This window comes from Gossypium hirsutum, chromosome D05 (genome assembly GCF_007990345.1).
Source record: "Gossypium hirsutum isolate 1008001.06 chromosome D05, Gossypium_hirsutum_v2.1, whole genome shotgun sequence".
Classification (NCBI taxonomy): Eukaryota; Viridiplantae; Streptophyta; class Magnoliopsida; order Malvales; family Malvaceae; genus Gossypium; species Gossypium hirsutum.
In genome coordinates, this window is record NC_053441.1 from 1,914,044 (window position 1) to 1,985,572 (window position 71,529).

Sequence of the window (71,529 nt, forward strand, 5' to 3'; positions counted from 1 at the left end):
AATTAGCCAGCCTTGGTGCTGACCATTTTGGTGTTTATTTTATGCACACCCATATCTTGGGTGACAACTAAACACGTGGGGGCTTTCGTCTTCATATTCCCCGTTTGGCGTCTTCATGTTTTCCCCACCTTACCAAACTTCTTAATGTTATAAATCTAAAGATCAATTCTGAATATTGTGGTATGATGTATTAGAGACTGCTATGATATTCTTACTTGATTCTATCAAATCAGTGAGACTTATATATAGCAAACCAGTGTTATTAAATGACCTACCCTTCTTCATTCTATAATTAAGAAGAAAAGGTAATTGTGTTGCTCTTTTGGGCCCAAACTTTGAAAAGCTGGTCTATTGGGTTTAACGCTTGAGTACCTTAAAACCAAATTCAGCCGAAAATGGCCTAGACAAGAGTTTTTGAATTTTTTTTTTACTTTTTGGAAAAGTCTAAAATAGTACTTCAATAAATAATTTATTCGGAAAATTCGATCTGATTATTTATTTGTTGCTTTGACTTGTCACACAGTTCACGACTCGAGGTTTTACACCTTGTGATTTTATGTCTTCTTGCAAATAATTAATCTTTCAATTCTCAATTATTTGATAAAATTTCAAATAATTTAATATTCATTTTTATTCACTTCACTAATAAAGCATATAGATTTATCTGGTATCAATACATCCAGTAATAGTATAAATCCAAGACTATAGCTATTATTATTATCGTTCAAAACAATAAAAAAATATATAAATTATATATTTTCAGTATCTACAGATTTTATTGCATTCTCCATTTGCGTAGTTAGGAGTTAGGACAAGTTCATTGTTGGGCACACAGATTGTTATCTCCTCTGGAAGTTGAAGGCTTTTATTGCAAAAGCGAAAATCACTCCGAAGAAGATGACGAAAAAGGCTACCATTAAAGCAGCTATTACCAAGAAATCATGGCGATACCCGAACACTTGTTCCAGTAACTGTCTTGTAGGCATTGAGTGCACTCCATCTGATAATTTCACCGCCCTTTCATCATCAGCGTATTGTGAAACCACGAGGCCGTACAAACTCCACGCTATGGGATTTGCCCAGTAATACCATCTCCACCAAATGGGAATTCTCTGGCAAATTTATTATTACAAATAAAAACATGAATGTGATTTAAAAGGTCCTCCAAATTGAATAATATGTTTATATCAGTACATTCTAAAATCTGCAACTGGAAAACGATGGGATGAGTTTGATGGAAGCCTATAGTTATTTAGGGATGGAAATGGAGCGAGCCTCATCTACCTCCATCCCCTTCTTATAAATGTTACTGATGCTCTTTCTCTCTCAATAAACGTAAGTGTGCAATTATGATAAACACACTAACACAATTTTTTACCTGGAAAACCTCCCTTTAAAGCAAAGTTTAAAATTCACAAGAATTGAATTGAGACTCCACTAAAAGGTCATGCTAAAATATCACAATTATTATAATGAGCATATAACTCTAAAAAAGCCAACAAGTAATCCCAAGTAAGAAGGAAAAGAAGCTAAGAGTGGATCATGGATGAACCCCCGATTGAACAGTTGATCGAAACTGCTTTCCTTTTGAGTGTGCCGCCTCTCACTTGCCCAACATTCTAACGTGTAAAATGTTCCCCCCACCTTTTTATTAAAGGGCAAAGTGAGTTTTCCACACATAGTGAGACTCACGGCCCAACAATATGTCTCCATGAATATTGGTGATGTCCATAACCAATTTGCGTTGTTTATACAATATCTTTCAGATCCACTTGAATGCTAATGATTTTTTTAGGGATGCATGCTATGTCAATCTAAATACATACCTATATGTTGGATCTTTCATACCCATATCTGAATATTGTCTAAGAGGATGCTGGATGTAAGTACAACAAAAATAACACAATCGGAGCAAGACAGAAAACAAGAACACATAGCAGATTAGGCGAGATGAAGAGTGAAGAAAGCAGCTGCTTTATTACCTTGTGGGGAATCATAAAGCCGCTAAAAAGGTTCCAAAGCATATAAAACGGAGCCGCGATGATAGCAGCCACATTGTGATTTGGTGTGACAGCAGTAGTCATCATTCCATAGAAGGTGAAGTATAACAGAGTTGAGTACATAAAGAATATGTACCAAATGAATTTCAAAGCAGTCCACTCAAATGAGGCCATAGAGTAGAATATCGAACAATAAATTACCGACTGTGCAAATACATAAGGGAACTCGATAGCAACCTGCGAAGCAAACGGAATGAATCAGCTCATTTCTGTAGAAAAAGTAAAGGGAATATGCAGCTTCTATTTGTGTGGAATGCTGAAAATAGAAGGTAGACCTGAGCAAAAGCAAAGGCTAGGCCTGAATACATTCCTGCGGCTCTTTCTCTGTATGAAACGAATCTCTCAATGGACACAACAGGTTGAACAGCAGTTGCATTTGTAATACCAATGAAGAGGACTGCCGCATACATCGACCCCATTGCATTGAACAAATCTTGCTGGCTCTCCCTGTAAGTGAAACACAGAGGAACAAAATAAGCACATAAAACAACTCAGATTCTTTACTATATTGATTTGAAATAATATTTAGAAGATAACTAGAAAACCTTTGTGAACCGAATTTCCAGCATATTGTTCCAAGCATCAACGAAATGACAATGGTGTAGAAGAATTTAACTGCTGTGTATTGGGGGTTTCGCCAATAAGATAGATTTTGCTTCCAAAGACAAGTTAAAAACTGTTCAAAAAATGACTGGGAATACTTGGATGGAAAGTTCAATTCTTTTGAATTACTACTTGGCTTGCTCAGATTTTCAACCAACTCCCTGTTGCGTCTGAAAGAAAGCAAGAAGATGAAGTTACAAAAAAAAAAAAAAGATTTTGAAAGGTATTGTTTAGAACTAAATAAAACCTAATTGTAAGCGAATCAAAAGTATTCCTACTGAAATAGATTAGATCTTCGATAAATGTCTGCAAAGTCCAAACCCAAACGGTTTTCTTCAGCTGTAGAAGTAACCTCAAGCATCCAAGCAGCAGGATTGTAGCCAGGTCTGATCTTAGGCACTCCTTCAACTGCCTAGAAAACCAAAATATAGATCAGCAGGAATAAGGACAAATTCTACTCTCTTTTCTGGGCCAGTGGCCAAGTTCATAGTTCACTAGACCATATGAAATACTTATTCTAGTAGCTAAACATACAGAATCTGACCTCAAAATACTTTATGAGTTCGCTAGAGTTGGGGCCTAGTGGACCAGCATATATGAGCTCTCCTCCACGTTTCATAAATAAAAGCTGCCATCATAGATTAAATGAGAAGCTGAATGAAGATGGGATCAAAATGGCATTTCTATATTTGTGCATATATTTGTGTGTAAGATCATCTGTAAAACAAATTCTCAAAGAGAGAAAAAGACCTCGTCAAAGGATTCAAAAATGTCTATGCTGGGCTGATGGATAGTGCACACGATTGTTCGTCCGGTATTCACAATATTTCTCACAGTCCTCATCACGATGGCAGCAGATCTAGCATCCAATCCCGTTGTAGGCTCATCCATGAAGACTATAGATGGGTTGGCGACAAGTTCAACAGCAATAGTTAACCTTTTCCGCTGTTCAGTGGACAAGCCATCAACACCTGGCAGACCAACCAATGCCCCACTTAATGGAGTGAGCTCCACAAGTTCCATCACCTCCTCAACAAATGCCTGAGAATCCATCCCTAAATAAGTCAATACGGTACACCATGCTGTCAAATAGTACTATACAAGCATAAATAAAGATATGTTCCAATTACCCTTTGTATCTCCAAGTCAACATCCGATGGTAATCGAAGCCAAGCAGAGAACAGAAGTGATTCCAGAACGGTCAAACAAGGAGAATGAATATCATTCTGCTCGCAATAACCTGAAATTCTTGCAAAAGTCTCTTGCCTTTTCGGATAACCAGATATATTTATGCTCCCTTCTATGACCCCTCCAGTTTTCCGACCAGCTAAAACGTCCATGAGTGTAGTTTTACCAGCACCACTGACACCAACCAAAGCTGTAAGTACACTAGGTCTAAATGCTCCAGTAACATCAACCAACAACTGCAATCTGTCTTCAGTTATACCTTGTTGTTTCAACTCCTGGAAAAACACATAGTCAAAAAGTTAACTCATCAACATATTTCTATAAAATAATTAGCATAGGGAAATAGGACAATATACTATACCACAGGGATCTCCACAAAGTAATTTATATTGCTGAAAGACATAGAAAGTGGTTGAAATGGGAGAACCATGCCTCTGTGCTTAAAATAGTTTCCTGCCCAGCAGTTGAATAAAAAGATTGAAACATTTGGCAGCATAAAAGAAAAAAAGGCTAAAGATCGGAAATGTCTTTTGCTCACCATTTACTGAGCTTGAATATTGCAAATAATGTCTCAGCTCAGTTACATTTTCACCCTTCCTTCTATTGTCTCTCTCTTGCAGCTCTTCCTTGGAGAAAACTGCCTGTTGCTTCCCCAGAGCTATAATAAATGACAAAGGCATAAATTTGATTAGATTTACACCAGATATCATATATGTTTTCCTTGGAAAGGAAATTCATGATGGACAAATTTCAATAGGAATGAGATGGCTTACGGTTAAGGTTAGCTAGAAAGAATGTAAATAGAATATTGAGCAAAACTGTATATCCAAGCAAAGCACCAACACCAATCCAATACCAGTAGCTCTCTGGAAAATAGCTGCGTGCTCTCAACAGTGCCTCACCCAGTGAGAAGTTAGTGTAGTTTCCAGCTCTCTGTAAAAATGGAAATTAAGTACGGTGAGTTTCAAGCTTCAACATAAGATTGAAGCCAAATTCCAACTTAAATCATCACACATTCAGAGAACATGATTCACATTTCACAAATGGAAGAACCAGGAGCCCAATAAGGGCGAGACACAAATATCAAGCTACTAAGCATAAGTCTAACTAAATAGATAGATAGATTGCTCAGAGGCATTGTCACAAGCTTAGGCATGCTTGCTCATGAAGTTAAAAAGCATAAAAAAGAAAAACTATAATGTTGCTAAAAGGAAATGGAAAGTACTTCTCTAACTCGCCCATTAATCACAAAATAAAAGTGCAAGCTTAGCATGTTTATGCTAACTATCAACAATCATTCAGCAGTTATTGCTGCTGATTTTATTCTTCTCCAGACATCATTAGTATTGCTGCATGATGACAGATTAACAGAATATTCCACAGCGCCAAAATAATTAATGCAATAATAAATATTTATAGATGTTACCTTATTCCAAGAATGTCCAAGGAATTCATTGACAGAGGCTGCATTTTGAGCATACATCAAAGGAGAAACCCAATAACCCCAGATCCACCAGCTAGGGATATGATCTGTCAGATTGAAGAAGAATAAGTAATCATATCGCAATTATAGAAAATGGAGAGCATGTTTGTCTAACCTCTTGAAATGATATATCCTCCAAGAGCCATGACCACCAACATAGCAAAAGATCCAAAGGTGTTGGCAACTATCATATTTCTGCCCAAGGAGCCTATCACACGAAAAAGAGCTATAGACATCTGGTGCAGACAGAAATATAACAAGAACTGCCGAAGAAATCTGCAAGGTTCAGAATTAAAGTGAAGATTGAATCTCAAAACTGCCGCGATACATGCAAAAATCATCGAAAACAACTTTACCTGGTGAGGTTAGGATCATAACCAATTACGTAGTATGAAATTGCCACCCAGAAACCAGACTCGTAGAGGGAAGTTGGAATACTTAGCAGCCAAGAAGGCAGCGTATAAGCCCAAGTTGGATAGAAATGCAAATCCCTGTGCTTATAAAGAACAGGAAGTTTGGCCACCAACATTGAAACCTCCGTAAATCCATTGAAAAGAATAATGACCATGGAAAAGTAAAGTGCCCCTAGATACAATCCTCCATCATCGATTGTATTGTGATGCAGCACAGTCCGCATAAAAACGCTCATTGTGATTAGTGCAACAATAAAAAGCTGGACAAGGAAAGAAAAAACTAAAAATCATATTAAATCTCAGTGGAACTGTGAAATGAGTTGTTATGACAGGAGGATAGAAAGAGAATAAGGTTAACCAAATCATTAGAAGTGTGCTAGTGTTTTGAATCGTGAAGTTTTAACACTTACCTGAATAAATTTGAAAACATAGATAAATGAATTCCGTTTCATCAGTAGCATCTGCCAGTTAAAGTTGGTTTTAAGAAGTTCATTCTTCTTCACTCCATAGCGAGAAGTTGACAGTGCTGCTGGATGGCTATAACGCTTATCAAATGGAATGCTTAGTTCCTCGTACAAATTCTTCCCAGTTTGATAGGATCGGAAAGCTTCAGAAAATTTTCCTGGAGTAATGTAGCGATAAGGCTGGAAAGGAAGAGACCAATACTGTTGTTGATCCTTTTTCGACAAAACCTGTGCACAGAAAACTTGAGCAAATAGAATACCATATAGATTGTATGTCTAAAAATCAAGCTCTAGCCCCATACCTCTTGCAAGAAGTCTGCCACATTCTTTCTTTCAGGACACTTAAATCCCATAAAAGCAAAGAAATCAAGGGCCTCCTCACGAGGCCCCTGGTATACAATCTGGCCCTCACATAAAAGTATAACATCATCAAACAACTGGTAAGTTTCAGGAGCTGGTTGAAGCAGAGAAATCACAGTAGTCCCATCGAGTGCACAGGTTGAATGTCTCAAGTATTTAATAATTTGATAAGTAGTAGAACTGTCGAGCCCATTCGAAATTTCATCCATGAACAACACCCTGGCTGGCCCAACTAGTAATTCACCTGAAATAACAGTTCTGGCAAATCAGCATGAATGAAACCAAATAGCTCCTTCTTTGAATAAAACACACATACACGTAGCTCCTAGTACACGACCAGAGGAGAAGGTACACAACAAATCATAAACCTGTTGTAAGCCGCTTTTTCTGGCCACCGGATATCCCTTTAAGCATTTCATCTCCCACCAATGTATCGGCACATAGATCCAACCCTAAAATCTTTGTCAAATGAATTTTAGTGCCTCAGAAGAATCAGTGAAACTTAGGTCTTGTTGAAGTGCAGTTGGTAAGAAAAATGTGTCACTTAAGGCCTTGAAAAGTATATTAAGTGCAGTGGCACATGCATCAAGGAGAAACCAACATCTTGAAAATACCTTCATGATGTATTCAACCACGAGGCTTGTCTCGTTTCCCCCCAAAGCTAGTGACTAGAAACAGGAAGTTGTGTCATTAATAACTCTTAGCCATAAAGATCTACTAAAATGAAAACATAACTACCCAAGAAATAGGGGAAACACATCCATCTCACCTACCTTCATAAAGATATCAAGATCTTCATCAGGTTTTATCCCAGCATTCTTTTCTCTTCTTGCAAGTTCCACAAGCATGTCTTTTGCAAGCAGACATAAGTAAGCAACATGGAATTGCGACTTATGGATGTAAAGTTGATTTCTCAATGCTTACCATATTTAGATCCAACACCTTGACACCGTCCTGCAAATTCAAGTGTTTCCCTCACAGTCATTTCTGCCACATGCCAGTCCTGTTGGCTCACATAAGCAGATGTCCTTGGAGGAACGAATTCCTTTAGCCCATGTCCATTATATGTAACTTCCCCTGACATCTTCAAAGCGATAAAATATAATGAATAACAAGAAAGAGTATTGACATAAACGCAATCTTCCTAGCATCTAAATACCTGCAAATGAGTTCCAAGGCGTCCAGCCAGAGCCAACAGCAACGTTGTCTTTCCAGAACTTGGAGGACCTAATAGTAGCGTTAATCTGCCAAAATATGTAGTAATTAACAGTTCCGCACCTCAACATTATGAATCCATATGCAACAATAAGTAGCAACGCATTCAAACGCACCTTGAAGGCCTTACAATCCCACTACAATCGTCTAATATAGTTAACTTACTTCTCCTTCCTTGATACATACGCAATTGTCTCAAAAATGCCTGAAAACCACATTTTTTTAATAACTAGAAATTAAAATGAGCATGGCCGTAAATAGCTTTATATCCCAAAGTCGGTCAATGGTTTAAGATTTTACCTCTGCCATATTAAAGATAAAATTGGGGATTGTTGGCAATGCTCTGCTCCCAACATGAACAAAAGATTCAACAGTCAGATTCTGAAACCGAACCTCAATCTTCGGGAATTTCAAATCTACTCTGTGACACCACAAATAACCACAGCAATATTTAAGCAACTGTTAGCACCGAGGCGAGAAAACAATAGAAAACAGTCTCAACTTAGAAAAGAAATGCAATAGCTAGCTTCTTATTTTCCCAGAAAATGAAAAATATAATAATAAAGGTTTAAATTATTTAAGTTTTACTTTTAAAAACGATCACAAATGTTAGTATTTGATGAATTAATAAATTTTTTAAAAATATAATCATAAAGTTCACTTGACTGAAGCCAACAAAAAGGGCGACCGATGTCACTTTAGAACAAAATTTCGTCGCTAAAGTTCAAAAACAAGCTTTTGCTTGTAATTAGTGGAAGGTATTAGTATGATACATTAATTGTTTTTAAGTCAAAAAGATTGATTCATAGATGCTATTAACATTGTTTCATAGATTCTAATAACTTAGCTTAGCTAATTAAACCGTACGGTCAAACTAACGTCAGATTTTAAAAAAAGGATCAAAAGATCCCAAAATCTTGATTTGCCATGCTTGTCAATATAAAAAACAGCAGAGAGTTATTCTGTATGTTCTTTCTTTTAAACTTAACAGAACACTAAACCAAACACACACAGAAAAAAAAGTAAGTAAATCCAGCATTACGCCTCGATTCGTTTCCTCATACGATCAAAGAACTGTTCAGGATCATCCTCGGCAGATTTAACGAGCCGTTCGAGTAAAAGCCTTTGATCGGTTAACTCGAGCTCGCTCACATCCACTTCTTTGGAGTCGCCAACCATGTTCCTAAAGATTCCCCTTCGAACTCGAGCGTAAGTTGGCAACCTCTCCAGCGCCGCCCACCTCAGTGCCTCCTCCTCCTCATCTTCCTCCCTGAACGAAGCCGACCTGGAGAACACATTCTCCGCCGAGTTCCACATTGCCTCCTTTCAAAGATCTAAACAACAAAAGAAAAAAAAAAAGAAAACCAAACCCTAGAGAGATTAAAGAAACAAGAAAAAAGAGAGTACAATTGTGAGATTTAGAAATGTGGCTGAGAGTGCTTTTGTAAGTAGAGATTGTAGTCTTCAAAATAGGTAGTTGAGCTTTGCAATTGCATTTATGGCGGGTTTTTTTTTATTTTTGTAAAATTGGGGGCTCTGTTTTCGGCTAACGTAATTGTAGAAATGCTTACGTCGTTTAACTTTCTGTTGCATCCGTTCGGTACGTTATCATTAATAGCCGCGGGAAAAGAATATAAAAGTGGCGGGGGCAACCTCTCGAGTCGCGTACACTGTAATCGCTCTTAGATTGTGAAATATGTAAGGTTAAATATGTTATAAGCCCCTGTAACTTTTAAAAATTTAAAATTGTCTTTATACTTTTTAATTTTCAAGATTCAGGTCCAATGGTTAATATTGTTGTTTTTTGTTAAATTCATTGGTGTGATATTTTAAAACTAAAAACTAAAAATATTTTAATAAACCTGAATTTATCAAAAAAAGTAATAATATTAACAGATTTGAATTTTAAAATCTAAAAAAGAGATAAATTAAATTCTCAAAATAAAAGTATAAGAATTAAATTTCAATTTTTTGAAAAATACAGGGACTTATGATACATTTTAACCTATGTAACTTGGGCTACACACGTGATGAGGATGCGGGGAGTGGGTTTTTGATTAATAGATCTGAGAGTGGGCTGAGAATCAATGTCCGATGTTTCTAAAAGTGAAGAACACGAATCACCGGCAGCGGCAGAACAAGACAAGGGCATGTTTTGTAAATTGTAACGAACCCCTTATTTTCTTTCTTTTCTAAAATAAAATTATCATGTACTTTTATGCAATTTGCATGGTGTATGGCAAGAGAGATTTATTGATTTAATAAATTAAAGTAATAGTCTATTGCAGAGCCGACAAAATAAAAAGAAATTATTTAACGATAGGAAAATTTAAATTAATAAAATATAGCATAAGTTCTTTACAAATTTATAATTTAGTCTATATATTTTTTATTTTGATAAATTTAATCCATTTACTTTTCAGATCTTAAATTTCAATCTAAACTATTAATATGGTTATTTTGTTAATAGTTTGATTAGAATTTTGAAATTTAAAAAATAAAATAATTATTTTAAAAAAAATATATAGGATTAAATTTCAAATTTTCAATCTAACATTGAAAAAAAAATATCAGCTATTTTACGATGGACAGTCTTTTTAAAAATTTAAGACATAAACACTCATATTTTATTCTTTAATGTTTTTTTATTTTGAATTTTAATAAATTTATTGACTATATTAATATCAGTTGACTTGTTGTTAACTAACTTCACAACCATAAATATTAAAGAAATTATAAATGATAGTAACTATTTTTTATTAATAATAAAATGACAAATTAAATTAAAGAAGAGACCATCATATTCAACCACAAATTGGGACTTTGAATTAGGTGTCGGGAAAACATGCATTTAATTTCTGTAACAATTTTAGTTCCACCTAATTAAACAACTATATAATATAACTGTTGTTCCAATAGGGTCGAAAGCATGTAAATTATTGTACTAAAAAATCACACAAAGTTCAATTCTCAGGAAAGAGAGGTGGATCACATGGATCTCTTAAATACCAAGTCTTTCCTTAGACAGAATATCCCTTCTATAGTAATTTAATAGCACAATTAAATACTACTATTATACCCTCAAATATTGAAAGAAAAATAGGACAAGAAAGAACACAAGAGTTTTAACGAGGTTCGATAAATTATACCTACGTCCTCGGGCACTAACACCAGATGATAACATTACTATCTCCAAAGTATTATAAACAAATAGAATTCCTTAAGAATTCTCAAATGGGAGAAGAGAGAAAACTAAGAGAGAAAGATTGGTTGGGATGAATTGAAATGAGAAATGAGAAGGCCTATTTATAGTTGAGGTTCAAGGACCAAACAATAAATAGCCCATTATCTCAAGGACCAAAAAAAAAAATTATCCCTTGCCACTTTTCCAAAGTTGGTGGTTGTCATTATTGATTGTCTCCCATTAATGTTAATGGCAACCATTATTAATTGTCTTCCATTAATGTTAACAATCTCCACCTTGAAGATTTGATTAGGATAATCACATCTTCACACACTTCCTTCAACTCCCCAAATTCGATAAAGCTATCTTTTGTAGTGCCTACAAATGCGCTCTCGAGTGCCATACACCTGAAGGTGCTCAAATTATCAGGATGTTAATCAAGTTCAAACAATGATTAAACTTGATTGTTGTTACCACCTTGGTCATCATATCTGCGGGATTATCTGCTGTCGGAATCTTCTGAAGTAGAATTTTTCCTTTTTCAAAGACTTCCCGCACAAAGTGATATCTTACGTCGATATGCTTGGTTCTTGAATGATAGACTTGATTTTTCGCTAAATGAATAGCGCTCTGACTATCACAATATAAACTTATGTGACTTTGAACAACTCCTAAGTCTTTCAACAATCCATTAAGCCAAATAGCCTCCTTAACAGCTTCTGTAACTGCCATATATTCTGCCTCTGTAGTAGACACAGCTACTGTAGACTGTAAGGTAGACTTCCAACTCACTGGGGCTTTCGCAAGAGTAAACAGATACCTCGTAGTTGAACGACGTTTATCTAAATCACCAGCAAAGTCGGAATCAACATATCCAACTACAAACTGACCAAGTGCTTCATCCTGTTCAAAAATTAAACCAACATCTACGGTTTTTTGAAGATACTGTAGAATCCATTTCACAGCTTGCCAATGTCCTTTTCCAGGATCATGTATATACCTGCTCACAACTCCAACAGCTTGTGAAATGTCAGGCCTCGTACACACCATCGCATACATCAAACTCCCAACTGCATTAGCATATGGGACTTTCGCCATATATTCTCTTTCATCTTCAGTCTTCGGAGATAATTGAGCACTAAGTTTCAAATGAGAAGCAAGTGGGGTACTTACATGTTTTGTGTTTTCATTTACACCAAAACATTGTAATACCTTTTTCAGATATTGCTTCTGATTTAAACAGAGCTTGCCTCTCGGTCTATCTCTACTTATCTCCATGCCGAGAATCTTCTTGGCCTCACCTAGATCTTTCATCTCGAACTCTTGATTCAACTGAGCCTTCAGCTTATCTATCTCATTTTGGCTCTTCGAAGCGATTAACATATCATCAACATACAAGAGTAGATAAATGAAAGATCCGTCATGCAGCTTCTGCAAATATACACAATTGTCATATTTGCTTCTTGTGTACTTCTGCCTTCTCATAAAGCTATCAAATCGCTTGTACCACTGCCTCGGGGTTTGTTTCAATCCATATAGCGATTTGTTCAGCTTACAAACCCAATTTCTACCACCAGCATCTGTGTATCCTTCGGGCTGAGTCATATAGATCTCCTCTTCTAACTCACCATGCAAGAAAGCCGTCTTAACATCAAGTTGAGCTAGCTCCAAATTCAACTGTGCTACTAAGGCCAACAAAATTCTAATGGAGGAATGCTTCACAACAGGGGAAAATACATCATTGTAGTCAACTCCCTCCTTCTGAGCGTAGCCTTTAGCTACCAATCTTGCCTTGTAGCGAATATCCTTCTTGCTAGGAGATCCATCTTTCTTTGCGAATACCCACTTGCATCCGATTGCCCTTTTACCTTTCGGTAATTGCGCCAACTCCCAAGTATTGTTCTTCCGGAGAGACTGCATTTCTTCATCCATGGCGCTTTTCCATTTATCACTTTCTAAGCTTTGCATTGCTTCTTGATAAGTGATAGGAATATCATCAACAACGGGAAGGGCGTAGGCCATCATATCAGTAAATCGAGCAGGTTTACGAATTTCTCTCCGTGGCCTTGCAACTGCAACTGGTTTTGGTGTACTTAGTGGTTCTTGGGTCAGAACCTCTTTAACCTCTAATTCCTCTATTGTGGCTGGAGAATTAGACTTATTAACTGGGCAAATCCCCATCTGCTCAAACTCCACCTGTTTTGGAGTACACTCCACCTGCTGTGGAGTATTGCTCGTCTGAATATCTTTATCTGCTACCTTTTTCAATGTGTCAGATTCATCAAAGGTAACATCTCTCCTTCAGATCATTTTCTTTGTGCTTAAGCACCAAAGACGAAATCCCTTCACTCCAGAAGTGATTCCCATAAAGAGAGCTTTTTTTGCCTTCGGATCTAACTTTGACTCCTTCACATGGTAATATGCAGTGGTTCCAAACACATGTAAGGAATCATAATCTGTAGCCGGTTTTCCAGACCATACCTCCATAGGAGTTTTTCTTTCTAATGCAGATGATGGCAAACGATTAACAAGATGGCCAGCGTATGTCACAGCCTCAGCCCAAAATTGCTTGCCCAACCCAGCATTGGACAACATACATCAAACTTTCTCCAGGAATGTTCGATTCATACGCTCTGCCAATCCATTCTGCTGTGGTGTATCCCTAACTGTGAAGTGTCGAACAATACCATACTCTTGGCACACATCGAAGAACAGATCACTTTTATATTCCCCTCCATTGTCCGTCCTAAGCCGCTTGACTTTCTTGCCAGTCTGGTTTTCGATCATAGTTTTCCATTTAAGAAAAACTCTAAGCACTTCATCCTTAGTTCTCATGGTATACACCCAAACTCTTCTGGAAAAGTCATCAACAAAAGTAACAAAGTAGTGTTTTCCTCCCAATGAAGGTGTCTTGGAAGGCCCCCACACATCTGAGTGAACATATTCTAAAATACCTTTTGTATTATGGATAGCAGTGCCGAATTTCACTCTCTTTTGCTTTCCCAGAACACAATGCTCGCAAAATTTTAATTTGCAAGCCTTTGCACCTTTCAACAATCCTTGCTTTGCCAGAATTTGCAAGGATTTTTCGCTGGCATGTCCCAACTTCATATGCCACAACTGTATTGAGTCTAATTCTTTGTTGCCGGAAGCTGCAGCGACTGCTCCAATAACTGTACTACCTTGGTAGTAATGCAAGTTATTTTTCCTGATGCCCTTCAATATCACAAGTGTGCCAGATGTCACTTTCAAAATCCCATCTCTCATAGTAACAACTGAACCATTGGATTCCAAGGCTCCCAATGAGATGAGATTTTTCTTCAAACTGGGCACGTACCGAACATCAGTCAGAACTTTGGTTGATCCATCTTGATTCTTTAATTGGATTGAACCTATCCCAACAGTTTTACAGGCATTGTCATTGCCCATATAAACAACTCCTCCATTTAGTTCTACTAAATCAGAGAACCACTCCCGGTTAGGGGACATATGATAGGTACAACCCGAATCCAATATCCACTCATCTGAATGGAACGATGATGATGATGCAACCAGTGATAGTTCAGAGTCACTAGTATCATGCTTTGCAACACAAGCATCTACAGCAGCTTTTCCCTTATTCTTCAGCTTTGGACAATTTTTCTTCCAGTGGCCTTTCTCATGACAAAAAGCACATTCATCTTTCCCGAGTCTGGACTTTGACTTTGATCTCCCCTTTTAAGTTTTCTTCCGAGTGTATGAACGACCTCGGACTACTAAAGCTTCTGTATCTCTGATTGAGTTTTTATGTTTGTCCTTCTTTCTCTGTTCATAACTGTATAAGGCCGCACAGACTTCGCTCAGAGATATATCACTCCTGCCATGAAGTAGAGTAGTTTCTAGGAACTCAAACTCCTCAGGAAGTGACCCCAACAGCATCAAAGCCAAATCTTCATATTTGAATGTCTCATCCATATTCAGCAAATCAGTGACTAACTGATTAAATTTGGTGATGTGATCATTCATTGTGGTACTTGGGACGTATGTGAAGCGAAACAGTCTTTTCTTCAAGTGGAGCTTATTTTGACTGTTTTTCTTCAAAAATTTTTCTTCAAGTGCCACCTACAACTTATTTGCAGAAGTCTCATTTGAAAAAGCATACCTCTGCTCTCGAGAAAGGCATGATCGAATTGTGCCACATGCCAACCGATTGATCGCCTTCCAATCTTTCTCCTGTACATCATCTGGTTTCTCTTCATCAATGGCAATGTCTAGACCCTGCTGAAAAAGGGCATCTAGAACTTCACTTTGCCACATACAAAAATGGCCCGTGCCATCAAAAATCTCCACGGCCAATCTTGCATTTGCAATTGTCGGTCTTGTCCATATGGACCATGTTGAAGCTCCTACACCGACCGTTTTCTCCATAATCTTTTAATATACCTAAGGAAATCTTTTCTGATGTGGAAGATTAGTTTAAACTGCAACCACAGAGCATACTACGATTAACCTTCGGCTCTTGATACCACTTGTTGTTCCAATAGGGTCGGAAGCGTGTAAATTATTGTACTAAAAATCACACAAAGTTCAATTCTCAGGAAAGAGAGGTGGATCACATGGATCTCTTAAATACCAAGTCTTTCCTTAGACAGAATATCCCTTCTATAGTAATTTAATAGCATAATTAAATACTACTATTATACCCTCAAATATTGAAAGAAAAATAGGACAAGAAAGAACACAAGAGTTTTAACGAGGTTCGATAAATTATACCTACGTCCTCGGGCACTAACACCAAATGATAACTTTACTATCTCCAAAGTATTACAAACAAATAGAATTCCTTAAGAATTCTCAAATGGGAGAAGAGAGAAAACTAAGAGAGAAAGATTGGTTGGGATGAATTGAAATGAGAAATGAGAAGGCCTATTTATAGTTGAGGTTCAAGGACCAAACAATAAATAGCCCATTCAAGGACCAAAAAAAAAATTATCCCTTGCCACTTTTCCAAAGTTGGTGGTTGTCATTATTGATTGTCTCCCATTAATGTTAATGGCAACCATTATTAATTGTCTTCCATTAATGTTAACAATAACCTATATTTGTATGATCAAAGCCTAAAACTTGAGTTTCTTGTTACCTACTTTCTCCTTGAAAATAATGATATTTTTGTACTGCATTCTTAACTTCAGCTCACTTTTTTTTTTGAATTCATTATTATTAAGGGGGGAAATTAAGTACTCGTACAATTTTATTTAATAAATTGTTCAAATTTATTTGTATATTTGTTCGATAATACTTTTTTCTAATTTTGAACTTTTATAGTGTTAAATAATTTTTTGGGGGTAATAAAAGAGGCTTAACAAAGCCTATACAACAGCAGGGCTCCTAGTGACAGAAGAATTTGTTGCAAATTGCTTGTCAAAGGCAACAGCACCACCAGCAGAAGTCGGTGGAGCAGTGAAGATGCATGTTTCTCGAGGTAATTCTGCCAAGCTTGGCCATGATATCAGCAACCGAGTTTCGATGACGATTAATGTGATGAAAGCTCAATTGCCATTCTTTAGAACAGAATTCCTTGATTCCTCTGATTTCAGAAAGACCATTAGTTCCAGCATAGCCACTACAAATAATGAGATGCAACACTCCTCCAATGAAATAATTAGAATTCTTGTATCCAACGTCTTTACAGCATTATCTATTAGAAATGAATTTTCTAACATTTGACTCCGTACCACTGAAAGATTTAATCGCACACTTGAAAGATAGCCCAAAAAGTCGAGACAATATTTAGATAATTGATTTATACGGACTCTTCCTGGTTTAAATTAAATAAATTCTAATTTACTAATTTAAAAGTTAAAGAATAAAAAATCCCTCCCCAAACCATGCTTGCATTTTTCATTGCACATGGCTTTCTCTATGTATCCATCTAAAACCCTGTTATCATCTAACTGCAGAGGTCTGATTGCTATCATGAACCGAGCCATCTGAATTAATTTTGTGTTGATTCCGACTTTGCTGGTGATTTAGATAAACATCGTTCAACTACGGGGTACTTGTTTACTCTTGCGAAAGCCCCAGTGAGTTGGAAGTCTACCTTACAGTCTACAGTAGCTATGTCTACTACAGAGGCAGAATATATGGCAGTTACAGAAGCTGTTAAGGAGGCTATTTGGCTTAATGGATTGTTGAAAGACTTAGGAGTTGTTCAAAGTCACATAAGTTTATATTGTGACAGTCAGAGCGCTATTCATTTAGCGAAAAATCAAGTCTATCATTCAAGAACCAAGCATATCGACGTAAGATATCACTTTGTGCGGGAAGTCTTTGAAAAATGAAAAATTCTACTTCAGAAGATTCCGACAGCAGATAATCCCGCAGATATGATGACCAAGGTGGTAACAACAATCAAGTTTAATCATTGTTTGAACTTGATTAACATCCTGATAATTTGAGCACCTTCAGGTGTATGGCGCTCGAGAGCGCATTTGTAGGCACTACAAAAGATAGCTTTATCGAATTTGGGGAGTTGAAGGAAGTGTGTGAAGATGTGATTATCCTAATCAAATCTTCAAGGTGGAGATTGTTAACATTAATGGAAGACAATTAATGTTAACATTTTGATCCAGCCGACCTTGGGGGGACACCAGCAACTGTTATGATTGAATGTTAGAGTAGCATTCCTCTTTGCAGAATCATGCTGAACGCTCTTAGCCAAGGAAAAACTCCTTTTAACAACCTCGATAATACTACTATGAGATCCATTGAAAATGACATCATCTTTATTCTTCCAAAGGGGCCAAATGACGATTGAAAACAACGAGGGCCAAGAGACGCCCTCAACAGATAGTCCACCAGCATTTTTCCTCAGTCATTCCACGACGCAAATGCTCACCATTGGTCAGTAATCTGTCAGGTCCCAGTTCGCATCTTCAACATCCCATTGATCTTGGTTCATACCTTTATAGGTTTCCGAGACAGAGAAACGACCACTGTTTGACCAAGTCCAAGAAAGTTTGTCTACACCAGCATCAGCAGGAGGCAACATGCTTTCAATGACAGACAGGATGTTATGGGGAGGAACTATCTCCCAATCCCAATCAGCATTGAGACCAACCATATTAGCGGCCGATATATAGTCATTCAATGGTGATCATAATATTTAAAAGAAAAATTAATCACCACAAGATCAAGGGGTTTAATTTTGGGATTAAGTACACCTTTTTCCTCGAGAATCATAATATTGAATTCCATTATGGCTACGAGATAGGTAAATCTGTAATGTTCAACGCATTGGCAAATACTATTTACTGATCTTTAATTTAGTGGACCTATTCTACTTGCAACTACAATTATGTGTCGTTTTCTTTCGGTAAGAGCCTTTAATGCCTCGGTGCTTCAATTATTTTCATAAATTTGGATAGACATCAGTATATGAATATAAATTTTCATCTCGGTTTTTTTTAATTAAAAATAATTGGTTTAATATATTATTTAGTATTTAAGGTTGAAATTTTTTTTAATGTGTTATTTTAATTTGATAAAAGTTATATATTTTGGTACTTAAAGGTAACGTTACTATTTTTTTTAATTCGAGTTTTTAAGCTTGATTTGATGAAAGTTAATTGTCAATATTACTAAGTTTGAATTTTTCATGGTTTTGTCAATAAAGCAAATTTAGTGCTAGTTATGGATTTGTTTAATTTTGTGTTTAATTTGTCAAATACAATGGGCTAGATGTGATTTAATTCGAGTTTTAGGATTGATTTGATGAAATTTAATTACTAATATTATTAGCTAATTATGAATTTTCATCAAATAAACTTTAAAACCCAAACTAAACACTAAAAAGTTAATAATATGTCTAGTTTAGATAAAAGTAATATATTTTATATTCGGGATCCATGGCTGTCTCTCTCAATAATGTTATTCTCAAGGTTTGAACCTACGTTTTCTCCTTAAGAGTGCAATGTGACTTACCATTACACCTAAGTTTCAACCACTTATAGGTAGGTATATGAATTGATGATTAGTGTATTTTATTTTTGTCACTAGAAATTATTTTTATTCATATGTAAGGTTTTACTTCTGGATGATATTAGGTATGGCCCGATCCAACATGTTACTTTTGGTTGGTATTGGGTACGGCCCAAATAGAGAATTTTACTGAAATTTGAATATAAAAAAATAAAAATTTAAAATATATGACTCCAAGAGTCTCAACCACCATCACTTTTTTTCTAAAGTGGATATGAAAATAATATCATTGCAGGTTCAGACTTATCCGATGGCCATCACCCCCATTGCTCCAATATCCGGACCATATCAATTACAACATGGCCTTGCCATGCTATGGTAGTTTGATATAGGAATCCCAAAACCAGATAGAGTAGATTTTTCATATCGGTTAACCTTTTTTGATAATTTTTTTTATCTATTATCATTTAATACGTGTTTAATTATCATTTATAAATTAATTCTTACATTTGATAAATAAGTATTACATATTTAAAAGGTGATAATTAATATTAATTTTTTAAAATTAATATATTAAATATTAATAGATGAAAAAGTAATGAATTATTTCTACTAATATGATTATGTTAGTTGACTCCACCTCTATGTAATAATTTTAATTTTAAAGTAAGTTTTCAATTTGTATTAATTAATCAGATAAATGTAAAATATGATTTTTTTTGGTAGAAAAAAATATGATTCTTTACTTCATCTCGGAAGGTATGTATATATATATTATAATGTTAAGTAGCTTTTGTAATATTTGTTGGTTTTTGTTGAGGGAAATTGTACCTTTCATTATCAATGGAAAATATTGTTTCATTCAAGAATTTTGTTTTTTACTCGAAGAGCATTTTGATTGATGGCTAGTGTAGATACAATTTGTAAGTTCATAGGAGAAGTACTTACAATCTCGGTTGTATCTTCATCAACCATCAACCAAGACACTCTTTTGAATGTGACAATACCTTCTGTCGGGGGTCCGAAATCCAACTCTCCTCAACGCTTTCATATTTGATTTAAAATATTATTAATATGATTCTGGATGGATTAAATTATTATAAGAAAGAAATATCAATCATCTGAATATTCACTACACCAAAACAGGTCTTTAGCGGCGGTATTAGCGGCGTTTAAACAAAAAACGCCGTAAAAAATAGAGTTTTAGCGGCGTCCAGAGACAAACGCCGCAATAAATGGTTATTAGTGGCGCCACAAAACTTGTTTGCAAAACGGCTCCGTTTTTTGGTTACTTTATGACTTTAGTGGCGCTTCCACAAAAACGCCGCAAAAAATTGGAATATAGCGGTGTTTTCTGAGAAACGCTAGTAAAGATAACAAATTTGAAGAAAAAATCTGAGCAAAACAATACCGTTTTATGGTTTCATTTTATTTCTTTAGTGGCGCATTGTAAAAAACGCCGGAAAAGATTGAATTGGCAGCGTTTTTAGAGAAACACCGGTAAAGATATCTAATTTGAGGAAAAAATTTGGACAAAATGCTACCGTTTTATTGCTTCATTTTATTTCTTTAGTGGCGCATTGTAAAAAACGCCGCAAATATTGGGATATAGTGGCGTTATTGGAGAAACGCCGGTTAGGATATCTAATTTAAGGAAAAATTTTGAGCAAAACGGTACCGTTTTGTTGTTTCCTTTTTATGCTTTAGTGGCGAAATGTTAAAAAAACGCCGGAAACGGTTCGGATTTAGCTGCGCATATTAAGAAACGCCAGAACTAGACTAAGTAAAACGGCTTCATTTTATTTCAGGATATTGATTTAGTGGCACTTTTAAGTAAATGCCGCGAACATTTCGGCAATACGACATCGTCTGCTTTTCTTCTTTTGTGGAATGTTCATTAAAACGACGCCGCTTTTGATTGTCTGTATTGGTAGTAGCGGCGTTTTTGGTCAAAACGCCGCAAAAAAAAGAAATAAAATTTTAAGTTTTAGGGATTAATATTTAAGTTTTATCGTATACTGTTAGGGGTTTTAGGGTTTGTGGCACAATATTTATTATTTTAAGATTACAGTTTTGTGTTCTGGGCTTAGAGTTTAGGTTTAGGGCTTGGAGATTGAGGTTTAAGGTTTAGAGTTTACATTTCAGCGTTATTATCGGGTTAGAGTTTACGGCTTATAAGATAATGAAATTTACTGTGTTAAGGATTGATGTTTATGTTTTACGATTTAGCGTTAATGATTTAAGGGTTACGATGTAAGGTTTTAGCATTTCGGATTTATGGTTTATACGAGTTTAATATATATATGTTATATATGATGAAACAGTTTAATATTATATACGACCATTCATTTGTTTGCTAAAAATAGAGCATAAATTTATAATTGTAAGACATTATTGGAATAGTGTGAATAATTAATAAATTTGAATGTTAATAGTATTTAAAAATCTATTAAAAACAAAAATACTTATAAAATATTATAAGAACTGAATAATTAGTGGCGTTTTAAACTAAACACTGCAATAGATAGGATTTAGCGGCGCTTAGACTTAAAATGCCACAAAGAATATATCAAAACGACTTCGTTTTCCTTTCAGTATATTTCTTTAGTGGCATTTTCTGATAAAACGCCGCAAAGTTTTCTACAATACGACATTGTCTGCTGTTCTTCTTTGGTGGAAATTTCGATAAAACGACGCCGCTTTCAAGGTTGTTTCTAGTGGTAGTAGCGGCGCTTTCGGTAAAAATGCCGCAAAAAAAGAAATAATATATTAGGGTTTAGGGATTAATATTTATAAATAATCGTAAATGGTTTGGGGTTTTAGGGTTCATTACACAATGTTTATTATTTTAGGATTAAAATTTTGACGACATGGGTTTAGAGTTTAGGTTTAGGGCTCGGGGATTGGGGTTTAAGGTTTATAGTTTACATTTCAGTGTTAATATCATGTTAGGGTTTATGGCTTATGATGAGATAATGAAATTTACTGTTTTAGGGCTTGATGTTTATGGTTTACTGTTTGCTTTAATGATTTAAGGGTTACGATGTATGTTTTTTTTGCATTTTGGATTTAAGGTTTATAGTGTTTAAGGTTTAGATTTAGGGTTAGGGTTTTAATGTTTAATTAATATTTTGATACAAAAGTCAAAAAATTAAGGTACTTATGTTTTTTTTATTATGTCATTATTAGGGTTAGAACTAACAGGGGTATAAAAACATATATATATGCATGGCACGATATCACATATATATATGTCGTTATATATGTTGAAACACTTTAATATTTTATACGAGTGTTATCCATATTTGCTAAAAAGAGAGCATAAAGTTGAAATTGTAAGACATTATTGGAATAGTGTGAATAATTAATAAATTTGAATGTTGATAGTGTAGAGCCCAAATATGCCCGGGCCCAATAAAATTAAAACCCAAGACCCAAACATCAAGCCCAAAAACACCAACAGCCCAGCAAGCCCAAAGCTTAACAAAATTTCAGCCAAATCAAAAATCAAAATCCTAGCCGCATAGCAGCCACCAGCAAGACCCCAGCCGTCGCACGTCTCGGGACTGACCTCCTCCATGCGCGCCGTTTTCCCCCACGTTCGCCTGCAAAACGGACTCAAGGAGTCCCATAGAGAGAAAACAGTAAAGAATAATAGCAAAATCGGGACAAAAGTTTGATTTTTTTTTGGCTATATAAAGGCTGATTCTTATTGTAAAAATGGGGAGGGAAATTTTTGTTTTTTCAGTGTGAGAGATATACAAGAAATAAAAAGAAATACTGAGGAAAAAATTTCTTGAAGGTGAATTGGGTTTTTACATTTTCTATTCTGTTTATTATTATTTTGTTTTCTAAAGAAACAGTACAAAAGAGGAGAGGGATAATACCTTCGAGGATTGGCCGTTGAACCACGTTCGCCTTGCTCAGATCGGAGTTTGGCGGTGCGCTGGGAATTGGCTCGCCTGAGAATGGCGGCAGTGGGGGTTGGGGGTTAAAAAAAACCCTAGCAAAGAACTTTTTTTTTTCTCTGCTGCAAATGATCTATTTTTTTTTTAAAAAAACTGCATTAAGTAAAGACACCGAAACGGTGTCGTTCGGCTGAGGCAGGCCCGCGCGGTGACCCGACCCGGAGGGGAGGATCCGCGCGTCTTGGGCCTAGATGGTACATTTTCGCGTTTGGTCCCTGAGTTTTTAAAAGTGTGTTTTAATCAATTTCTTTGTTTCTCTTAAATTTGGCCGTATCTTTTATTTCTGTTTCAATTCGGTCCTTCACTGCGCAGCGTTTTGGAGAGAGGGATTAATTTCCCTTTTAGTCCCCCATAATTGTTTGTGTGTTCAAGTTTGCCCTCTTTTATTTATTTTCAAATCTACCCCATTTTTGTTGTTTTTAAGTTCAATTTAGTCCATTTTGTTTTTTAATTTTTTTTAATTTTTTAAATATTTATCATTATTTCATCTTGTTATATTATTTATTATCATAGTTATTATCATTACCTCTATATTCATACACGCACAGTTTTTACATAGTATATTTATAAATGCTTTTATATATGGTACATACGCCTACTTTTATATATAATATATATGCAATTTTTAATATATACGGTTTTAAGCTATTTCACATTTAATACATTTTTTTTATTTTTTCTACTTCTTTACTTCTACATACATATACCTTTTCATATTTTTTAACATATTTTTTTTATTTTTATAAATACATGTATTTTTTTTACAAAACATATATATCTTTTATATTTTATTTTTGAAAACATTGGTTTTACTTTACTTTTGTAAATATATACATATGCATTTTTTTCCCTTTCTATTTTATTTTGAGTACATGTTTTGGTGCTTGTTTCATTGGATATATTTTATTCCTTCTATTTGTACGTATACTTGTATATGTGTTAGCTGTATGTGTACATATATTTGTAATTTTACGGTTATATTGAATTTGTATATTTATATTTGTAAATATTTATTCGTATATGCTGTAAATTAAAGGATTTGTATCATATTGTATATTAACTTTTTAACATACCCTTTTGAAAATATAATTTGGTTTTAACCATTAATCAAAGTTATTTTCTTGATTTAAAGGTTTTTTTTTTGAATAAAAGCATTTTTGGAAGTTTGGGATTTTCGAGGGAAATTGAGCCCTAACGTATTGGGTTCCGGTTTTCTTTGTCAATCCTAAATGACCGAGAATATTTTTTATTCAAGATGCATAAAAATCATTTTTGAGAACTTAACTTGTTGTGCCCTAACGTATTAGGTGTGGCATGTTATTTTCTCGAAATGAAGATTTTCGTATAAAATAAAAGTTATATTCAAGTTTGGGGAATTATGAGGAATTGTACCTTAACATATTGGGACTCGATTTCTGTACATGACTTGAACAATTGGATATCCTTTTGCAAATTTCATCATTCAAGCTTATTTTAAAATCTTTTTAACTTTCGACACTAAGACATCAAATAATCGATTTGGTACCGATTTTGGGCGTTATGAGGGTGCTAATCCTTCCTCGTGCGTAATTGACTCCCGAGCCTGTTTTCAAAATTCGCAGACCAAAATAATTTTTAAGGTGGGCCGGTCACACCTTAATAAAGGATCGGTGGCGACTCCAGTTTTGTTTTTTTAAAGTCGACAACTAAATTTTTGTTTTCAAAAAAACCGTTTCGACAGATAGTATTTAAAAATCTATTAAAAATAAAAATACTTATAAATAAATACATATAAAATATTATAAAAACTGAATAATTAGTTACGTTTTAAACTAAAATGCCGCAATAGATAGGCTTTAGCGGCGCTTAGACGTAAAACGCCGCAAAGAATATATCAAAACGGCTTCGTTTTCCTTTCAGTATATTTCTTTAGTGGCGTTTTCTGATAAAACGCCGCAAATGTTTCTACAATACGACATCTTCTGTTGTTCTTCTTTGGTGGAAAGTTCGATAAAACAACACCGCTTTTGATTGTTTCTAGTGGTAGTAGCGGCGTTTTCAGCAAAAACGCTGCAAAAAAGAAATAATATATTAGGGTTTAGGGATTAATATTTATAAAAAATCGTATACGGTTTGGGGTTTTAGGGTTCGTTACACAATGTTGATAGTGTCAATAATTAATAAATTTGAATGTTGATAGTATTTAAATAATACATGCTTACATAAAATTAAAAAAAATTATTAAGATTTGTACAATAAAAAATAATATGTTAAATCTGTGTCATATTTTTAAACTATTTTAATTGAAATAAAATTAATAATTTCATAATAATGCATCAATTTAAAATAATGTCATAACATTTATACAATTTAAAAATCTATTAAAAATAAAAATACTTATAAATAAAGACATATTAAATATTATAAAAACTGAATATTTATAAATTTATTAAATATGTATAATTCAAAATAATATATTAAATTTAAAAGAATGTCATAACATTTTTCCAATTTAAAAATCTATTAAAAATCAAAATACTTATAAATAATGTGAATATTTAGTGGCATTTGGAACCAAAATGCCGGAAATTGTAATTTAAAAATTGAAGAAACCGGCGTCGTTTCATTGACGAGTTTAGGGTTCGGTGGCGTTTTTTCTCAAAGCGCCGCAAAAAGCTGTAAGATTAGAGGCGTTTTCGTTTAAGCGCCACAAATATATTAAAATTAAACGGCGTCGTTTTGAGGGGATATCGGTTTTGGGGTATATCTCCGTACCCAGCCCCAAATCCCATCTTTCAGTCAAATCCCTAACCCTAAGTTTAGCATAGCATCTCCGATTTCCCCTCCTCCGTTTTCTTTATCTCTTTCATCTTTCTGTTTGGGCGTTTCGCTTTATTGCAAAAAAAAACCATTAAAAAGGCTTCATACAACATTCTATTTGTTGAAAACATTAAACATTATTTGCGGCAAAGAAGAGGGAGAACGTCGAGGAACATCTTAAGGTTCGAATGTCCGATTCTTCGTATTTATACATTGGGTTTTGTCGTATTTTTAATTTTGATTTTGCTTTCTTATTGGTTGGTGATACTGGAATTAAAAAAATGTATTCTCTGTGCTTAGGGTTTTCTGTGTGTTCGACTGTTTTGTTCATCCTCGTGAAGGTAAATTACTGCTTCTATTGTTCATTACTGTTTTTGTAAATGGTTTAATTTGTTAGGAACTGATTTTAAGTTTTGTTTTTTTTTTCTCCAGTTTTTGGTCAATCCATTTCATTGCTTTCATTTCAGTTTTCTTCATCATTCTGAAGGTACAGAACACATGCTTTGTTACTGTTTATTTGTTGAACTCATTTGGTACTGCTTTTAAAGTATGGAATTTTGATGTCTAGCTTAGGGTTTAATTTATTAGTTTATAAAACTATTCTGTTAAATCTGGTGCAACCGATTACATTTCCAGGTAATGAAATGGGTTTTTAAGTTGAATTTTATTAAGCCGTGTTGTTTTTTAGTATGATTTTTAAGTTCGGTTCGAATGTCTGATTCTTTGTATTTATACATTGGGTTTTGTTGTATTTTTAATTTTGATTTTGCTTTCTTATTGGTTGGTGATACTAGAATTAAAAAAAAATTATTCTCTGTGTTTAGGGTTTTCGGTGTGTTCGACTATTTTGTTCATCCTCGTGAAGGTAAATTACTGCTTCTATTGTTCATTACTGTTTTTGTAAATGGTTTAATTTGTTAGGAACTGATTTTAAGTTTTGTTTTTTTTCTCCAGTTTTTGGTCAATCCATTTCATTGCTTTCATTTCAGTTTTCTTCATCATTCTGAAGGTACAGAACACATGCTTTGTTACTGTTTATTTGTTGAAATCATTTGGTACTGTTTTTAAAGTATGGAATTTTGATGTCTAGTTTAGGGTTTAATTTATTAATTTATAAAACTGTTCTGTTAAATGTGGTCCAGCCGATTAAATTTCCAGGTAATGAAATGGATTTTTAAGTTGAATTTTATTAAGCCATGTTGTTTTTTAGTATGATTTTTAAGTTCGATATATATACTCTTTGTTTGTTTCTTATTGTCTTTGATTTTTTGTATGATTTTACTACTTAACTGGAGTTTGTCTATTTTCATATGTTTTTCTCAGTTACAAGTTATCACTGTTTCTTAATTTAATACTGTCTGTTGAAATATAATGTTGGGTTCCACTTTTATTTTGTGGTTTGTAAACTATGAATTCGGTTTCTAAACTTTCGATTTATGGTTTGTAATCTGCTTCATAATCAGTCCGTTTACTGTTTGCTTAAATCACAAGATCTACCTCATGTGTTAGGTTTTATTTATTTGAAATGAAATATTTTACTTAATTGGTAATAGTTTGCAATGCTTAGAAAATGAACACAAAAGATGGTTTCCTAGCAATCAATCGTGCCAAAACGCAATATATTTCGGTTTGCAATACTATATCGTAAATATTAAAATATTGGACAGAAATATTATACCGTAAATATTTAAATTTATATTCTTTTTATATATTACATATATTAATATGGATATATAAGCTATATTTTATTTTTTGTAATAATAGCATTTTAAATTTAAAAAAGATTTGTAAATGATAATTTAATATCTATTAAAACCAATATTTTTAATATATCACCCCATATATGGTATGGGTATATAACCTATATTTAAAACTTATTACTATAAAATTTGTAAGTTTTCTAAATAATTGTAAATATTGTTTTAATATCTATATAAGTTTTCTAAATTTATAAGTTTGCTAAATAAGTTTTCTAAATTTATTTGTATTAAAATTTATTAGTATTAAATTTACTTCGTTTTCTAAATAAGTGTTCTAAATTTGTTAGTAATAAATTTTATTAGTATTAATTTTATAAATTTTCTACATAAGTTACATAATACACCACTTACATAACTTACAAAACTTATATAATACATAACTTATATTTAAGCTTGCATAACTTACATAATAACTTACTTAACTTATATATAATAACATAATAAATTACATAATACTTTATGTTATAATACATAACTTATATATAAGCTTGCATAACTTACATAATAACTTACATATAATAGCATAATAAATTACATAATACTTTATATAATAACATAATAACTTAAATAACTTATATAATAACATAATAACTAACATACAATATATAAACATATATAGAAACTTGCATAACTTATATAATAACATAATACATAACCTAAATAACTTACATAAATTAAATAACTTACATAAATTAAATAACTTACATAACTTACATAACTTACATAAATTAAATAACTTACATAACTTACATTATACACAACTTACATAAATTAAATAACTTACATAACTTACATTAATTAAATAACTTACATAACTTACATAAATTAAATAACTTACATAACTTACATAACTTACATTATACACAACTTACATAAATTAAATAACTTACATAACTTACATAACTTACATAAATTAAATAACTTACATAACTTGCATAACTTACATAAATTAAATAACTTACATAACTTACATTATACATAACCTTCTTAACTTTCATTATACACAACTCACATAATTAATATTATACACAACTTACATAATACATTACTTACATAACTTTCATTACTTACAGTACTTACATAATACATAATACATAACTTACATAATACATAAAAATATATCATATCACAAATTTCTGTAATTCATTTATGGTTATAACTGGTGTTTTAACTTACCCGTGTAAATTATTGTCAACGGAAACGACGTAGTTAAATGGCTCTCCCAAGGTCCAGATCGAGTAGTTAAAAGATATAGTGCGTTCCTCATCAACGGATTCAGATTTCATACAAAATATCGCGAGAGGTTGAGGAGAACGCAAAATTGTGGAATAATTGTTAATTCCTCAATTACAAGTTATGCTAGTGCTAGGGACAATAATCCTGTAGAGGGAAATGTGGAATATTTCGGACTTCTTACTGACATAATTGAGTTGGATTACTACGGCAAATGGAAAGTTGTCTTATTTCGAGGTGATTGGGCTGATGTTAATACTGCTCGTGGAATTAAGCAAGATCAATTTGGTTTTACAATGGTGAACTTCGCCCGATTGATTCACACAGGACAACAACTGATGAAGAACTGCAGCTACAACTTAAAGCAGAGGCTGCAGCGAGAGAAGCAGAGCAGAGCAGAGAGTACGACGAACTCCAGCAGCAGCTTCAGAGTATGATGAAGATGTTTCAGTCGCAACTTCTGCCGTCATAGTGTATTGCATTAATATTTTTATCATTTTAACTTTTAACATTTTTGCAAAAATAATATGAATTCACTTTTATTTATTGATATTAATATTATTTTATTCGTTTAATTTGAAATATTATATAAATTTATTGCTTTTGGCTGGTTTAGATCTGGTTGCTTTTGATTTGTTGCTACAGGAGGTTGAAGAAATGAAAAATTTAATATAAAAAAAATCCCAAAAATAGTGGCGTTTTTGTATAAAAGCGCCGCTAAAAGAAATGTTTCTTAGCGGCGCTTTTATACAAAAACGTCACTATTTTTAGGATTTTTTTATATTAAAATTTTCATTTCTTCAGCCCTCCTGCAGCAACAAATCAAAAGCAACCAGATCTAAACCAGCCAAAAGCAATAAATTTATATAATATTTCTTTTAGCGACATTTTTATTTGTAAACACTGCAAACGTTAGCGACGTTTTCGTTAGCGGCATTTTTTGCGGTGCTTTTGAAAGCGCCGCAAATATCTTTAGTGGCGGCAAAAAGCGCCGTTAAAGGCCTAAAAAATGCCACTAAAAACTTGTTTTGGTGTTGTGATTACACCAATACAAGATTATAGCATGAAAAAGTAACGCGATGATGATAAAACTGACAAATTAGGTTTTTATGAAAATCAATAATCAAGACATGTATATATATTATAATATATATCCATGCATGCCCCTTGGAATAAATAAATTTTAGCAGCAAACTAAACTGCATAAGTTATTGGTGGATAACACTTGCATTATTTTACAATAATTAAGATGGGGTGATCTAATTCCCCGAAACAAGAGCAAGTGATGATGAGAGTGGAAATTAAAACATTAGCTTAAAGGAAAGGCACGAAACGTATCCCATTCTCCAATATAAACTCTAAAGTCTCGTAGCAGCAGAAACAGCAACAACATGTAAACAAGCTGCATCCACAAGACAACATTAGTGTTATTATTATAATCCAACCTTATATATACGTTTAAAAATATTTAAATGCCAAATATATATATATAGGGGAAATTTGCACATACACGGCATAGATAACGCCTTTTTCCTCATGGCGGCTCCGGATATGTTGCCACAGTGACATTTTATTGCTTTTTTTCTCGTCGGAAAATGCAAAGCTAAGGAAAGCTGAAGGAGTAAAATGGAAAGCAGCAAAGAGAAAATAGTAGTGTGTGGAAGAAAGCAATTGATGTGTAGGCTTATTTATAGGGCTTTCATACTGAATCTGTACAAGTCAGTAGCGGCCCAAATATCAAACTTACAGTTCCAATTACTAACGGTCGCGTTTTGTCTTTGGGTTTCAATTTTTTAAGAGCACCGTTGGTTCACTGGTAGAGGTAATAATGGACGATTTGAAATTGGATATTTACTACTATTTAATTTATTTATTATCTATTTCAGATAATATATTATTAATATTAGAGGTGGACGTTAGGTCGAATCAAGTAAAAAAATTTCGAGTTGATCAGTTTCATTTTGTCTCCTAACTCAATTAAATTTTTTTCGAATCAAATCGAGTAAAATGAAATTTGATTCGAGTTAAATCGAATGAAATTGTTCAAGTTAAATTAAAAAAATTAAACATATCAAATTAAAATCTTGTTATAATATAACTAACTCCTATTAGAACACATAAATTTGAAACCATATATAAGCTCTTTCAAAGCAAAATAAGAGAAACAAATACTTTAGTATGATAAAGTTGAATCATTAATATATTATTTAGGTCCCGAAAATTATTATTTTGAATTTTTTTTACATATTCTTTAGAATTTTTAACATTTTTTAAAATTATTATAATTTTTTAAAAATATAAATTTTAGAATTTTTATTAATATTTTAATATTTAATTTTTTTGTAATTTTTGTTGAGAGATAAACTAATTCACTCATTTTTAAAATTGACAGGGACCAAATGTGTGTTTATACCAATATGTTATTTGAGTTATTCGAATTATTTAGTTTATTTGAATTGTAAAATTCAACACGACTCAAACTTGAAACTCGAATTACTTATTTGAGTTGATTCGAAAAAACCGAATAACTCAATTTGATTAACTATAAATTTAAAAAAAATCAATTTTTTCGAGCCAATCGAGTTTTGCTCACTCCAAATTAATACACAACGACTTTGATCTATTTTTCTCGAATATATTTTACATTTATTTTAAAAAATGATTTACTTAAAATATTAAAATAAATGAATTTAAAATTTCAAAATAATTATATGAAATCAGATTCGAATACACAAACCTATGTTTCCATGAATGGTAGGTTTTGGATGGTTGTTGACGCACGTGGTTGAGCTTTCTTTTGTTTTTGTTCCAACATATTGTGCTAATAATAAGTGCAAGCGTGCACGACAGAGATAAGTGGTGGTGGCCCAGTTGCTAATGCTGAGATGATTACAATAAGACCAGTTCCTTATCATAAACTAAAAGCCCAAAAACAAGCCTAGCCTAGCCTAGCCCTTAAGCGCAACAACATTGTACTCCTCCTAGCCCCAAGATGTCAATTTGATTAGTAAAATGGTTAGGAGTAGGACCATGTTATATATTTATTTCGAAGCCTCCATTTAAACTAATATCACAAATTAAGGGACATCAATTTGATTAATTTATTTAAAGCAAATAAATATAATATAATGCAAGTATTTTCTTTTATCTTTCAATTATATAATTTTGTTTATTCACTCACTTATTACGAGTGAATCGTAATCTAATTAAATTAATATTAAAATTTATCAATTGAATGGTTGTCGTGAGATTAACAAAGTGATTAATGTTAAAGTTATTGATAAATTTGTCGTATGATTGGGAATATGAATTTAAAGAGATTTAGGTTTGAGTTGCATCGTATCCAAATTGCTGAAACATGGGATATAAAGCAACGAAGGCGGCGTTGGTGAAGTGAACTTTGCATTGCTGCAAGTCATTTTGTTTATGGAAGCATACTACGCCTATATATTGTACAGACAAAAAGCACGTACAAAAATACATACCCCATAATAATTTATACATATAATATACTTGCAACCCAACAACTCATCATTCATCAATGCCTCTCGACCTTTCCAGGCAACTGTAATGTAGTACCACTAGTAATTTTCAGTACAGCAATTTCAGCTTTTAGATACAAAATACAAACCCCCTCCTATTTTTGGTAATGACATACAGACCCTATTGAATCACAACTTCGGCCATCGTATTCAAGAAACCAACATCCAACACTGCAATCAGAGCAGGCTATTTATATATATATACTATATGCATATATCTATCTTTTGCCAATCAACAGGCGACAGGCGGTGTGGCTGGTTTTACAGGAGGGACATTGTTAGTAGCTGCAGGTTTGAAAGCAGCGGCAGTGGTTTCCAGGCGTTCCCATGCTAGTTTCCGCTTCTCAGCTGCTTCAATCAATTGGGAGTTTTCTTCCTCCAACTTGTGCTGACAGGCGAGCAGAAGCTCTTCATCCATCTCGCAGAACATCTTTCTTATGTTCTGTGTCAGGTTAAGCACTGCTTGATTCCAATGATTCTGGGAATTCCGTTCAAGGGACGGAAAGATGAGAGGGAAAATCACATGACGGTTATGCGTAATGAGATTGAGGATGTGCTCGTTGTTCCATAACAAGTGAGCTCGTTCGGCCACCTGAGAAAGAAAAAAGGAAGGTGAAAAACAATATCATGTTTCAATTTGACCACAACATCCATCATTGCTTAATTGTTTGTTTAGTCGATAAAAATTCTTCACGATCAGGTAACTTGGAGCTCATTAATGATCACCATTTAATGATACGAGATTCTTAATCAACACCAAACGCACAATCCTGACATAAGTGATTAAATGAAGTTTTACCTGGTAATGGGAGCTATTTAGGCAGCATGCAATACGCCGAAACACAGGAACCATGATCTTTTGGAACTCGACCATGTTAGTCATCTCCAAAATCTCTTCTAACTCGCTTATAAACATCAATTCCTTCTGGCTATTAGTAATTGGCCAGTACTTTAACAGTCCCTTAATCACATTATTAGCTAACTTTTGATCCTTATCTACAAACTGTACAACACAGTAAGTTAATTGCTGATGATAAACACCGATGGACTTTGGTTTGTGTAGCGGTATAAGAGCTCTACATAGGAACATCTTGTGCTCTTCCTTCAATGGTATAGCAAACCCACTAATAATACTTCCAAAAATCTCTAAGAGCTCAGCAATACCATTATGCCTTTCAGTTTCGAAAACAAATCGATAGATGATATTGCTAACAGCTTTTCTCACAAAGGGCCTGTGTACCATGAATTTCCCGTAAATTCTATGCAGAATTGTTTTCAAACAGTCTCTTTCCCGAGGGTCCTCAGACTCAAAAAGGTCAAGTAATTTCAAAATAAAAGAATGATCTACATGCTTTTTTGCCACCTTTGCATCGAGAGAACTATAGCTGATAAACCGAAGAAGTAGATCATACACGAGTTGCAAATTGGACCAGGCAGGGTCAAACATCGGTTCGTCATCTTCTGCTTCACCGCTGGAGGTATTAGAGCGATATTTAGGTGGAAAAACTCTGAACAGATTAACGGCACACATTTTACACATTGCAGCCACTGCTGGTTCGTTGAACTTTGCAGACCCCGAAGAAACGAAATCGACAAGTTCTATCAATGTTTGGCGTTTAAGATCTTGCTCAGAAGAAGCCTTTTTGGGATCGCTAAAATCGGAAACCTCACAACACAGGTTCAATTTACTGATAAACAAGTTCTGCTTCTGCGGATTTGAAACATCCTTGAATGATAGATTCGGCTCCACTGCCTCCACTCCAGCCATGATACTAGCAGGAAAAACAGCTGACGACACCCGTTTAACAACACTTAGTCGACTTGTTATACTATTCCCAATATTCGTACATTGAACTCCATTGCTCGAGTTTGAAGTATGATTGCCTGAATCAAGTCCAGCTGAATCTAAAGAATCAGATTTTTGCGACTTCCGTGGGAGTTTGCTTAGAATTTGCTTGAGCATGATGGCAACAAAGCGATTTCCAGCAGCACAAACTGCCTGAATCACATAAAAGTTCTAGATCGTAAGCAATATAGGAACGGCGCAAATATGCTAGAACAGAAAACAGGAAACAGTAAAGAATCCAACAGTTTCACAACAATAATCAATATACAGCCATGCTTAAAATTAAACTAATCTTCTGTGAGAATTAGATTATGTTCTTGACACTAAAGAAGCTAAATTCTCTAACTAGTTCATGAACATCGTTTCTTCTTAAAAGCGTAAACATTGAAATTTTCAGATCTAAATTAAGAGTATCTAACAATTATCAAATGCTAAAATTCAGTTTTCGGCCATAGAAACTAATGGGAAAAAAATATGAATACATAAAGAAATTTCAGTGAAGCAATTACCCCCAAGTCACAGTGTCGCAACAGGCACCAGCATTATTCTTCAGAGGGGGGCGGCAAAATAAATCAAGCTAAAGCACTCACTTTAATACCATAAAACTAGAAAGAAAAAAAAACTAAGTTCCATACAAGGGGCCTAACAGCAGAAATATTGTGATGAACTAACTGTTAAAGAAGAAAACGGAGAATTTCGTTTTCATAACAGTACAAGCAAACACAAACTTCAGATCTGGGAAAAATAAAGTAAATCACTCAAAGATCCAGCACAAAAAATCACAAGCTTATGAAAAATTGAAAAGAACCCAGATCTCATTTATGTTTAACTAACAATATAAACTACTATAAGGCAGATAGCAGCAACACACAATAAAAATGTCATCATCAAAGTACATAAATTTAGGTAAACATTTTGACCCAAAAGGACAAATAAATTAACTATCATGCAGTTAGCCAAGAATAATAAAGACATATAAGAGAAAATGAAAAAATAAAAATAAAAACCTGTATTTGTTGAGCAGTCAAAGATATGAGTTAGAGTTGGAAAGGGAAAAAAAACCCCAAGAAAAGAAAGAAGGAAGTGAAAAAAAGGAGTAATCTGAAAATGGCTTAGAGTTTAAATAAAGACAGCATTTGGCTTTTTCATTAGTGTCAGGGACATGGAAGAAACGGGGTTGGAGTTTGAGTTTGAAAGAGATGAAAATAGAGTAAATTCATGGTTTTGGATCTCCATGAAAGATGAACAGTTGGGTTCCTCGATTGAAGAGAATGAAAGGTGTGGCATTTTCTGAGAAAATTGAATTTCACTAGTCATCCCACCAAGAACATGTGGCAAAATTTTGTTTTATTTTTTCTAGTAACGAATGGGATCATTAATAATAATAATTAATGATTAAGGTTGGGCCCTGTTGTTTAACACAATTATACTTAACTCGTTGATTAATTGTTCTTACCTTTTCCTAATACTTTTCGGTAAAACTTTGAAAACTTTAATCACCTTTCATCATTTAGTGGTCTTCTTTTAAGTTTTTATTTGATTCTTTGATTAGTGTTTCGGTTCTGTTCAATTAACTTTTTTTAATTATTTAGGATAATTCGATTTCAATCACAATTTTTTATATTAATGTCAAAATAAATTTTTAGACATTGTGGTAAAATTTCAGAATTTATATAAAAAGAATTAGTTTATTTAAAATATTTATTTTTATTTTTTGAATAAATTTATTATAAATTAAGTCAAAATAGAATTTTTTAATTCACTAATTGATTTTTTTAACTCTATAAAAGAGTTAAAATTATTTTTTGATTTTTTAATTTACTTTTCTAATAATAAAATAAACACCTAGTTTACTCATAAATAAAAATCGGAAAAAGAAAAGGAAACATAATAATTTTTCTTTTGACATTTTCGACCATGGAATCCTAGGAAGGTACATGTACCAACTTGCAAATTTGTCCTCTTACTTTCATGGTTTAAACATATAAAAATGTTTTCTTATTATTTTAAGTTTTAATTATAACAATTATTTTAGACTTAAAATTCTTAATCATTTCTTTAACTTTATTTCTATTTTTAGTTTACTGATGGTAGAACTTAATAAAATTTTCAATGAAAATAAATGTGTACCGTAATTGTACCACAATGAAATGTGGACGTCACATAAGAAAAAAAGGGTGACACTGTTAATTTCGTAAGCTTTACTCTTTGGCAAAAGAATAAAGGGGGTGGGACTGGGGACTGGGGACTGGGGGGTAAGCATTTACCACTAAAAACAAAATAAAAATAAAAAAAAGTTTACTTTGAAAGTGATAGTAACGCAACAAACAGTGACAAATTGTACAAGAAAAGTTCCACGGTTTCAGATGAGGTTCTATTATTATGTTCCTTTTTACGACATTATTGAGGAACAACCATGAATTATAATTAGTTTTTTCTTGCATTAGGAAAATGATTGCTAAATTTAAAATGGATTAGTTGATATATCGATTCGAAACAAGAGAATGAATTAGACTTGTAGACTAGTATGTACAGTACAAATTTTACAAGGGTAAATTATATTCGATATCACTAAATTATTAGAAATTTTACGTTTGATCATTCAATTTCAAAAAGTTACAAAATGGTTATTAAACTATTTGAAAGTTTTCATTTGAGTCAATGGGTTGTTAAATTTACTTAAATTGTTATTGTATGGCGTTTTCTATTCACACCGCCTGCATCAATGGTTCATGTCTTTTTTCTCACGAATTTGTGAACCAAAATTCAAACAACTTTCTTCTTTAATCCCCAACACTAACTGTAAGATAGATTTTAATCTAAGTTATATTCTTCTACTTATAGATGGATATTGATCCACTGTACCGATTGTCAAATTGCCACATAGAGCTCACTTACTAGATTTTTTTTCTTAAAAGGAAAATTTTAACATCCTAATGACTTAAATAAAAATTTTTAAATAATTTAGTGACCATTTTTGTAACTTTTTGAAATTAAATGGTCAAAACGTAAATTTGCTGATAGTTTAGTGACCTTGATTGGAATTTACCCATTTTACAATTGGACTGCAAAAGTAAAGGAAAAAACAAAGGTCGTTGATAAGATGGAGTGTACTTAGGGTATTAATAGTGAGTTGAATTTTTCCTTTCCTTTTAAAATATTGATAGAGGTTTGAATTAAGGGAAAAGAAGGGGCGTGCCAACTCTTACTTTAAGAAAATGAAAAGGACATAAACACTAATAAATGAGGTGCTTTTCTTCATCATCAAAAAATCACACCCCATTTAATGTATTTAATTGTGACACCGCGCAGAAAACAAACTTCTATTAATTGTTGGACTCTAACATTATTACAATAACTTATAATTCCTTTTTTCATTTATAAATATATTCTTTTTGATAAAACAATTTTAAAAAAATATAAAAATTTACTTGAAAATTTAAATTTTATATAAAACTTCATAGTGTCACATTTAGGGGTGTTTGGATTACGTTTCGTAATAGGATTACAAGAATGTAAAATTACAAGTGAACGTGGAATTAACTTGCTAGAATAAGATTCAAGTGTTTGGTTAACGAAATATAAGATTACTTAGAAACACATTTTACTCAATTGTCCCTTTTTTATTAACTAGTTTATTACCATTCTTACTTTTTATTATAAATTATGTATTAATAAGTAAATATATTATGTTGAAATAAATTTATAAATCATATTCATAATAAATTATAAAAAGTGATTGCAACACCAATCACAATTAGAATTATAATCATAATTAATATATTAATAAATAAATAAATTATAATCTATATAACTATATATAAAACGAAAATACTTTTCATGTAAAGTCTTTTATTTTATTTTTTGCATTTTATTTGAAAATAGTCCGATATCATTTTTGATCTCTCGCCTACAATTAAGATTTAATCTTTATATTTGAATTTATATAATTTTATTCCTATTTTTTTATTGGTTCCTTCTGCCTACATGTGGCTAGGGGTGAGTGTTCGATCAAATCGAGTAAAAAAATTTCGAGTTAGTCAAGTTGACGAATTCTATTTTAGCAATCGAACTCAATTTGAATTTTTTTTTGAATCGAATCGAATTGAGTCAAACAATTTCGAGCCAAGTTAACAAATCTTATTATTTATACTCAATGTTGCGTTTCCATTGACCGATTATTTAACTGGTAGATGAAGTATAATATTATTTAACTACATAAATCAATATAATGGTTTTGGCTTTTAACTTAATGAGTAAATATTTATCAAAATGACGTAGTTTTCTTTTCTTATTCGGATAACTCGAATTGTGTAATTCATATTTGAGTTAAATCGAAATTTTTAATTTTTTATTCGAGTTGATCCGAATAACTTGATTAGCTCAAATAACTCGAACTATTTAATTCAAATTTGAATTTTTTATCTAATTTTTCGAATCGAATCGGATTTTGCTCACCCTTACATGTACTACACCCAAACAATCGTCCCTTTCTTTCTTTCATTTTTTTCTAATTTTACCAAAATGATTAAATTTTAGTTTTGGTCCGTCTAATATATCTAAATTTAAGATTTAATTTCTATACTTTAATTTTTAACATAAATTGGTCCATATATTTTTATAATGTTATTAATTAGTCAAAATAGTTAATATTATTAACTTTTCAGTTAAAACATTACATTGTTATATATTATTTGAATACCTTAAGAGTCTTAAAATCTGACACATGGTTTCTTATTTCTTTTAGGTTTGCGTACATCCTATCCTTTCTTTTTTGCAGCTTTAGAAAAAAAGATTAAATTTCAATCCCTTTATTATGCTTAAATTTAAAATTTAACCACTACACTTTAATTTCTAATGTAATTTAATCCTTGTATTTTTATATTGTTATTAATTAGTCCAAATAGTTAATATCATTAATTTTTCGATTAAAGTATTACATATATAATTTGAATGCTCTAAGGATTTTGGGACGAATAAATAGCTTTCTATTTCTTTTAGGTTTGTCTTGCTGTATTTTTTTTTATAAGACAATGATCAAATTTCAGTTTTAGTCTTATACTATATTGAAACTTGAGATTTAATCTATATACTTTATTTTTTTTACATAATTTGATATTTCTACTTATAACATCATTAGTTAGTCTAAATATTTAATATTTTTAACTATTTCAATAAAATTGTTGACATCAATTTTTCTTAAGAATAGTATTTCAACAAAAAAAATCATTTTATTATGACGAGTTCGAATGAATGTTTTTAAGAGAAAAAAAATCATATAAACATTTTCAAAGTTATTTTTATTATTTCATGATTACCAAGTGAATTTTTTTAATTTTAAAATGTCACATTAGTGAATTTAATAGAAGAATTTTAACCGTGGTTACAATTGAATTTAAATTTTTAAATCCAAAAGGTAGAATGTTTAAATTTCTGAAATTATAAATAGAATTAGAATATATTTTAATCTTCAAATTTGTACTGTGAAGCAAGGGAATCGTACTAGTGATTATAAATTTATAATTGTAGGGTATGACATTTACCAGTTCACTATTAAGAAAATAAATATTTTAAATTAGTCTTAAACTTTATTTAAGAAAAAAAGCCTAAATTGATTAGAATAATAAAAACAAAATACAAATTGGTCAAAATTTTAATATTACGCTCGTATCTAAGATTACTTAAAAAATGGGCCATAATGAAATTACACCTTATATTACAGGATGACCGTAATGTGATATTACAGGATGGTCGGAATGTTGAAATCCAAACACCATAATCACATTCTAAAAAGTAACATTACGGGTCGTAATGTTACATTTTACGAACCAAACACCCCCTTAGTGTTTTAATAACTAGATCGATTGTTAAACAAATCAAACCACCAGTTCCTGATTCAACTAATTCGATTGCAAGACCAACAATAATTAACAAAAAATTAAAAATTCATAAAAAAAAATTATTAAACTGACTTAACTTGTTCAACTGTTGATTTTTTTTTCTTGATTTTCAATTTTTACCAATTTCAAGTAGTTTTCAAATCAATCGGTTTAACCTTTTGTTCGAACCGTTATATCAACCAGTTTTCAATTTAGTCTTGTTAGTGGGAAAATTAAAAACTTGACAAAATGTAACATTACGGAATCCAAGTAGTTGTCAACAATAATTAATGAATAAATTTAAAATTATTATTTAAAGTATCATATGTGCTCTTTTTATTCCATTTAACATTTAAACCGAGAGAAGCATCATATGTGCTTTTTTTATTTTATCAAATACCTAAAATTACTCATAGCTCTTTTCCAACCCTTAAAATTAGGAGAATAATATGTTTCAGCGTACTAAAACTCACGTTCTTTTGCACCAGCAACAATGCCGATGCCAATCGAGCTAAGATTCGATCGGTATTTGTGAAGTTTTTTTAAAAACTCTATAAATGAGTTGAGAGTTTGACAAGTATATTATAAAGTGCAGTAAAAAATTAAAATTTTTGATTATATAAATAAATATGACACATGTCACACACTCAATCCGCTTATATAGTCTAATGAACTTCACAGGTAGTGTATCAAATAATCATACTTAAAATATATACTTAAGAGATATTTGTCGATCCCAATACCATTTGTGGAGTTTTTAATTTTCATCAACGGTATAATAAATAATCGAGATAATATAATTTTTTACTCCTAAACTTGACAATTAGATTCACTTTGGTACTTGTATTTTTTTTCTCACTAACTTAACAACAGGATCAATTTTAATCCTTAAACTTAAATTATGTCAAGATTTGAGGATGTGATGAGTGTTTAACTAATTGACTTGAAAACTATATTTTAAAATAAGATTAATGTTAAAAATAAACTCGACAGAAAAAAAAAATCTATATTTTAAAATGCAAAAAAAAAAGAAATGGAATGCTTCTCCTCATTTAAATCCTATTTATAAATTATCATTTGATATAAAAATGCTAAAATCATCACAAATATTTTAAAATGTTTTAATATTCTTAAACAATTAATGAGTTTGCAGCCAACCGTAGCTTGGATAATGAAAGGAAAAGAAATCGGACTGTGGTTCAACTTGGTCGGGCATCTCTTTTAAATATAGGTTAAAAAAATAGTAAAACTCGTAATTTAATTCAAGTGGTTTATATATCTAATAAAATTTAAAATTAAATTTTAATAATTTATTAAAAAATAAGAGAGAACATTTGATGTACTATCGATATATAAGTTTCATGCACCACCAGTCAATAAAAAAATAACACATCATCATTTATATAATACAAAAACATTAAAAGATTTAAAAATAAATGTCAATAAATTTATCTTGTTAAAAAATAAATATTAATTATAATCATTAACCATAAAAAATACAAAACTTTAAATCCAAAACCCCTAAACCTAAACCTAAAATTTAAAAACCAAAGAAAAAAAAGTAATATTATTTCTTTTCAAGTCCTTCAATGTTATTTATTTTACATCGATTGTCAATGTACGGTGCCTTAAATACTAATTCATAAAATAAAATAACAAAAGTAAGAAAAGGAGGCTTCAGCAGAGCATTGCGTAACCTATTTTAGCCGGATACGCTACGCATTGCATTACAAGAGAAGTTAGGTGCATTCTATTAGATTTAGAACCAAAAATAGGTAATCATGAGGGAATATTTTCAAATTATGAAATGCTACATACATTAAATTATAAAAGACAGTTAGTTAACGTTGGTAACCACAAAATACAACATTAAAAACAACTTAAAACAATCACTCGACCCTTGAGCAAGGTATTAGATTAATTTTATGAGCCAAAACAGAGCAATAATCAGCAGTTATGATGAACACACAGAAGTAAATCACCTCAATCATTTATAGTCAATTTACAAACAACTGAAAATTTTCTTTATAAGGGGAAAAAATGAATGCTTCCTCTACTCAAAATATATCATCTATAATTTTAACAACGAAAATTGCAAGCACCACTTTGGTTGAGAGAGCGGGGTGAAATTTAACTGTACAATCAACTATACAAATGTGTCATGTTAAGCCTTCAACTATGAAAGCTGATCCTCACTTCCGTTTAAATCAGAAACCTTTGAAGCCGGTGATCTTGCCTGTGAAGTTTGTGATGGGGCTGTGAGGGCGTAAGTGAGTCTAGATGAAGGATTCTCAATTAGACCAGCAATTCCAGCTGCAGCAGATTGAGCATTTGAAGGAAGGAAAAGGTCATGTTTTTGATCTTTGTAAGCACTCCAAACCTGCAGGACGGATGGAATAATGAATAACAGCTAAGAGAGGAGATATGCATACACTATGAGTGAACGAATAATAGACGAGAAATGCCTCAAAACTGTCAATAAAGTGTCCATTTTTAGAGGTTCATAAAACTCTTTCTCTGTAGAAAGCATGTTTGAGGACTTACATTAGACGAATTCAATATCTCACGGACTTTAACCCAATGAGCCCCTTCAGTTGCAAATGCATGCAAAACCTGTGTCAACAAATTTAAAAACATAACAATAGCATTGATGGTAAGCTAGAATCGGTCGTAGGTGAAGTGAAAGTTAGCCAAGAATGACTGTAGTCTAACCTCAATTGCAAGCACCCTGCCAATAGATGCTTCCGATTCATTCCATTTCATCCGAGAGCAAAATCCACTTCTTCCTCCAGCTCTCCAATCAAGAAGTCCCAGAAGAACTTCAACCAGACCAACCCTGCATTATTTAAGATTTGTAACATCATAAACAACAGAACAGAGTTTGAATGATAACACGATATGAACCTCCTACACCTAAGCAAATCTACGATCATCCAGTACATATTAATATATGAACCAAAAATAGAAGTCATCAAGAATGGTGGAATTCTTAGAAATTTCTTCTACTAAGAAGAGAAGATTATGCGTTTTTGTGAGTTTACTTTTAGCTTTTATTCACATTACTTACTTAAGTCCTTGAGCAACAAGTGCATCCCTAGCTCGATTACCAGCACCAACAAGACGTTTTAGTGTTTCCAGCGCTAGAATGCTTCCCCCTTGCCATCCTATAGCTTTCATTAGAAGTGGAACAACCTGCAAAAACATTTTATTGGGTAAATAGGAGCATAGAAAATTTCAAAGACAGAATATTAGTACACAAGCTAAACAACCCAACCTCCTTGCCCGTAAAAAGATTTTCAAAGCAGATTAAAGAACAAGGAAACACCATGTAACCAATTACAATGACGAATGCATGAAACTAAAAGGAATATAGAGGCAACAAAAACAAAAAGAACATAATACATAGGCAGCTGTTAGAACACGTACTTGAGGTGTTCCAACACTTGTTGCAGCCATGGCTTCAGCACATATTGTACTGGCAGCAAGCTGATGCAGAACCCGCAAACAACTAAGTCGCACAAGTTCTTGTGGAGTTTGTGAAGGTTGCTCATCAGGTTCATATGCTAGGCCTTCCATACTATTGCCATCTTTCATCTCACCTAATGACATAGTTTCTCGTTTTCCTTCAAACGCCACAGCAGCAACAAGTTTAGGCACATACCCAAGATAACCAACATGGTCTGCAAGTGCAGGGTGCACTCGCAATAATGAAACCAAAGCAGCAGAAAGAAGCAAAGGAAGCCCAGAGTCCACAGATTGTGACTCATAATGAGTGGCAGCAATAGAAGACAAGTACTGGTCCAGAAGCCCTTCCAGGAATCTCTTGGGATTTCTAAGAGGGAATTTGGGATCTTTAAGGAATAACCTGACATAGATCCCACCAACCTGCATTGATTGTGAAATTAGTTCACCAGCAAATAACAAATAGAAAATTAGATAAAGAATATGTCACATAATACCTGTGGTTCATCTCTCATCTCCTGCTGCGAAGAAGGTTGCTCAGGTACATCCCAGTCAATGACACGGCCTTTTGTTTGTTCATGGTATAGATTTGATACCATAGTAGCAATTTGTGCAGACAAAGAAGCTGCCATGGCTGGTGTCCATACGAGTTCTGGTGTTTCTGTATTCTGCTCAAGGGCAGACACAACAGCTTCACCAGGGCCATCCCTTATGATTGATACTAGGCCATCCGGAAAAAACCTTGCTAATGTTATGGCAACTCTAGGTCCATGCATTGGCTGCGCGACAAGCTTACCCAATAAAGAGGCTGCTGCCGCTCTTTGCTGCAAGGGTATTTCTTCTGCACATATCCATTTCTGACATCACTAAGATGGTTCTTCTAAAAGAAAAGAATTGAAAAAGTGGGGAAGACATCATTACCTTGTAAAGGCAAGAGAAGTGCAAGAATGTAAACAATACCGCCATGCTTGGCAGCTGCCCAAGCAAGTTCAGGCGTGCTTGCCAAAGCATAGAGAACATGAAGTGCCCCTTCTCTGCAAGCCGGGGCAGAGTGGAGCATTTGCAGCAAAAGAAGAAGATTAGACCCGTCTGCAACCATGGCCTCTGAGGAAGAAGCATATGCAGTCAAGAGAGAGAGAATCTTCAGGCAAAGCTGAGGAATGTTGCTTTCTGGAGCAACAGGCACAGAAAAGCATTCAAAAATTGGCAATAGCTTCTCTTTAGTAGAAAATATGGAAGCCAAATTTGAATGCGTGCTCAGCAAGTTCTGAGAAAGAAAAAAGTTGTCAGAAACATTAAATTCTTTATAACCTAGAACACACAAGATAATAATTACCTTAAGTGACTTAAGTCCAAATTGAAGGTTCTTAATCATCAGATTTTCTTCCTTATCTTTCACATCAGATGTGGCCATAGAGTCATCAGGAACTTGCTGCTCGTTTACTGATGTACCAGTTGTGTCACTCTGATGTTCATCAGACTTAGGGGATGAGATGTTGATATTAAGTGTTTCCCGAACATTGTGAACTAGAAAAGCTATAAAACCAATCAAAGCCACACAGAATGCTTCTGGTTCACTGATCTCCAAGTCAGGTTGATTATTATAAACCCTCAAATAAACATTGCCAACAAAAAGTTCCTTTGAAAGCGCTTCATAGCCAAAGATATGAGAATCTTTCAGGTCATATGAACCGTCTGGACCCAGGCTAGCACGTTGCTGATCCACAAATTTAAGCAGTTCCGCTCGAGTTGCAGAGTTCCAGATGATCTATGATAAAGAATTTATGAGACTAAGAATATCAAGGTAACTAAGATGAGACAACATAAAAGCACATTGTTTACCTCTGGTGACTCCAAGTTTGAGTTCAACTTGGACAGTAGGTCTTTTGGTACTTGATCTCTCAACATACTGGCAAGTTTTGGAGTTAGTAAAGCTCTGAGCGCATTGACAACAGGTGCATTATAAGGTGTTGAGCTCTCGTCACTGCATAACCCACTAAGCCTAGATAAAGCCTGAGATGCGCGTATAGCATGCATGTTTTTTGCAATTTGAACACGAGCACCAACACCATGCGACTTTGACGTATCAGAATCCTCTGCAGTTGAGTCATACTGAAGCAACAATGGCAAAAGGTACCTTAAGAAACCACATTAACAGAAAAAGAGATTAATCAAGTTATAAACTTACAGACTTAATATATATGATTTCCAAACAATTTAATATCAAATCTGAAACTTGTTAACAAACAAGTAGAACTGTAAAGAATAACAGCTTCAACAGCAATAAAGCCAAACTGATAAAGGTAAAAGCAGTTATCTGAAACTCAGCTTCCACTATGTCTTTTCTTCCATAGCCAGTAGAAAATGTAAAAAATGAGGATGAAGCAGGAAAAAAGAAGCAAAATTCTAATAAGTTTATTACAATAGAAATGCATAAGGAAACTAATCGCACCAAAAAGATGAATACATAGCCCATATATTAAATGTTCATCCACGAAAGAACAAAAGGCCTATAATATTTTACATTGAAGAGAATGTTCCTGAACTTTTCAGTGTACTTGACTTCAAGCAAAAGACAATAGTAATAAAAAGGCAGCTATATATATAATGGAACGCCTAAACAGAGTTTCACAGCAGATGAAAAGAAATTTTTTTGAATAGGTTAGCTACATAAAAGACTAAGAATAGATTAAATATTAGCCACGCTAAAATATGGCCACAGAAAATTTGACTAACAGTGTTCCAAACATGCATGAAATTCATGATACAAAAAAGGATTGGATAGTAAAGATGAGCCAATTTACCATAGCACTCCATCCTTTATGAAGGCATCTTGCAAATCAGAGGACACAGAAACATGAGCAATAGTCTGGAGGGAAGCATCAAGAGCTGCAGGCACAAGCTCAAGTTCAGTGCAGTGCACTATGTCCTCAACAAGTCCAGAAAGCTCAAGCATCTCATCCCTAGCAGTCTCAAACTGACTCAGAACAGAAAAGGTTCGTATCACATTGGTAACGATGATAGCAGATGGTTCATTTGCAGTAGTAGTCGGTTGAACTACACACATGCAACGAGAGAGAAGTGTCGCTAGAAGTTTTATCCCACCATCTCTAACAAGTTCTTCACCATTCAATGAGGAAGATGCACACCTAACATTAAAATAAAAAACATGCAAAGGGATGAAATCTCTAAGTCAAATTTAACTACTAAAACCAAAGTTACATCAGTATGTATTTGTAAGAAGAGGATCTACGTAAGCCAAACAAGCTCTGATGCCGTGACAAGAAGAGGTGCTCTCTCAGAGGAAAGAAAATTGTTATCTTCTTTGTCAACAGTTACTGCACTGAGCAACATGGGATAACCAGCATATTTAAATGGTACCAGTACATCTCCATATCGTCTGTACAAGATGCATTGTCCTTTCAACAAAAGCAACAACCTCCAAGGCTGGGGACCTTGCAAACCTTGCATAGTGGCCTATATAAAGAGAAAAGATATGGTAACTCATTTTGGAAATCAAAGAGTGTTTGAGGGTAAATTATTCAAATTTATTTCATGCAAGTTAGTACGCACTGAGCTCAAGACCAAACATCTACCTGAATTCGTTCATAAGCCCTCTGTACAGCAAGAAATTTCTCCCTCCCTTCAGGGTTTTTGTCAGGATGGTATTTCATTGCAAGTTTCCTATACTGTCTCTTAAGCTCTTCATCAAGGTTTTCAATTTGTTTGGATATGGTAGATATCTCTTCTGTCACCTTGTGAGAATACTTCTGATCAGCAACATCACTGGATACATCGCCCAAGGTAATCTCTAAGATTTTGCAAGCTTCTTCCTCAGAAAGATCCATTGGTTTCCGTGTCAACTCTTCTCGCCACATTACTAGCAAGGACTGTAGAAACTCTACATGCTCAACAATTGGCCAACTTGGAAAACGGATCTCATCACATAAATTTTGAAGATAATAACGGTGACACCACATTTCATCTCTAAGCTCTGGATAAGTAACTGGTGGCATAGGAGCATAATCATATAAAGAATGACAGTGTTGTGACAGCTGCTGGGGGAAATCACCAAGATGCTGCAAAACCTTCGGAAAGAAATAAAAAAAGCATCAAATGCAGGTTTCCCAACTAGTAGTAGTAAGTAGAAGTGCAACTTTATCCTAACTAATTGGCCTCAGGAGATATTATCTTCTAGCAATAGTTTGACTAAGTAGTTTCCACTCATCTATTTACATATTTCTGAACACAGTAAGGTTTGTGTGTTCAGAAAACCATAAGCTGCAAAGGAGAAGGATTAACTCCTTGGGAAAAAAGGGATATCTGTCTCTCTCTCTCTCTCAAACACACACACACACAGATAAAGACAGCCACAGAAAGAATTCAGGAAAAAGACAAAAATCATCATATATCATCTCATCCAGTTGTTACACTTCAGTTTCTAAGATTATAATATTCTTCAGACACCTAATTGAAAATTTCTCAATAAATTATAAACCTGCTAATGCTATTTCTTTAATATTATAAACAATTGATGTGAAAATTGATCAAATAAGGCATCAAGCTATCTAATTTTTCACTATCTATACGCTGATATTCTTAAATTTCATATGGGCACCTAAAAAGTTCCTAGCTCCACCCATCAGCGTAATTTCTGGATGTGAAAGTGCAGAGTACGCTTAATATAATTTTAGAAAAATTATTTCTGCTCTCGCAGATCACTATAGCAAATTAAAAGAATGAGTCACCTGACAAATCAGATTTTCTGCTCGCATTTTATGTGTCCAAATGATCTCAGGAGTATCAGAGTCGGAAACCATTGCTGCAGCAAATGCAAGAGGGCCACTACGCTCTAAAACGTACAGTAGAGATTCAGGCAGAAGTCCACCTAATACACTACGTTTAGCAAGGGGTAATGAAGAGGAAACTGCAGCTTCTTCTCCACCATGAAAAGCTTGAAGTAAATGGGTTACTGAGAAGAGTTGTGCAATAGAAAAGAGGTTGGCTCCAGCGTATGCCAGGGCAAAATAAAATGCACCTGTGCTATACAGACGCATCATGGCCTTTGGATTTCTGGTAACAATAGCCTTCAGCAACGCAGCAGCAGCCTCAACAATACTTGGCTCCCCAGACAGCATAGCCTTTCAAGGAAAAAGAATAGACACAACTTTACAAGTAAAAAACTTCAGAGGTAGACTGTAGTACTATTTATTAACAACAGCGACTGCTAAAAATCTTTGCTAAAAAACTTAAAATGTCATTGTGAAACTATTTGCAATATCAGCAAGGCACGACTAAATTATCAAGTAAAATGGCACCTGGGCTATATGTGGAATGCAACGAGGACTTGACAGAATCCTTTTTACCCTTGGAGTAGGGGTGACCATTTCACCAGCATCATCTAAGTCTGAATGTGCAGAAACCATGCTATGTAACACAGAAAGTGCAGCCTCTCCTACCTGCAAATAGGATTGTCAATTAGAAGCCATCAAGAAAGGGTAAAGGTAAGGTTGGACCTTTAGTGATGTCTATGATTATAAGACCACAGGAAAACCAACGCTTAACGGATGTGGCATGATACTGCTTAACAGTTTGTTTGTGCCACAAAATTTGTTTGATCATGCTTTTCCAATGTTCCCAAACCATTAAACTGTGCTCAAAGATACATCACTTGGGAAATGAAATGCAAGAAACAGACAAGTATTGCCTCTTTAACAATGCCTTAGATGAGTCCAATACAAAATTTCAGACGCTAAGTTCTTTAAACTAGAGATGATGAAACCCAAACATGATTCAGTATACCAAATTGCGCAAAGTATGTCCAAAAAAGGGAACAAAAAACTCAAAAGGTAATCACAATTATGAAGAAATCCAGATTTTCAAGTATTAACAAGGAATGATAAGAAGAGTTCGACTCATTAATAGACCAAAGTTATCACTGTTTATGCATGATACAAAAGCAGTTCTGCAAGTAATATAATGCAGATCAGCATGACATTGAGAGAAAATACCTGAGTTGGTGTAAGGACAGGAACCCGACCAGATAGTGCCCAACGAAGCTCACGAATATCTCGTAACCTCTTCCAGTCTACCATCCCAGAAGCCCAGCACCTTGTTGTCCAATCAATAGCATTCTTTGACCACAACCTTCTGATAGCATCCTTCTCCAAAGGTCCAACCTCTTCATCTTTGTCAGAATACATCCATTCCTTTAGTGGCTCCATAAAAGCAGTAGCAGCTATCAAATTTGATTGCAAAGGGATGGCAGTCCTCTCTGAAGCTTCATGAACCACTGTTAGCAAATCAACGGCTAGTACGCACCCTCCCACCAAAACACAAGATTCCACATTAGGTAAAACCTTCATCAAAACCTGCCCGTATGTAAACACAGAGTTGCTATTAGTTTGAAATTTATCAGGAGTTAAAACCAAATCAATTTTTGACAAAGTTCAAGCCCACTCCATCTCTTGGCTCTTATCACAATTTTAAATAGAAACTCTTACTGTTTGAAATATGTATCAGTATCAAACCTAAATACTTTAGTAAAGATACCTTCAAAAGAAGAAGTAGACGGTGTCTCAAAGTTCTATCATCTGTTCTGTCCAAGAGAACTGTAATATGTGCAGTCCCTTCAAAAGGGCCTATTGTATTGCAATGGTGTTCATACACAATTGACATAGCCCTTGCACAAAGCTCCCTAACTGAAGAGCCTCCACCTCCTCCAAAACCATCTAACCTTCCCACATCACACCAATCATCAGATGAACCCAGTTCATCCGGTACAGCACCACCTACTGTAAGGCCTATGTCAGCATCACATAAAAACCGGTGATAGAGTGCTCTGAAGAAAGCAACAGGATCACGAAGTGGAAAATCCTGTGCCCTGTCACTACTACCACTCTCAAGCAACAAGCGGAGATAATACTGACCAACACAAACCTCCTTGGACAAACTAGGATAACTGATCGAGAACTCAGAATAGTTCCAACAGATCCTCAGAATACTATCTTGGTCACTCATAGTCTCTACTGTAGCACATCCAGGAACAATATCTTCAGTGCGCCCCTTCTCAACATCCAACTTGTGAGCCTCAGCTTGCAAAGCCTCCCTCAGCTCTTGCCTAGTACGCTCATTCCAGATCAAATCTGCACGGTTATGATCAAGGCTAAAAGCCCGCCAGAATTCAGGCCAATTACAAAGTAGGCGACCAGAACCAACAGGTGTGTTCTCCACAACAACCTGAGCAGGTGTTGGAAGACCAGTGTTATGTGACCCAACTACATTGCTGTCAGAATCAACTGCATTTGAAGCATTTATTTCTGATGCTCCATGCACATTTGCTGATGGGACATCAGTGGAAGCTGCCATAACCAAATGGCCATTTTGAGAAATTCCTGTGCAGTAAGCATCAGTTGTCAAACTTTCCAATGAGTAAGCAGCAGAAGATTGGTTTGAAACTTGACCGGCATTAGGGTCTATGGTAGATTTCTGGTAACCAGCATTCATCTGCCTCACAGCATCACCAGCTTCAAAACTATTAACAGAAGGGAAAGGTTGCTCTTGTGATGTAATCCCCTGCCCTGTACGACCCCTCCTCTGCTGAAGTAAGCGACTCTGTCTTTTGCTGGTCAATATTCCTTCTTGAATTGAATCTTCAAGTACTCCATCAGAACGTGTGTGCAAATAAGCAACAAGTCCTGGAGGCAAAACTCTAGACAATAACTCTAGAGCTGGTTGGTAGGAATCTGCCCATAAGGCAACAAGCTGTCGACTAACCTCACGACGCTCACCATCAAAAAGGAAAAATGCATGTAATAAATGCCTCAATAGAGCACCGTCACGTAAAGCAGCCTCTCGCATTGACTCAGCAGCAATTGCATCTTCTTCTGCAATAGTACGCATTATCACGGCAACTGTTTCCCTGACACCTTCTGCAGGATGGCCAAACATAGCAAATAAACGGCGCTTCAAACCAGCTACTTGGCGCAACAGCTCAACAAAAACTGTGTACTGGGTAGTTTCACCATGTGGATCACATATCATAGCCTCCAGAACTTCAACAATAGTCATGGACAGTAAAGGCGACACAGACATTGGTTTCAATCTGTTGACAAGGATACTAACATAACCAGACTGAGAGAACAGTACAGACTTAGTATGCATAATTGTGGCATGTTGCTCCCCTTTAGAATCTGTTAGAAGATTTGTATCCCTAGGACCACCTCCAATGAGTGCTGCAACAAGCCCTGCTGCTTCAGCAGCTATACCCTGAGATCCATTTCTAAGTAAGCCCATTATTCTTCCAACGGCAGCAGGAAAAGACATAACATGAGAAGCAGCACTTTTGGAAGCTAACAATCTACGTAAACATGCAACAAAGCCCACCACTGTTGCAGCTGCTTTAGGTGAAGGAGGAGGCAAGGGAGAGGACTCCAGAGGAAGATTTGGTGTTGCTGGAAGCATTGTAATCAAGGCCATCATAGCCACCTCAGGTACTTCAATATTAGGAGGCACTCCACTATATGGAATGCATGCATTAAACTCCCTTATTCTTCGCCATAGCTTAGCTCTTGAACCAGGAATGGAACCACCTTCAGCGACAGCATCTTTGGCAGCAGCAGCCAAGTGTTTCAAATGCATGGATGCACTTTCCATATCAGCAAGAGCGAATTGTTGCCCGAATTGCAAAGTAGCTCTCCCACAAGGTGGATCAACGCGATGACCAGGCATTGTCAACCTTGGTAAAACAGGTACGGCACACTGACGCTGGATAAGTCAAAGGTCAACCAAACCACATTAACAATTTAATTTATCAAGCAATAATACATAGACAAGAAGAGCAAGTATGATACATAAAGAAAAGAAACCCTGTACCTACTTCTATTTGCAAGACATCACGAATTGCAGCAAGTAAGTTATCTCGTGAGGTGCTTGCATAGACCTGTAAGTCCCAGAATACATATTAATTGCATACGGTAGACAATTAAGCTTTCAAAAGAAAAACTTATTCTCACATGGATAGGGCACCCATCATTGAATTCAATTGCAAACATCTGGGGCTCCTCTGCAAATCGAACAAGACAGCTCACTGACGATAAAGGACGAACAATAACAGCCTGCACACATCTAAGGAAGATTCTCAGCATTTGATAAATTCTGTCAGAAAATTCCTAAAAAATGATTAAGCCTTTAACATTACCCACCTAGGTCTTGCACAATCTAAAACTTGCCTCAATGCCTCTTAGGCAGCCCCATTTCAAGGGCAATTTTCAATTATAAGCCCAATTGGAGCAATGGCTGAAGTCAATTAAGTGTTGCACAAAAAACACAATTCAACTCCTAAAGCAAGTTATGCACCAAATATTTAGCAGCTACTCAATAAGTGTGATATGCCAAATCTAAATTTTTATTAGTGGATGAAGGTCGTTAGCTTACTTCATAATTATATGGCCGCCTTTCAACAAGGGAGGCTTTTGTGAGGATGAGTTGACGAGAGACAGCATCCCCATGCTCTCCTAGTCCTCCTTTTGGACCAACACTGAAACTCAATCCAGGAACATTCAAAGTTCCATGAGCAGCTGAACGCAATCTTGTCACATACCAACCTCCGCAAGGGGTTTCTGCTGCTCCAACAGCCTCTTTGGCTGCATTTTATTTATTTATATTTGCATATTAATGAACAAAAGACCAAAATAATTACATCCAAGAAAGAGAAGCAGCAAAATGACGATAAAGAGGAAGTTAAAGACTGAAAACAAAAAGGAAGTTCTTTTATTAAATTACCTCTTTGCTTTATATACTCTGTTGCAGTGAGAGATTGTGACTTGTCTACAGAAAGTGACACTCCAACCATTGATTTAGCAGTTTTAGTCTGCAAAATTATGTTTAATTATTAATTATCAATGAAAAATATATGTTAAGCTATGAACTAGAGGGATAAGCATATACTATCCAAGATGGATCAACTTTGTTGGACAGGGAGAAATCTACAAACATTGGAAACACAAGCGCTATGGATGGAAACGTGAATTTTGGAGAATGGGTTCAGATTTGGTTTCTTATATAAATAGTGAGGGATAGACGTAAAAATTACCTGAAAACTAGTTAAACTCAATGCACCAATGTATTTGAGAAGGTATAAGCAGCTGAATTTCAAATTCCTAAATCATTAAGGCATTTGACAATTGACATCCAATATTTAGGCTCTATTTGTTTCAATGTAAAAGCTTTTACGGGAAATATTTTCAGCCTTTTCCGATGTTTGATCATGTAAAATAGGATGGTCAACGTATAAGGATTTCCAATCAACATAAAATTACTCCCTTATTACTGTATAATGTCTTACCAAATTTTTTTCCGTAAGACATTTTCCAAACTGGTAAGGCTCTGTTCACTATAACACCCCATACCCTACCCGAACATTAGGTCAAAGCACCGGGATGTTACATTCTCTACTACATTCTTAAATTATCAAATGTTTTTTTATAAACTTTCATAACTTTTCAATTTAGTCCCTTTTTGTCATAAAAGTTCAATTTTCACTAATTAATCATATTAAATCAATTTTCTTTCTTGTTACATTTAATCACATAATTTATCTCAATATCTTCTAACTACCAAATCCATGACTCTGAAAGTAATCAAGAAAGCCATGCTGAGTTCTATAACCTACATCTTTACTAATTCAAGATCCATCTCCCTTCACTCTTTCAAGTTTCAAATGCAACCAAGGCAAAAGAAATTGATGAAAGTACATTAAAGAGATCATTAGTACCAGACTTGAAATTATAGCAGAATTTGTGGTCCCTGAAGCTGCTTGAAAAGCTTTAGATTTCCTTCCATATAAAGGGCAAAGAACGAAACCACCATGATCAATGCTTTTCTTCCCATAAGCATCTGCGAGTAGAACAATGGCGGGGGAAGACATGTCTCTAAAATCTAAGCACCATCGAGGATATCCAGATTTTAAATCAATAAGTTCAACCCCAACATATGTGACCTTCAATTTCTGAACAGACAATCAGGTATTAAAATCTTGGACAGGCAATTCAATACATAAATTTGAGGTAATTAGAGAACCCAGACGGTTACAAATCAACCTGTGCATTCTGCTATTTCGAAATACACTTGATCTACAACCAGTTGATTTCAAGCACATTCTCAGAAACAACCACATCTCAATTACCAAAATCTCGGATCTCAAATTCAATAGTCAAGTCTCGATTCTTTCTCTTCTTTTTTTTCTTTCTAATACAAGCCTTGAATCTTAATATCTCCATTCTCCCACTATCAAAATGTCAATGACTCAAGTCCCAATAATTCCTAATACTCTAAAGCTACCCTAAACTAAATGACATAAGCAGTTTTAGACTAAACCTTAAACAACTAATTACTAAAAATTATAATAAGCAACTAATTAATTTAAATAAATCTCAACTTATTCAATTCTTTAAAGTTTAATCAGCTTCCTTTTTATCTTTGCATCATTCTGCCTTTATTGGAGAAAATTGATTCTCTTCTAGTTTTACAATGCCGAAATAGAAAAGCTAAAAGAACGGCAATTACATTTTAACAATAAAGCTGAGGAGAGCCAAATTCATCAAATTAGTAACTAATTTGATTAGAATTCAAATTTTAGAACTTTATGAAGTCAATAAACAAATGAAAGCGCTATACTAAATCCAGCAGAACTTACTAAGAGGATCCATTCGGCATGGTGTCCCCGTAGAAGCAACACCGGAAACTCCGCCACTGGTGCCAGCCGATTCCAACTAATTCTGTGCAATTCGGTTAAAATACTCGCGCGATACCGCGACGAAAACTTTATCGCCTTAAATTTCCCTTTTCCATCGGTCCTGACGCTCATATTAAACTCAGTAGAATTCTCATCCCTCGAGATAACTGGCATGGCGGTTTCGAAATCCCTCGAGGAATCATATGAATTCGTTACGGACAAAGTCGAGGGATCAAGTGTGATGATCGCGACGTTAGAAATGCAAAGGATTCGCTTATACCGACCGCGCCAGGAGTGCTTGATAACGAAATAACGGGCAAGGTACTCGGGCTCTTCCTGGGGAGAAGGTGCGGTGATTGAGGAATGGTGTTGGTCCATGGAGGAAGTGGGTCGGGTCGAAAGTAAGGGATGGGTTGTCACGGAGTCGATGTAGTGGAGAGGAGGAGCATTGTCAGGGTGGAGGAAGTCCCAGAGTCCCACACGAGGCGCCGAGGCAATGCAGTGACTGATTTGCCCCTAGCTTCTAACCGAATACTCGAGATCTGCCACTCCCGCCAATTTATTTTCTCTGTCTTCGCATCAATTATGTAATTCCTAAAAAGAATAAATTTAAATTCACATTAAAAGAAAGAAAAAGAAGAGATCGGACTCCTATCGCGTCGAAGTTTGAGCTTCAAAATTAATCTTTGATCAAGAAATGTTGATTAAAAGGACAAAGAAAATGAGAGAAAGGAAGAAATTAAATTGGATTGAAACAGAAAAGGAGAAGGGAGGGACAGCTTGGAGAATAGACAGCCAAAATAATTCTATTGCGGTTGGGTCGGGTCTTAGCCCAAAAACTTTTTCATCTCTTTTCCCGCTCCGGTTTGAAAATCTATTATGTTATTAGTTTAGGTTAAAATACCTAGGAGGTCCCTGCATTACAAAGACTGGGTCAAATTAGTCCCTTTATTATTGAGTGGATCAATTTAGCCCTTGTATTATCAAGTAAGTCCAATTTGTAATAGAGTTAACCTTTATGATTAAAAAATCAACTAAATATCTTAAAATTCAAGGTTAAGAAAAAGACCTTTTTCACCACCGAAGCTTCAAGTGAGAAAAAGACAAAAAACCAACTGAACAAATGTAGACAACAGCTACAATATGAATCTTGATGTACCAAAATACATGTCTGAATTAGTTACCACGCGGATCAACTTTATCCAGAAACTGAAGTAACTTAGTACAAACAAATGAACATTCTAGTTTTAAAAAAAAAACAGGAAAAACGAAAAAAGACCAATAAATCAAGATGAAGAAATATTGGAGCAATTATCAAAAGTGCTTCCAACATGTTGAATGACAAACCCATAGATTTTCCTCTTCAACTTCTCAACTTTGTCTATCAACGGTTCATCCCCGTTTGAAACTGCCTGGTCTAACCAATCATTGACCCGCTTTAACTGTGATAAAACGCCTGCAATGGAGCCACAGTCCAATGGTAATGCTTTACTACCACCACTAGATGCTGCACACTCACCGAGCATCCGGAAACCAGCATCCAATGATTCCTCGATGAAGCGAAGAAACCAAATTTCCATCTCGGATTTCAAGTTCACTGCAAATTGCACCGTCTCTTTCATTCCTTGACCACTGGTCCATATTGTAGCAGTAGGTTCCAGCTGTGGCAATGAACTAGTTTTGAGTTGGGTTTTGGACAAACTTTTCTGCAGAGCTGATGGAGATTCATTGTTTTGTGGGGTTAGAAGGGAGACTATCTCAAGATCAGTAGCCAATGCAACTTCAACCCATAGAGAAGAAGATTTGGAGGCATTGTCTGTGTTAGAATTGTGTCTAGTTGCAACAGTATCAGCAATCCCAGTATACTTCACAACATCATTATAAATCGATAAAAATTTGTCGATTGTAGGCAACGGATTCCCAGCCTTTGATTTAGAGGAGAGTTCAGAAAACATGCTGGAAAAATAAAGGGGGCACAAAATTAGGTGCAGAACAAAATATTTGTCACATCATTCATTTACATGCTAAAACATTGCAACACTTAAAACGTAATAGGCACTAGTTCATATGCATGTTAGCATGGACCCTAACCTTAAATTCCTGACAACTGACTCTGTAGCAATGGCCTCTTCCAATGCCTCTGCTGCAGCTTTGGAGGCAAGAATTCTCCTCTGCATAGCCTCCTGCATTAGGACAAGGTTAATCAATGTCAGCTACATTACAAATCAATATATCAGATAACAGTATATTTAGTTTCTGTTAAGATCCCTGTCAATCATTGGAATAATTGTTTTGATTTGTTTATCACTAATGTTGATTGTTGAGCATATCAGCATTCCACAATGATAAAATGCATACGGCATAAGTTCATAATGTCAGCATTGCAATCCTCAAGGGACCTCACTTGCATAAATTTTAAATTTAACCCTTAGGGCAAAAATAGTCAAGTTACAATAAAAATTGGACATTTTATACTTTTTAGTTTCAATGATGGTGATAAGCACTCATAAGTCATAAATGGTGATCCTAGTTCTTGTACACAATCATGGCATGTTAGCTATACGTTTATAATGAAAGTTCAATACACTGCGACGTTGGGTAGTGAATTGGTCTTATCCACCCAACATTAAAAACGAAATAAATGAAGTTAAAATCATGAGAGCATCACAAAACCTTTGTCAATTTAGACTAGAAGATAAATTAAAAAAACACAGCAACTTAAATAAGAAATTCTAATAAAACAAAAGCTGTAAAGCACTATGATAAACGGGTAGAGAACAGAAAAGCACAAAACATAAATTTATTTATTTAAAAAGTTAAAAAGAGGAGCTTGATTAGCTTCTTGATAATTCCGACACTGCCCCATACCTTTCCAAGCTTTGCAAGGTCAGCAGAAATGGTATCCCATGCAACACTGCCATCAGTCCATTTCTTTTCATGAATGGTGACTCCTGCCGCCCCATTCGCAGATGTTGCTTTCTCTGGGGCCGAACCATCTTCAGGTGAGCTAGCTTTCGTTTTCTCATTGCTAGAAGAATTTTCATCATTGGATTTCTGACTATGTACATCACTTAAACGTCTTGAAATGGCCGCCTGAAAAGAAAATAATCATGTCAAAAATCCAGAAATGAACTAGACTCAGAATTGCACATATAACTCAGATTCTATTATATAAAACTGCATTCTTAAAAGCCCACCGTGGGATATTATCAGTTGAAATGAGAACAACAAAATTCTCCCAAACTTAAATTGCATATCAACTTCAAATAAGCCCCAAATTTGTTATTCTTTTTGGGATTTGGTGATTTATTACTCAAAGCTAGCAAATTAAGTAAAATTATTTACCTGAGTCCGCAAGATTGCTTGCAGATCCGGCTTGGACTTGACAGAAGCTTTCTCCTTGTGTTCCCCTGAATCTTTCTCCAGCTGGTCATCCCAGCCTTTCCTACTACTCTTTGCCGACCCCACCAGAGCTTCGGACACTTTCGAAATCCCAGCAACAATCGTTGCCATCTTCTTCTTCGAATCCCCAACAGCCGGCGAGACCTTCAATACCCCAGACAACCTCCTCCCTGGAGAAAGCGATGCTCTACGAGCACCTGGTGATGCTTGCTTCCTTCCGTTAGGCGAAGGTTGCCTATACCTCGACGGTACTATAATAGCTGGCTCTCTCGCCACTTTCCTATTATCTTCCTTAGCTGCAACCAAGCTCGGTACCACGCATTTTGACGGTACCGGAGATGCAGATCTCTTCCCCTTCCCCGCCGGAGATGGATCTCTTTCCACAACCGCCGCATTGATCTTCTTAACAACTGAACCAGAACGTTTGGCGGTGGCCGGTGACGAAAATCTTTGCGGAGGCTTTTCTGGAACCTTGGATTCGTGTTCCAAATTTTCATTAACTTTCACATTATCTCTCGGAGCGAGAGGCTGCCTTGCTCTGGACTTCTCAGTTTTCGTATCCTTATTCTCGGTTGAAATCTGCTGTTGATCCAACTTCTTATTAGACAAGTAAACCGCAATCGGATCCACGGAGTATTCGGATTCGGAAACGGGTTGTATAACGAATTCCCTTTTGGAAGTCGAAATGCGGGCAATGAGAGGGTCAGGAGAACCAACGAAAGGGTGGCGACCTGCAATGGGACGGATGCCGGAGACACGTGGCACGGGAGAGTCAAAATGGAAGCGGTCAACGTAAACGAACTGACCTAGCTGGAGCCGGTTTGAGAGGATCAAATCCGTGTCGCGCTCAGAGAGAGAGACGTAGGTGGAGTTGAGGGAATCGGAGAGTTGAACGTAGAAGCCATGGTTGGGCCATAGGTCGGAGCCAGCGAGAGCAGGGACAATACCAATTACTTGGAGGAGAGCCGAGCGGTGGTCACCGGTGACGCGCGTCGGCGAATTCATGGATTGGAGAAGCTTTAGGAGGATTCCTGGGTTAAGTGAAGCCATAGCTAGGGTGGGAGGGATGGTAGGGTAAAGGGGAAGGGGAAGGGGGTGAGTAAAGAAGATGAAAGGAGGGGGATTCAACCGTTACGAGTTACTAGATTCAAATTTAAAAGCCCGCTAATATTATTATTTTGTTTTTTTTTCTATTGTTTGAATTCAGGTGGGACCGGGTCTCGTGACAAAGCTGAAAGCTGTACCCGACCGTTACGCATCCATCTCTGGATTTTTCTTCTTTTTGGTAAAAGTAACGTGGAAGTCCTTATAGTAATAGTCAAATTACATTTTACTCTCATTATTCAAAATATAAGTAAATTAATCCTTATGCGTTAGATCTAAAAGCAAATTAATCATTTTTGTTAAAAATTTCATCTAATTTTACTGTTAAAAATTAGCATAAAAAATAAAATAATACTATGTGTACCTTATATTGACAGACAAAAATTAATTTTTAACAGTAAAAATAAATAAATTTTTTAATAAAAAATATATTTACTATTTAGCCTAACGTATAAAAATTAATTTATCTATTTAAAAAAATTCAATCTAACTTTTAATTTAATAACTTCAAATCCTTGTTGAATTTTTATAGGTGAAGAGAACTAAGCTAAAAGGGTTACTAGAGTGCGGAGTATTAAAAGCATATCATGGCTTAGCACGTGACTTCATTGTGTTCAAAATTTACTCTTTAAAATTAGGGTAAATTCTACTAGTGATCAATTAATTATTAGTTTTTTTTATTTAATAACAAAAAAATTATAAAAGAGATTTTATCTTCTTTTTTTTTTGTCATCAAATGATAGTTTTTAAATTTGGTATAATAGCAACTTTAATATTATTGTTTATAAATTATGTTAATTTACTCTTATTCTAAAAAACTTTAACCCTCAAAATTTACACATAATGCAATTTGGTATTTTTTTATAATTTTACTTTTCTTTGTGATATTGAGTGTTGATTTTTTATATATTTTCAATCAAATTTAGTTGATAAATTTTTTAACTTTTTAGGTACCTTCAAAAAATAATTAGGTGAAAGGGTTATAAATAAAAACAAAACTGCAAAAATGATCAAATTACATGATGTGTAAATGTTGGGGTTAGATTTTTTAGAAACAAAACTAAATTAGCACAATGTATAAATGTATAGGGTTAAAGTTACTATTATGTTAATTTTAAAAGTTGCCATCGTTAGTCAATTAGTGATTAAAAAAATAAAATTAAATAGTTGGATAATCATTTTATAACTTTACATGATTAGATGATCATAAAAGAAGAAAAAATACTAATAATTAACTCATCATTTATAATTAGATACTCAAATAAAAAATTTACTAATAATTAACTCACTAAACTTTCTTTTAATCGGGACTGTGAAGTATCATTTTAACGTTTTTTTTTCAAGCAGAAACTTTCATTTATGAAAAAGAGTGATTTTAAACCAAACTTTTCAAAAGTACTTCTCATTTAAAATAAATGAAGAACTGGCTCTTAGTATAGCAATTCAAGGTGGAAACCAATAACTGACCCAATCCAAAGGAAGGGAAGCTAACCCAAGTCCGAAAGCAAAAGAAATCACCGAGGATACTAATTCTTAAAATTTTACTTATTAAATTTAAATATTTTAAAATATGTACATATTTATTAATTTGGTTTTTTTATCATGAACATGAAGCAATGATACCATGAAAAATTGGAAAATTAGGGAAAAAAACACAAGTAAATAATAATAGAAACATGAAAATATTTTATAAATTATAATAATAAAATTATTATTTTTATGTTATCCATGTTTATCTTATGATTCATGTTTAAAATTCGCGATTGATCCACCAATTTTCTAACCATCCAAATGATTTTCTAACAAATTTTTTATCCAATCGAATTGATTTTGTGCTAGTTCAATCTTCTTCCGGTTTTAGAATATCAGTTGAACAGTAGGATTATAAATTTTTATTCAACTAATTAATTTAGTTCGATTCTAACAACCATATACCGTGTTACTTTAACGAAGTTGTTTTTTCAAGCGGAAACTTAGAAGGCCCAACCCAAAGCAAAAAGATGGACAAGCTAAGCCTAACCCAAAGAAAAAGAAAACGACGGCTATTGACCCAACCCTAGTTCCAATAAAGCCAAGCTTAAAAGGCCCACGAATCGTTGCATGAGCGTAGCAGACAACAAACAGGCCATATGCCTTCTACCAATAAAAGGTAATGAAGAAAAAATCGTTTTTTTCTTCGTTATGGTTATCCTTAACCCTCGAAATGGGGCAAATTACCAAAAAAAAGCTCTATTTTTTTAAAAATTTACTGAAATGGGTCCGGTATTTTATTATTTACCGGAATGGGTCATTTTCCCCGAAATCACGTCCACGTTAGCGCGATGTCAGGGGACGTGTCAGAACATCGCGTCCACGTCAGCGCGCTTTGCTTACGTGGACACAAATCGCGCCTATGAGGGCGCGATTTACTGATGTGGATGAACAGTTTATGTTTTTTAGCTTGGAAAACTTTGAAAGGCCATAACTTTTGGCTCGGTTGTCCAATTGAGACGATTTTTTTATTTCGAATAACTTTTCAAGATTTACGCGCTGACAAACCGCCGAAGGCGGTTTGCCGCGGTTTTCGTCGAAGAAGATCATTTTTTACCCCTAAATTTCGATTTTTTCGGTTTAAAATTGAATTTTGAAACATTCAAATCATTATTTTCCTTATTTATTTGAAGTAAAAACCGAATTTTTTTTTACAGAATTGTTGTATTATTTTTCTGATTTGACACGTGTATGGAATAGGTCCGATAAATCGTTAGAACGTAAGTAATATAATTAAGATAATAATAGTATTTCTATAATATGTCAATTAATTAGTTTAGTTTAGTTGGGTAAGATGTTTGCTATTTTCCCTAACCCTTAGTACCTTGGTTCAAATCTTGTTGGTAACAATTTTAAATTTTTTTCGTACTTGTTGCTATTGATGTAATATTGAAGAGCTAATTGATTAAAAAAATAAATACAAGTACAAAAAGATTCAAAATTTATTTTTTCAAAATACAAAAAAACCCTATATTTTTAAAATTTATCGAATGGGCCCGGTATTTTATTTTTTTGATCGTTGGGTACTGTTCACGCACGGGCCGAAATCGCGTCCACGTCAGCATCTCGCGCTGACGTGGACGCGATTTCCTGACGCGTACCCTCCCATTTCGGTAATTTTTAAAAAAAAAGGACTTTTATTGATAAATTACCCCTCGAAATGATTTATCTCAAAACATTGCACACCCAAGTTATTAAATACAGTTTTACGCCATTTTTTTGTTATCGAAAAGGAAGATTTGCAGCGAATGAGGGGTAAGAAAACCCAAATCACGTAACAAGTTGATTTGATTTTACATTCGATTTTTCAAGTTTTGGGCTCATTTAATTTTATATTCAAGTTTTTTCCGGTTTTAGTTTTGAGATGCTCTCAGTGATTTTATGAAATCTCAATTATATATATATAGCAATCGGATGGGTGGACTAATTGGTTTATAATTCCATCGATTAATTGATGTGATTCCGATATCATTAAATTATTACTTATAAATTTAATAACGTGAAAAATTAAATTTGAAAAATAGAAGATGAAACTCTTATAAATAAAAAAATATGCACTACAAGAGTGTAAACACGAGAGTATATTTTTAAAAACTTTTATAAATTTTATAATTTCTTTAAATTCGCTCATTGTGCACCATCAATCATCATCCATTCTTAATGCTGTTATAAAAGTTCATGCTGTTGGATGGAATCTAAGTTTTAATTTAAACAAACAAAAAAAGCTTGAAAAATTTGTAAAGTTTAAAGATTAAAATATTGATTATTCCCAAAATATTTTATGTGGTATTGGTAAGATATGCTCAGCCACACACCTTTTAAGTTCAACATGCTTATTGTAACAGCTCGATTTTGGGTCTAGTCTGAACAGTGGTTTTGGGACCACAAATTCGACGAGGAAAAATGTAATGGCCTGAATTTTCAGAGGTGTCGGAATAGTGATTCGAGATCACTAAATTCGACAAATGGGTAGAAAATATTATTAATTTAATGAGTATAAGTTAAATGTGAAGTTAGGAAAATTTTTGAAATAGTGAATAGTGCACTAGAAATAAATATTAGAATAATTAGAATCGAAAATGAGGTATCGAGACCTCAAGGATTTTAAATCGAGCCATAAATATTTTTATAAATATTTATGGAGTGTTAAAAAGTTAGTATTAAAGTTTCGTTAAGAAATTTTAAAGTTCCAATAATTAATTGAACAAAAAGGACTAAATTGTAACAAATGAAAACTTATGGGAAATGATTAAATAGCTTAAATGATAAAAAAAGAGGACTTAAAAGGAAAATAGACCCAAGTTCTATTTGGGCTGGACGGCAAATGCATGAAATCAGCAACAAAGTAAGGAGAATTAAGGACAAAATTGGAATATTGCAAAATTTACTTAATAAAGTTAGGACCAAAGTGGAATTATCTAGATTTCTCTTTATTTTTCTGCATTCTCATCAGCAAAAACACCATAGAAGGGCTTCCTTAAGCTGGTTCTTCCTATTTTTACTTCAGGTAAGTTCAATTCTTGATTATTTCTTGAAAATTTTATGTTTTTATGACTTTTACAACTAGGCCCACTTGTTGAATTCATTAGTTTTTGATTCTATGAAAGAAGTTGAAAGTTGCTATGAATATGTGCTGAAAGTATATGATGATTTATCATGGAATTAGAGCTTTAAATTTTTCATATGCTGATTTTATTGAAAGAATTTAATAGAAAGTGAATGTTTGGGACCTAATAGTAAAAGAGTTTGAAGATAGAGTTATATGTGGAAATTCTGAATTTTAATAGTTGTGAAACAACTTATAATGTCTAGTTAAAGTATTAATTTATAAAATTAGATTAATTGAGGGGTTAATTAAGAAAAGACCGAATTGTATAAACTGTGAAATTTGGGACAAAAAGGAAATCAACATTTTGCACTAAAGCAGTTTTGGACAGCAGCAGTAGTATAACTTTGAAAAATCACCAAAAATTGTGGGAATTGAATTAGAGGGTGAATAAAATATGAAATTAAATCTCATGGAGTCTAGTTTCTCATAGAAGAAACGTTGTAAGCAATCAAATTGTAAATCATGAGATATAATAAATTTTGTGAGATAATGTCAGAATGATTTCGGGTTCCCCTGTTCTGACTTTGGAAAATCATCAAAAATTGAAGAAAAATAATTATGAGTTATAATTTATATGATTAGAATCCTTAATGAGTCTATTTTCAAAGAAAATAAACGGAAACATCATCTGAATTCTTTGCAATTAGATAATTCATTTTTAGTGAAGAGTGGTCGGAACTGTCAGACAGCGAAGCAGGGGAAACTTTAAAGAATAAACTGTACTATTTGGCTGAACCAAAAATTCTGAAAATTTTATGGTAAGAAGGTATGTAAGTATAGTTTCAGGAAAAATTAATGGATCTTAATTTGGAGCTCTATAGCTCCAGATAAAAATAATTTAGTGACTCTGACTCGGATAAACAGCTTTGAATATATATGTGAGTGAATAGTAAAATTATAGCTAATATTGTTTAAGTGTGTTATACACATTAAAGATGTGGAATGGAGAGGAGGAGGAGAAAAATTGGGAAATATATGAATGATTTGTGTATAATTGGTCATATGCTTGATTATAATTGATAAACGATGAAATAGAAATGATGCTTATATTTGTGCATTATTGATCATGGTTTAAGCTCATGTGTGAAAATAAAGTTTCATAGTATGTGTGTATGGTATATTCAGTATATGATTTGGGATGAAATAATGTCATGAATGGTTTATGAATTAACACATGTTGGTAAGCCTGATACATGAATAAATGTTGTGCTCATCCATGCTTATAATGCTTATGCTGTATGTGTATTTGGCTAACATATTTGGTGTATATGCTTAGGCTTTGGCCAAGTAGTGGCTAGATTATGCCACGTTAAATTTATAAGTTATGCATTGAAATGGTTTATCGTGTGGTTAGCCCCAAAAAGAGTTATGTTTAAATACACTAGCTTGCGACTATGGTTGAATGATATGTTTATATCTTGTGTGATGTGCATAGAAAATAAGTGTGGAAAGATAATGAAATAATAAGTTCATATAGCTGAAATTTAATGATTAAATGTTAATTTCACGAATAATATAATGTGTGATGAAATATATTTATTGTTGAAATGAGAATAAAACAAAAATACGAAAAACCGAATGAACGATCAAATTGAGCGGAACGTCGGATTTGAGTACTTCTGATCAAGTGACAAAGTGATAGGTGATAGCCTTAGCTACACTTATCTGATCAAGTGACAAAGTGATAAGTGATAGCCTTAGCTACACTTATCTGATCAGGGACAAGTGATAAGTGTTCATACGTAAGACCATAGTTATACTATGGCAAAGTGAAAGTGAAATACTCAATTTTCCCGTAATCGTTCCCTAATTTGATTAAGGATGGTAAGTGACAAATTGACTCAAAAGAATTAAAGAAAATTGATAAGTGATAGTGTATTTATACCAGGATGATGTTGTTATTCAAGCTAAAGTGATATTTTCATTGCAAAATTGAGAATTTCATAAATGTGTTAATGAATGGTATAACCGATGAACGTTGATTTAAATGGTAAATACGTATTAGTGTTAAAATTAGTGACATTGAATTGTACGTGAATTAAATAGAAATTGCTAGTGATATGATTTAAATTGCGAGCAAGAGAAATTGCGAATTGAATGAAATGGAAATGAAGCATTGAATTGCATGAGTATGTATCGGGTCTCCTAGGCCCTAATTATTATGATTATAATATTTTGAGGATATATTGTGAAAAGTTATAGAAGCATGTTAATTATTTTGAAAGTTTTAATTTAGATGAAATTTTATAACTCGATTTAATACGTTTACAAGTGTATGTGTTTTGGTAATGCCTCGTACCCTATTCCGGTGTTGGATACGGGTAATGGGTGTTACACTTATTGTTAGATATGATATCTGAAGTGTAACTGGAATCTGTAATAGCAACAAGGAAAATCTTAGCATGCGCATTTAACAACCGAATTTAGCATAAAATCCTATCCAATTTCAACCATAATCTTTCTTTCAGTGATGGAGAAAATAAAGCAACAACTGAGATGATCAATGAACCAGATTGCGAGCTGCCCTTGTCGAGAAAACCATGCTTGCTAGCTGCGTGAAATTTTGACTCCAACTTATAAATGACCTTCAACTTCACCCTGCATCTAACTGTTGCGGTGTTCCTCTGTTTCGCCAGGCTTAGAAGCATATAATATACAGTGAAGAAAAACATATAAAAATCAATATTAAGGCTCGAGCGCATATCCAATCAATTAAAATTCATTCATTTTAAGATTTTCTTTATTTGTGATTTAAATTATTTAAATTTTAAAAATTTATAATATTTGCTTTACTTTTACTTTAATAATGACACATAATTGAACATAGAATAGCCTAGTAATGACCCCTCAAACCTTCTTTTAGATACATTTTGTGATGCGTATTCGTCTAAAATTATCTTGGAGCCACCTTAGAGGTCATCTGCTACATATCTTTTGTAGGGATCATTGAGAGACCACTAGAGGACAACTTCGTACATTCTAAATAATTACAATATCAAAATAAAACCACGTAGCATTATACATGGTGACAATTGATCTCTAAGTGCCTTGCCATCTAACCAAGCATACAAACAAGTCTACCAATTGTATTATATATTAAGTGGTACTATCAAATGAGAGGTATCCTCTTGTATATACACCAAAGCATGAGGGACAAGAGTCTTCTCCTCCAAGAAAAACCAAAGGGTTCCCATTTATTTCCTTCCTCCTCTCATCCTCTCTCTCCACCTTTAACCTCCAGCTTTTTGCCTAACGTAAGTAAACCGGTCCTCCAATCACCACCGTCCTTTTCTCCTTATTTCCCATTGTTAAACATTTCTATCGGTAAATTTTTTTGAAAATTTTTATTTTATAAGTAGTATAGATATTATATTCGAAGTAATAGTCTTAATCGTTTATTAATTTTATTGATTTAATCTTAATTTACCGCACTAATTATGTGAAAAAGAAAACAAATAGGAAGAAGCAAAAATTGTTATTTACACATTGTTTCTCCTCTGGTATTGGCATACAAATGATTGCTTTGCCCCTGAATCCTTAACCCAACCCCATCCCAAATTCCTAAATTCTATGCCTACGGCTAATCCCGTTTTCCAGCGCTTGATTCTCTTTTCTTTTCTTCAAATTTCTTTCGAACCGAATCTGAGAAGCCTGTTTTCCAAAATCCAACGGATACCCGAAAACTCAATCCGAAATAGAATGATCGTGCCAACACAAAAGCATGGAGACACAACGTCCCAGGATGTAAAACCTTGTTTTCTGTTGCTTTGCCATCAACAAACAACGATTCCCGAAACTAGGCTGCCGAGGTTTTTGAGACCTGAGACAAGGATTGGATTTGGTGCTTGAAAAAAAGCAAGTAGCATTAGACATGGCGGATTCTGAAGGCGAAGCTTATGACACAGGATTCTTTTTGATGTTGATGATTCTTCCTCTGCCTTGGCGCACGAATTCAAATGACTGCTTAAAGCTTTATATAAACGTTTGACGGTTGTGGCCCCCACGTTTTTTATTTTAGATTACGTGTACGTAGTCAATTCCTGGAAGCTAACCTTTTTTTTTATATGACATTGCTGCCCTCCCTGTTTTTTAAGAAATTGGCAAATATTATTTTATTTTTCGGATGAAGTGGGGAAGGTAGCCTTGATAATTTTTTAATATTTATTTATTTAAATAATTTGATTAACATATCAAATTAACAATGAAATAATATTAAGAAAAGCATATTTATGAAATGATTTTTTTAATATTTAAGAAGATATTATTGTTAATAATTATTTTGTTTAAATAGTTTGATTAACAAAAAAAATCATTATCCTGGACTTTCCATATGGATTTTTTTAGACGAAGTACGGGGAAAAGTCGAACTAAAAATTAAGATCACCGATCTAAAGTTTTTCTTTTTTTCTTTTGCTTAATATAAGTAGATAACACTATCAAAAAGAAAAAGAAAAAAAAGAGGACAAGATGATAAATTTCTATGAGTAGCATTTGTCATGGTCAAAAGAATAGTGGGGTGATATAACCGACAATAGATGAAGTGGCGAATTTCGTTATAGGTATCATAGAAAGGAATTTAGTTTACTTAGCTTAAAATAATCTTTCTTTAAAAATAACATCAGCTTAAATCATAAATAATTTAAAAAAAAACTGATTATTAACTTTTGTTCAAAGCATTATTAATAGATATTATTTTAAAAAATTCACCAAAAAAAAAAAGCCAAAACAGAGGTTTGGCAGAACCTTCCATCTTACTTTTCTTTTCATAAAAGAATCTAGGGAAGAGATGGAAACAAATTCAATTTCAAAGTGTAATGAAGGAACCAGATCAGATGCCGCCCCCACCACATTCGATCACCGTCTATCCCCCTACGTGGCATTCTTGTCGTCATTTTGCACGTGTTTTCCGTGGCGGCCTAAACAACTAGCTGGGAATAAGAATATATTTTTTATATAAAGAAAGAAAGTAGACCTGAACTCACTGTTGAATCGACTATCAAAATCTATTTTATTTTGGGTAGAAATTTTGATACATTTATCTATCATAACTACCCAGTTGAATTCAGTGATCAAACCGCTTCTAGACTTTATATAGTCTTCTTTTTTTTATGTGCTTTCGGCTGCTGTGGAATTGAAAATTGATTAGAAAATATCACCCGATTTGGGACCCACCTTATCTTCAGAGCGGTAAGTGGGCGTAAATTTTTCTAATATGGGCAGCGGTTTTTGTCGTCTCTTTCCCTTGTGGAGGCCGGGCCAGCCGCTCCCGTTCATGTAGAGCCCACAAACGAAATAGTCCAGACTCTTAAGGGCCTTCCCAACAGCAATTATTATTAGTATTAGTAGGATAATTGGTAGCAGGGCCGGGTTTTGGGTCGTATTTGAAAGTTCGAAACCCGCTTGATGTATGAGTTGAGTTTGGGTTCATAGAATAAAAGGATTAGCTTAAATAAGGGTTTTTTTGGGTTTAAACTAGTATCCAGTTTTCAACAACAAAACGCTAATACTTTTTTGTAGTAAAATTTTTATGTGTAACTGTATGATTTTTTTTTATTGTATTGAATCACTGTTAAAGGTTGATGTTTATGTACCTATTTTGTATCCTACTTTATTTTAATTTATGAAATGTTTTATTTTGACAAAAAAAAATTGTCTACTATAAATTTATTTTGTATCACTAGCTCATTTGTGTTTGCCTTTTTGTTTTTATGAATATTTTTATAATCCCATAAGATAAGTTTTTTTTTTGTTCATACTCAAATGGTTATATTTGAAGTTGGACAAAAAGAAAGATAGCGATAGTCACAATATATAGACAAAGTTTATTATTATATCATCAAGATTGAATAATATTTTATTTGATTTTTTAAAATTTTAAATAAATTAATGTTTTCCGTGTATAAATTTTATACGTACCAAAACAATCACTCAATTTTCATATTATATAAAATATTTAAAAATTAATTATTTAGGGTGGAATAGTGTTACAGAAAAGTGGGAAAAAAATTAAACTTACTTAATAAATTTATAAATAATATGAATATATTCATTTTTATGCAAATTTATGAAAATCCGCCACGTCCTACTCAAGACCAGATCTCTTGCTTCCTAATTAGTCTTTTAAGGGAAAAGGGAAAAGTTGCAAACTAAATAATAATAGTAAGAATAATAACAGCAACTCGAACAAACATTACAACGTTACTTATCATAAAAGATCAGATGATTATCTAAAACTCTACCCAACTGATGCATGATAACGTTACTAAATGCATCAATTTGTTTTATTTTTTAATTATATAAAACTTAAAAATAAGGTACATGTGTTTTCAAATCTCAAAGCCTAAAACTCGACTCAGCACATGAATCAACTCAAGAGGTGCAGTCAACTGAGGATAATGCCTATCAGCAGTGACAAATCCCACAGTTGTTTCCCCTTTGATCTTCTTCTGCATGTAGTATGCAACAGAATTTGGCACCACAAGGTCATTTTTTACCTGAACAATGGTGCATGGAGTGGTAACCTTCTCCAGAGTTTCCCTTTCATCGCTGCGAAATATTGCTTTGGCTAATGGGAGCACAAATTCTGGGTTCATACTCTTCAGGCATTTAAAGTAGTGTCCGATGGAGAGGGGATCATTATTGTCCACAAGAAGCTTAGCAAAACTTGATGTCCAATTCCCGTAATCTGATTCTATGCTTGACATCATGTTGTTAATTGCTGCACCATCAAATCCTCCTTCGTAATCATCTGTATTAATGTACCTGGGTTTATTAATTTAATAGCATTAGAGGAATAAAATTTTAATTTTAAATAAAATTTAACAAAATATTAATATGACATTATTTTATATTTATGTATTGTATACATAAATAATTATATTTATCTAACTAAAATCAAAATTATACATATACCAAACTAAAATTTATTCGGGAGGAATTCTTTATATCAATATAAATCTTAAATGATTTTACATCTTTATATAATTTTATATATAATTACTATTTTAATAATATAGCTGTTAAATTTAATAATATATTTATATTTATCATGTAAATTTTTGAATTGATTTAATATTTTTATATTTAAAATATAATGGTTAAATTATTAAAATATTATCTATATAAAATAGTTGTAAAATAATGTAAAACTACCTCAAATTTAGGTATAGAATAGATATTTTTCCGATAATATAATTTAACAAGTGGGAGAATTTTGAAGCACGAAAGCACAT

The 71,529-nt window shown here is 33.8% G+C and overlaps 5 protein-coding genes, 2 long non-coding RNA genes and 1 pseudogene across 13 annotated transcripts; all 8 read right to left on the minus strand.

The window, feature by feature from the left end:
* Positions 1–686: 686 nt before the first annotated feature.
* Positions 687–9,358, minus strand: LOC107907423 (ABC transporter G family member 32). Its single transcript, XM_016834796.2, has 24 exons — positions 8,829–9,358; positions 8,087–8,207; positions 7,903–7,991; positions 7,731–7,815; positions 7,496–7,655; positions 7,345–7,421; positions 7,186–7,239; positions 6,940–7,030; positions 6,514–6,815; positions 6,158–6,439; positions 5,691–6,007; positions 5,450–5,610; positions 5,278–5,381; positions 4,625–4,784; positions 4,390–4,509; positions 4,213–4,304; positions 3,794–4,126; positions 3,414–3,704; positions 3,208–3,291; positions 2,942–3,075; positions 2,606–2,833; positions 2,336–2,507; positions 1,983–2,237; positions 687–1,112 (listed from the first exon to the last, which is right to left on the minus strand). Exons 1-24 carry the CDS (start codon positions 9,101–9,103, stop codon positions 840–842), a joined length of 4,260 nt encoding a protein of 1,419 aa, XP_016690285.2. The 5' UTR covers positions 9,104–9,358; the 3' UTR covers positions 687–839.
* A 12,914-nt stretch (positions 9,359–22,272) lies between these two features.
* Positions 22,273–23,294, minus strand: LOC107903311 (uncharacterized). Its single transcript, XR_001685759.2, has 2 exons — positions 22,817–23,294; positions 22,273–22,534 (listed from the first exon to the last, which is right to left on the minus strand). It is a non-coding gene; the product is annotated as an uncharacterized lncRNA (long non-coding RNA).
* Positions 23,295–29,862: 6,568 nt separating this feature from the next.
* Positions 29,863–30,478, minus strand: LOC107903310 (uncharacterized). Its single transcript, XR_001685758.2, has 2 exons — positions 30,200–30,478; positions 29,863–30,091 (listed from the first exon to the last, which is right to left on the minus strand). It is a non-coding gene; the product is annotated as an uncharacterized lncRNA (long non-coding RNA).
* Positions 30,479–32,223: 1,745 nt separating this feature from the next.
* Positions 32,224–35,421, minus strand: LOC107907421 (serine/threonine protein phosphatase 2A 57 kDa regulatory subunit B' kappa isoform). 2 transcript variants are annotated; one of them, XM_016834794.2, is made up of 3 exons: positions 35,085–35,421; positions 33,031–34,230; positions 32,224–32,823 (listed from the first exon to the last, which is right to left on the minus strand). In XM_016834794.2, exons 2-3 carry the CDS (start codon positions 34,192–34,194, stop codon positions 32,464–32,466), a joined length of 1,524 nt encoding a protein of 507 aa, XP_016690283.1. In that variant the 5' UTR covers positions 34,195–34,230; positions 35,085–35,421; the 3' UTR covers positions 32,224–32,463. The 2 variants fall into 2 exon arrangements, with proteins under 2 accessions (XP_016690283.1, XP_016690284.1); XM_016834795.2 differs by having other exon boundaries at positions 34,587–35,414.
* A 6,415-nt stretch (positions 35,422–41,836) lies between these two features.
* LOC107907420 (dnaJ homolog subfamily C GRV2) lies at positions 41,837–55,897 on the minus strand. Of its 6 annotated transcripts, XM_041093072.1 has the most exons (23): positions 55,114–55,897; positions 54,193–54,426; positions 53,202–53,289; positions 52,854–53,062; positions 52,433–52,534; positions 52,297–52,359; positions 49,971–52,184; positions 49,430–49,789; positions 48,737–48,877; positions 48,457–48,559; positions 48,167–48,372; positions 47,015–47,506; positions 46,672–46,895; positions 46,223–46,567; positions 45,261–45,555; positions 44,755–45,186; positions 44,340–44,685; positions 43,916–44,259; positions 43,383–43,841; positions 43,024–43,148; positions 42,669–42,792; positions 42,501–42,569; positions 41,837–42,336 (listed from the first exon to the last, which is right to left on the minus strand). In XM_041093072.1, exons 1-23 carry the CDS (start codon positions 55,528–55,530, stop codon positions 42,133–42,135), a joined length of 7,596 nt encoding a protein of 2,531 aa, XP_040949006.1. In that variant the 5' UTR covers positions 55,531–55,897; the 3' UTR covers positions 41,837–42,132. The 6 variants fall into 6 exon arrangements, with proteins under 6 accessions (XP_040949006.1, XP_016690282.2, XP_040949007.1 ...); XM_016834793.2 differs by having other exon boundaries at positions 48,167–48,559; XM_041093073.1 differs by lacking the exon at positions 54,193–54,426 and having other exon boundaries at positions 48,167–48,559; positions 55,114–55,896.
* A 371-nt stretch (positions 55,898–56,268) lies between these two features.
* Positions 56,269–59,737, minus strand: LOC107907419 (uncharacterized). Its single transcript, XM_016834792.2, has 4 exons — positions 58,498–59,737; positions 58,021–58,245; positions 57,244–57,335; positions 56,269–57,108 (listed from the first exon to the last, which is right to left on the minus strand). Exons 1-4 carry the CDS (start codon positions 59,602–59,604, stop codon positions 56,439–56,441), a joined length of 2,094 nt encoding a protein of 697 aa, XP_016690281.2. The 5' UTR covers positions 59,605–59,737; the 3' UTR covers positions 56,269–56,438.
* Positions 59,738–67,753: 8,016 nt separating this feature from the next.
* Positions 67,754–68,255, minus strand: LOC121217479 (uncharacterized). The gene has a single exon (XM_041093077.1). It carries the CDS (start codon positions 68,168–68,170, stop codon positions 67,982–67,984), a length of 189 nt encoding a protein of 62 aa, XP_040949011.1. The 5' UTR covers positions 68,171–68,255; the 3' UTR covers positions 67,754–67,981.
* Positions 68,256–70,445: 2,190 nt separating this feature from the next.
* LOC107907418 (strigolactone esterase D14-like) overlaps positions 70,446–71,529 on the minus strand; it is a 1,909-nt pseudogene continuing 825 nt past the window's right edge.

What these genes read in the sequence shown, in the direction of transcription:
- LOC107907423 (XM_016834796.2), bottom strand. Translation starts at nt 9,103, where the DNA reads ATGTGGAACTCGGCGGAGAATGTGTTCTCCAGGTCGGCTTCGTTCAGG. An exon ending in TTGGACATTCTTGGAATAAG is followed by an intron (nt 4,785 to 5,277) that starts GTAACATCTATA and finishes CCATTTTTACAG; the next exon opens with AGAGCTGGAAACTACACTAA. An exon ending in CTTTCTAGCTAACCTTAACC is followed by an intron (nt 4,510 to 4,624) that starts GTAAGCCATCTC and finishes CATTTATTATAG; the next exon opens with CTCTGGGGAAGCAACAGGCA.
- LOC107907421 (XM_016834794.2), bottom strand. Translation starts at nt 34,194, where the DNA reads ATGCTCAAGCAAATTCTAAGCAAACTCCCACGGAAGTCGCAAAAATCT. An exon ending in TAAATAGCTCCCATTACCAG is followed by an intron (nt 32,824 to 33,030) that starts GTAAAACTTCAT and finishes TTTCTTTCTCAG; the next exon opens with GTGGCCGAACGAGCTCACTT.
- LOC107907420 (XM_016834793.2), bottom strand. Translation starts at nt 55,530, where the DNA reads ATGGACCAACACCATTCCTCAATCACCGCACCTTCTCCCCAGGAAGAG. An exon ending in ATGATGGGTGCCCTATCCAT is followed by an intron (nt 52,360 to 52,432) that starts GTGAGAATAAGT and finishes TGGGACTTACAG; the next exon opens with GTCTATGCAAGCACCTCACG. An exon ending in GTCTACTTCTTCTTTTGAAG is followed by an intron (nt 49,790 to 49,970) that starts GTATCTTTACTA and finishes ACATACGGGCAG; the next exon opens with GTTTTGATGAAGGTTTTACC.
- LOC107907419 (XM_016834792.2), bottom strand. Translation starts at nt 59,604, where the DNA reads ATGGCTTCACTTAACCCAGGAATCCTCCTAAAGCTTCTCCAATCCATG. An exon ending in ACCTTGCAAAGCTTGGAAAG is followed by an intron (nt 57,336 to 58,020) that starts GTATGGGGCAGT and finishes GTCCTAATGCAG; the next exon opens with GAGGCTATGCAGAGGAGAAT. An exon ending in TCAGTTGTCAGGAATTTAAG is followed by an intron (nt 57,109 to 57,243) that starts GTTAGGGTCCAT and finishes TTATTTTTCCAG; the next exon opens with CATGTTTTCTGAACTCTCCT.
- LOC121217479 (XM_041093077.1), bottom strand. Translation starts at nt 68,170, where the DNA reads ATGTCTAATGCTACTTGCTTTTTTTCAAGCACCAAATCCAATCCTTGT.